Raw genomic sequence first — 72,089 nt, forward strand, 5'->3', positions numbered from 1 at the left:
TCATCGCACTGATCATCCCAAACAAACCGTATGTCTTTTCTTGTCAACTGAGTTAACGGTCGCGCAATCTTGGAAAAGTCGCGTACAAACCTCCGATAATACCCCGCCAAACCTAAGAAACTTCGAACTTCAGATGCGTTCCTCGGTATGGCCCAAGTCGAAATCGCCTCCACCTTCGCCGGATCTACCGATATGCCTTCACAAGACACTATGTGCCCAAGAAAGGAAACCTTGCATAGCCAAAATTTGCACTTTGTGAATTTGGCGTACAACTTATGCTCTCTCAAAGTCTGTAATACGACTCTCAAATGTTCGGCATGTTGATCCTCATCTTTGGAATAAACTAAGATGTCGTCGATAAAAACTACAACGAACTGGTCAAGATATGGGGTAAAGATGTTATTCATGAGAGCCATGAACACCACTGGTGCATTGGTTAAACCAAAGGGCATGACCGTAATGCCCATATCGTGTCCTGAAAGCTGTCTTAGGAATGTCCTTTTGGTAAGATGTTCAACTGATGATAGCTAGACCTCAAATCGATCTTAGAGAACACCAATGCGCCTCTAAGCTGATCGAACAAGTCATCGATTCTAGGAAGTGGATATTTGTTCTTCACTATTGCACGATTAAGCTCTCAATAATCTACACATAGTCTAAAGGTCCCATCTTTCTTCTTGACGAAGAGAATGGGTGCGCCCCAAGGAGACACGCTTGGGCGTATATAACCCTTATCTAACAACTCTTGCAACTGCACCTTTAACTCTGCTGTCTCTCTGGGTTCCATGCGATAGGGAGCCTTCGATATAGAACTCGTACCCGGTACAAGATCAATCGTCAGATCGACTACTCTCGAAGGTGGTAATCTTGGTATCTCAGAAGAAAAAACATCCTCGAATTCACATACTACACGTATTTCTCCTATTTCGGGTGTTCTCATCGTCGTGTCTACCACGTGACATAGAATCATACGGTAATACCTTCTCAAATATGTTTTCAGCTTGATAACAGATATGATCTTAGTGTGATTCTTTGGCACAAAACCCTTAAAGGTCACTCTCTGCCCTTTAGACCCCCGTACAGACACTTTCTTCATCCAACAATCAATGCATGCCTTGTACTTCCTCAGCCAATCCATTTCCAAGATAACATCAAAATTATCTAGAGGAAACTCTATCAAATCTACGCATAAATCTATTTCATAAAGTCTAAGGGTATATCCCTATACACTCGCTGACATAAGATTCTCTCGCCCGATGGTTGGGCAAAACTCACTACTTATCTCAAGCGAACTAGTCAGAAACAACTTTGATATACATGAAGATGCAAGGAATGAATGAGATGCTCTAGAATCAAATAAAACATATGCCGGTTTGTTGTTGACCAAGAACGTACCCGTCATAACTCGTGGTGTAACCTCGGCTTCATCTCTCTTGAGAGCCATAAGCTTCCCTGTAACCTTGGTGCCACTGACTGGTGCATCAATAGATGATCTGGAAGAGCCTCCCATAGCGGACCCCTGACTCTGCGAACCGTGCCAAGAGATGTTTGTGGTCGACCTTGCCGTCTATCCCGAGCCACACTAGCATGACTACCGGTCGGTGCGTTGAACCCTAAGAAGTCCTCATCAATCCTTGCTCTCGTAAAAATTTAAAGCGGTCAGCCCTCTTGTGCCCTTTCTTCCCACAATGGTAACATTCTATGACTCTGCTACCCTGGGGTGTACTCGATGTCGATTTACCAAAACTAGATCGGTGCTCCCGGTGTGACTGAGTAGGTGCTGAATATCTTCGACCCCCAACACTCTGTGATATCTCGTGGGTGTCCTCCCTACGTCGCTTCAGCCCTTGAGTGGCCTTCCGCTCATCCCATAGGCGTTCAACTTCACATGCATCATGGTACACATCTCTAACATGTTCGTGCCCCAAGTTCCTCATACGTTCCCGGATATCCAGACTCAATCCTTATAAGAACCTCTGAGCCCTAAATCTCTCCCCAATCTTCATGTCGTCCACATACTTAGCTAATTCCATAAATCGAACGTAGTACTGGTGAACGGTCTGGGTTCCCTGCGTAAGCCGAGAATACTCATCGAACATCTTCCGTTGAAGATGTAGAGGGAAAAACTCTTCACGGAGTGCTGACACAAACAAGCTCCAAGGAAGAGGAGGTATGGTAGAAGGATGCTCCGATGTAATGACGGAAGAAATTGGTAAAAGAGCATCTCTATGGGTGACCCACCAAGTATCGGCGTCACTGGTCAGGTAATGTACCGCTAGATCTACCCTCATATCCTCGGGAGTCTTCAGTATCGCAAATATCTTCTCCATCTCTCGAATCCAATCGTCTAGCCTAGTAGGAGGACCCTTACCGTCATACTTCCTAGGGGCCAACCTGTGAATACCCTCTGAAGAGTCGTTAAGAGTCTGAAGCACTTGCTGTTGCAGAAGCAGGTTTTGTTGCTGCTGCGTGTAGAACATCTTTAGCATAGTCTCAAACTGTTCGACTATGATAGCAGCCGGAACGACAGGTGTAGAGATCTCGGTAGGTTCAGATCGCACATGAGATGCCTAACGTGACGTGACCGTACGCTCAGAGTCATGGGAGTTCTCAGATTCTACTCTATCCCCATGACTCTCGGGTCGTGGCATAGGATACTCATCCATTTCTGCATGTGCACAAACAAATAATGATCTTATGTTTTAACAGCAATACATAACTTATGAAGATACATACAAACATGAGCGTATGAAACACCATAAAACGATACTTGAATAAAACGTCCGCTTCGCGTTTCCCCATCAACTAACTTCTACCCAAATCTCTGATCTCACACCTAATGTCTTTTCTCCTCCTCACATTGATCCTACTTTATTACCCATCCAAAGGTCCTCAATTCACGTTCCAACTCTGATACCAACTATAACAACCCTATTTACTGTTGACTGAGTAAACAGGGTCATCACGGGGTTCATTTTCCAAGAAACTGAAATCACACTTCCAAACTTGAGTAATGGAATCACCCCAGCTCTTTAACGTAACTAACACAGCTAAAGCCCAAAACAATCATCTAACTAAAGCAAAAGGTTAATCATACAATTCTCTACAAGTCCAATATAACCAACACAGCCAAATCAAATTTACATTTATCCAAAATCCTATTACAAAACTATAAATTCCTAAGTGCTCAGCTCAATATACATCCTTGGAATCTCTATTCACCTCTGCTAATCCATTATTCCCGACTGGTCTCGATCTGTAGACAAGCTAAAAGTTGGAAACAACAGAAGGTCAGATTAAACTGAATGAGAAGCAACAATCCAAAACAACAAAACACAGTAATTCAAATCATAGGTTTAAAAGCAACATCAGTTTCCTAGATCTATGTGCGCACAAGGAGTCTAGTTGAGAGGAACATCCATAGCTCTAAGGCTATGTCACTCTCGAGTGAAGCTAGTCAATATCTGAATGACAATTCGCTTCAAAAACAAGGAGTAGGGAACAATGTTCCTCAACTCCGTCAATGACCAGCTCGCAAGCCCGATCCATTGACATATCACAATATCAGCATAAGCATTCACAACAACATTTGTCTCAACAATTTCCAATTCAAAAGAGCTTTAGTAAAAAGTTTATTTTCAAGAATGTAGTCTGGCCAGACCCTTTAAGGGATTGCTACTACTCACCAAAAAGAATGCTTCAAGAAGCTAAGTCTGGTACTCCGCGATTACTAGAAGGGCTCCTCGATAATGTTGCCTCTTGAAGCATAACAAATATAGCATCACAACAAGTTATATTTCTAGTTTCAAAGATTGCGCAAGTTATAACTCTAACCCCCAAAATCATAAGAAAATATATAACCTTATTTAAAACTAGCTTATATTCTTGTAAAGATCGTACGTCTCCACAATCCCCTTTGCATTTCCAATTCAAATACTTCTATGTTCATCTAGACTCAAAACCAAGAAACTAAACGAGATTAACAAACTATCCAAAAGAAAGATTCAGCTAGTTTATCCATTCAACTAATAATTTCCACACGAACCCTAGATACTCTCAAGAACAACCAATCATATATAATCAAGGGTTATGTCCAACACTTACGTTTACCCAACTATTCGATTAATAACAACAACAAGATTTATCCACCATTAGTAATTTCACAAGAATCTCCTAATCTTTCTACATCTAACATTCTATCGATATTCTAGTCTTTGTAAATTACGTACTAATTAATAATTCCAACAAATTGTTTCAATATTCCACAATCTACCATCTATACATCACAAAACCCAAATTACATTTGATTTTTGAATTCTTCCCCAAAATTCCTCAATCACAATCTCTTATAATCACATATTAATCATCACATAACTCACTAATAACACATTTTCCATGAGTTTCCAATTCAATGACTCATCTACTAACTCATACACATTCCAAGATTCAACAACATTTAGGATTTAATACATAAATGAAAGATTATACAAGGGAAAGTATATGAATAAGAGCATGATTATTAAGGAAAAACAAGGAAAGAAATCAAGAAGGACTACCTTCTGTTTGCAGCAGCAAGAAACGGAAAAATTCAGGTTCAAAGCTTTATTTTTGGCTTGGATTTGATTTTTAATCAACAGGACCAAAACTCACTGATTCCTTCCCCAAATCGGCAGAATTCAAGGTCAAGGAGGGGAAAATTTTCAGATGATTCTACACTCATTGTGGTTCGAATACAGAGGAAAATGGGGAAGAAAGATCAATTAGCCATAATTTACACAAAACAATCAAGAATGTTGAAGTATAGATAATCTACCGTGAAAATCACGAAGGGAAGAAGAAGGACTGACTGATTTCGCACGCAGGTCCTTCGAAGATCAGAGGGAAGAAGAACGGGTCATGCCTTCGCAGCCATTGACGTTTTCTTCAAAGAAATTTAGAGAAATATGGGTTTGAAGGTTCAAAGAGGAATGTCATGAAGGGAAGGTGCTCTTGCTGTTTTTGTCTAGGTTGTCGACGTGAGAGAAGGAGAAAGGGGTTTGGGTATTTATATATATATATATATATATATATATATATATATATATATATATATATATATATATATATATATATATATATATATATATATATATATATGTATATATTATTTTATTATTTATTTATTTTTTTAAAAGAAAAGGAAAAGAAGAGAAATTAAATTGAAAATATTTTATGTCATGTGTATTTAAGATCATTCTCGCACTGATAATTCTCTTAAACTTACTCGTCTTAAAATATTAATTTCCCAAATGTTACATAGGTGCATGGTCTTGGTTCATGGTTTGTATTCGTAAGCATGTCATATAGAGGATGGGTTTATGTGTTATTTCTAATAGACACGCGGGTATTTTATCAACCATGGAAAAGCTGGAGTGGCAACCACCTAATGCCTATCATAGGTTTTGCTTACGTCATTTGTTTAGCAACTTTAATCGTGCTATGGGTAATGTTCAGCTGAAGAAGTTGTTTGGTAGAACTGCTAAGCAAAGACAACAAGTTAAGGTAATGAATGGCTTAAAGGCAATTGCGACTGCAAAACGAGAGGCAATTTTCTGGATTGATGACGTGGGTGATATGTCTAAGTGGTCGTTGTGTCATGATGGAGGTCATAGGTATGGTTACTAACACGAACTTAGCTGAAGTTTTCAACTATGTGATGAAGGGTGTACGTTTCTTACCTTTGACAACACTTGTTCAATTGCATTTAAATGATTAAGTATACATAATATAATATTACATTAACTAAATATTAATTGCAGGCACAAGGTGCGACAGCAGTGATTCGGTATAGCCACGAGGAGCCGGTAAGGGAGATTGCGCAAGACATTCTCGTCGGCACGCAGTTGCAGCACTTCATACCGAAAGTCGCTACAGAGTCCTCACCGGCTACCACCCATACGCACGTCTCATCTCCTGATTATGACTATCATTTGGAGGAGATGGACCTTTTATACCCCGTTGATGTTGCGGGGACCTCGCAGGCTGGGCCATCGCAGCCATCAAAGTACCAATCCCCTCCACTGCTAGAATGACACTCGAACGCCTCTTACTACCGTAGGAGGCGTAGGAGACCAACTCAGTTGGATAGGGTAGATGAGGGTCATGAGCATTAGCGTTTTGCTTTTGTGTATTTGGATCGACTATATATATTGTTTATTTAGTTATATATTTCAAATATTTGTATATATTTAGTTGTATATTACGAATGTTCGGAGTTTTGGCGATGAATCATCTCGCCTGAAACATACATTGACTTGTAATTACTTATTCTAATGTCTCTAATGCAAATACAACAAATAACAACTCAAATTAGGAAAAAAAAATTATGTAATATAGCTGTTTGCAGTTAGTAACTGCGAACAAGTCAAACAAAATCAAACAGCTGTTCGCAGTTAGTAACTGCGAACAACTATTGTGTTTTTTTTGACGTGTTCACAATTACTTTGGGATTTTCACGCTTACTTTTGGAATAAAGTTGAAAGTTGTACTAATTAGCTCATTTTTTTGATATTTTTTCTTATTATTTTCAAATTTTCAGTTTTTGCGCCTCGGTTCTTTAAAATTTTTAGGGTTTAGGGTTAGTAATTGCAAACAACTGTTTGACTTATTTTGACCTGTTCGCAGTTAGTAACTGCGAATAGACCCAAACCATAGATTTGAGATTTTCACGCTTAGTTTTGAAAATTAGATTAAAGTTATACTATTTTATTCCTTTTTTTTTAATTTTTTGTCTTATTATTTTTAAATTTTCCCAAAAATTAGAGGAAAACAAAATTAAAACAGATGAATAGTACCGATATGTAATACTCCCTCCTATTCAGCTGAACTGTCCCATTTGACTTTTCACACTTGCCGAGGCAACATTTTAACTCTTAATATCTCAAATTATGCTTAATTAAAAATTATAAAAAGTTGATATTAATAATCCTTGTATTGAGACGAATCAAACAAGATCCCATATGACTATGTTTTAACTTATAGATTAAGAGTAAAATACAAATTAAGAGTGATAAGTGAATAGTGTAAAAAAAAAGGGACAATTCAGCTGAATAGGAGGTAGTAACTAATAAGTAATAACTCCTCTACTCCTTTTTCCCCTTAATTCTCCTTTTCTTGGGAAATTAAGACATTAAGGCCTGCTCTTCTACCTTGAAGAATTCAATCCATGGACAACACGAATGAACTTTGAAGTGGAATATCAAGAGCTACAAGAATCAACCTTTCATCTTCTTCGATTGGCCTCATCAATGGCGGCATTGGTAACGGTAAGTATTTTTTTTCAGTTTAAATAGATACACTTTTATTTTTTTCTCTTCAATTCCTCACTCCTGAATTCCTAAATCAGTCACTTCAATCGTTGGTATTGATTTGTAATTTCGTATGTAATTTCATTGGCTATTGCCTTATTTTAGTTTGATAATTTATTTCTTTTTTTTTATTTCGTTTTAGTTTGATAATTTTTGTATGTAATTTCGTTGATTACTTTATTTGTATTCAGTGGTATTGATTGTTTGGTTTATTGATTATTTGATAAATAGACATGTGAGCAGTAAATTACAGCCAAACATCTAACAACTTCAGTGTTTTCTCTATATTACGTAAGAGGGGTAACCTCATTACGAACATATGTTTTATATATCTAGTTTAGTGATAGATTTTTATTCGCAAATTGATCACACACAAGAATGAAATTGCTAAAGCTGTTAGAGATTTTATATTTAGATGTCTGGTTATCAAATTGCATACCCATTTCTGTTAACACCAAATTTTCAACTAACATATAAGATAATTGACCGCATTTATGTGGAACCAGTTTGAAGGATAAAATGCAAGTGCGCAAAATATAGTTGGAATTCATTATGAGAACAATTTTGAAAAAATTTTGTGATGAAAATATTCTGAGTTGTTAGGTGCCCATGAGCAACAAATATAAGGGGAATTGAGTAACAAAATTTATGGAATTAATTTGAATCTACCTGTCAATTTGGGTAGTGCTGTATATGTTTTTTGGAAACATAAACTCCCTATAAAGATAACATCACTTTATATGAAGTAGAGAGTTTTGGTGTTTGTATTGGATGCCGTGTCTTAAGTTTGAAGTTATGTTTTTCAGGAGGCAAGCTTGGTGCGGATGGTGATGAATGCATTGCAAGGTGTGCAATCAACAGTCATTAGTATTGAGGAGCTCTCAGCATTACTATGTGCAGATCCAGCTGATAGGTCTGGGCATCGAATTCCCACTCTTTGGAATAGATCTTTAAGCACTAGTGCCTTGGGAAAGATGTTAAAATCTATTGGATTTTGTGGTTCTCTTGTCATTCTTTTGCAAACATTTGTGGACTATTATACCAATTCGAGTTTTGCTTTGATGGAGGACGGGCAAGTAAAAGTTGGATTATCTGGGGAAAATATGCGTGAAAGTAATTTTTCGGGGTGTCCTTCACATAGCCTCATTAATCAAGCTTTTGCAGTTGCAGTTCGAACAGTGCTGGAGGGATATATATGTGCATTGGATACTATAAATGCATCAGTCAATTTGAGGCGTTCATCAAAGGATATCACATTGGCATCCGAGGCTTTGCAACGAGGTAGCCTCACAAGCATCGCACATTCTGAAGTGACCCTATTGGAGACTTATCTGCACACGAAAGAATTGAGAACTCAAATTGAGGTGCTTGGGCATCTTTGCCATATAAATGATATAGCTCGTTTCTTCGCAGTAACTTCCTTTGAGGATGTGATTGCCCAAGCAACTGTAAAATTCCACGATTTTCCTAGGGGAGGGAATTTGCTCACATATCTGTACTCGCAATTGCAGGTAAGTCTTGAATTCCTATGCTTAATGGTTTATGATTTTCTGCATGTAATAGGACAACTTAGTGCTTACGTGGATCGAAAATGCAAGGTAGCATGGCATGCTGCAATATAAGAGAGGAAATTATGGTTTCTACTCCACTCCAAGAATTGAAATAGTTCTTCTTTCCATCTGTCATGTCAATTTTTACTTGTTTACACCCTTCAGCTCCAAACTCTCTAGCCATAAAATAATGAGATTTTCTATACTGTGATTTGTCAAGACCAAAACCTCTTTGAAGATTTGGGGCCATTAGCTGATTAACACTGTTTTGTAACATCTGGAAAGGAGTAGATGCATAAATTCACCGTTTATATTTCTTATATTTATAACTTTTGTATGTAACTTTTGGCAGAGCTCCACACCCTAGGTTGATACAGAGTCCTTAATGGGTTGGGCGTAGGAATAGCAGATATGCAACAACATAGCCAAAAACATCTTTTGGTCTATATTCATATGTCTAACTCGAGTGTTTGTTGGAGTGTTGGCCACACGACACGTAGAGTAAGTGAAGAGTCGGAGTAACAATGCAACCACAACAGTAAGCCAATGAGCCCTTATCCATATAAAATGATTTTATATTATTTGTGAGTCTGAATTACACTTCCTTCAGTTTCCTGGTAATCTTTTCCACAAATACTAGAATTGAAAAGCTGTTTTAATCACTTAAGTTTTGTTTGGCACTTTCTCGTTATACTACATTCTGATGGTTGCTCCTGGATTAAGGCTTTGGTATTGCATTCTGATGGTTTTGTGGTAAATGAAGCTTCTTTTAAACAATATTAACTGAATGTTTTCCCTTTGAGGTTTTGATTTTGATGTTTGAACTTCTATATAATGACAAATTGCTCCTTTTCTTTTGCCCTTTACTGAACATGAATGCTGCCCACAAATGAATCATCATTGAGCTTAACTTGAGTTCTTCAGCTCTTGTCGAAGTTTGGCTTCTTGTTACTTGTGATTTGATCGTTCATATTAGGTTGAATTGCTTGTGTGTAACAAGCGTTCCAAATTTTATCAGCGAATTGTGGATCAAGCTAATGGCAGCTTGGTTTAAAGCTTTAGTGCTTTATAGGTTTTAATAATTTGGGGATCTTTTAAGTTTTGGTTCATTTATAATTATATTTTGCTACTTCATCTCAAAAGTAAAGCCTAACTTTTTAAAATTTTTAAAAAACAAACTTGCTAATAATTTTGAACAACTCATGGGTAATGCTACATACAAGTGGACCTTCCAGACCCCATCTTTTTGAGTTAGCTGGATTGTCGCCATTAATGATATTCTACTTCCTCATGTTAGTATTGTTGGGGATTTTAACCCACGCGGCTAGCACAACCCTATTAGTTAAAGAGTTGGGCAATGCTCGATCCGTATTGAGCTAGAGTTTATCTAGATTGCACTTGAGAAAGGTATGGAGGGGAAAGAAGAGGAGAGATGAGGGAAGAAAGGGAGGGGAAAGAAGACGATCAAAGGCAAGGGGAGGAAAGAAATTATTCCCATATCCGGAAAATTGGGAATATGAGCGTAGAGAAAGGGAGTGAGAGGGAGAGGAGAAAGAAAACGAGGAAAGTGAGAAATAAGCAACAATGGTTAGAAGTTTCAAAATTAATGAATAAACCATATTTCTCTTATCAAGAAATTACTTTTAGAAACTTCATTTATAGAGGGTGAGATCAGAGTGACAAGAAGGAAAACCAATTAGTATAAAGAGAGGAGAGAGTGAGTGAGAAGAAAGGAAATAGAGAACATAGCATATGATGCAAGTTAGCAAGGGGGAGGATGTTCTCACTTTCCTTTCTAATTTATTAAACAATGGAAGATATAATATCCCTCCATTTTTCTTCCCTCCATTTCCTTCTCTGTCATTTGCTATCTATTTGAGGGAAATTACACCCTTCCTTTCCCTTGATCTCTTCTCTTGTTTTCCCCTATTCCGCTCCACCTATCCAAACAACTTGTTAATAAAGTTTAGTTTTTGACCGAGTTGATCAGGAAGACCTTTCAAATTGCCTTGTTTCTTTATTATGTCATCACTTATATTTTTTAGCAGTTTCCTGTCACTTATAATCTCCATGGGTACTTTTATAATCCTTTTTAAAAGTCAGTAATGCTATAATATTCTGATGTATTCTATGCTTACGCTGGCCTCCATTCTGCCATTTCTGTCTTGGAATTTACCTTTTAATCTTGTCCTATAATTGCAATAATTTATTTCTACTGCACAATTCTAGCAGCTTCCAATTGCTGTTAGTCTTTTGTTGAATAATGTTTATTAATGATTCAATAGAAATAGTTGTGCTGTATCCTGTTAGTATGTATAGCATCAACAAATTCTCAACTATTGATATTTTTATGCGGTTATGTTGTCTGGTCTTGCTTCATAGACTTGTTTAATCTGGTTTGTTTTTAAAGTTTATTTAGCCTTACAATTATTTTCTAAGTTGAAGATGTGGCATTGACACTCTCATGATTAGGATGTAGCTCATGTTTTCCCTTTTAAAGGGTCAAAATAGACTGAATTATGGGGGAGTTACAACCTTAATCTTTCTTTTGTCTTTTACATGTTTACCTTGCGCTGAACTCCGGGTAAGTGACATATTTTGTTTCTAGTAATATTATGTTGAGTGTTAAACATTTTTGGGAAAAATTAATCTACAATGAATGAGATTTCACATTTCTTCGCACTAACATCATTAAAAAACTAAAACAAAACTTCCACATCCTAGCTTTGCTTCTCATGCTTGTTCTTTCCTCTTGGATTTCTTTTTTACTACATCTATGATCCTGGTAATCATTGAATAAAATCCACAGGTAGTTGATCCGGCTCACTGCAATCTGCTCAAGTTCCTTTTTCTGCGGTCACTTGAGCCATACTGTAGCTTTGTTAGATCATGGATATATGAAGCCAAGATTAGCGACCCATATGGGGAATTTGTAGTAGAATGTTCAGTAGATCCTCCTCCATACTCACTGGGTAAAGCTGGCATCCCCATTGACTTCCCACTGGCATCTGTGAGGGTAATGATCTCTGAAATCATGTTATATAGTTATATCTATACTTGGAACTCTGGTTTGGCCTATGCAATTGATGCACTTTTAATGTTACTTCCAGGAACAAGACGGAGTTGCTATCCCTTGTTTTCTAAGAAATGTCTTAGTTCCCCTGCTAAGAGCTGGCCAGCAACTGCAAATGGTTATGAAATTGCTTCGCCTGTGCAATTACGTTCATGCTGGAGATGACACTTTCGACGATATCCTTCCATGCTCTAGTGACTTCCGCATTAATGCACTGTCTGGTTCTTCATTAAGTTTTGATAAAGGAGAGATAGAAGCTATAGTACTCTCAAGGCAGAAATTTTACTGCAAGATGCATGAGAAACTTGATAAATTCATGGACACTTTGGACATCAAGTTTCGTCAGGTAATCCATTTTTATATCTATATGCTGATCATCCTGGTTGAATTAGTCATATCGTACCAATTAGACATTATTGGAGCATTCTTTATCAAGCATCTTTATGTTAATGAGTTCCTAGTTCCTACATGAGAATTCTCAATGGTTTTTGAATCTAATTGGTGCAAGTGTGCAACTCTGCTTTTATTTCTTTACCTACTTATAGTATATATCTCTTCCAACATTGTGGTTGCCTCATTAGCTATGTTATGGGATTATGGTTTTGGCATTGTTGTTGTTGCTATTGTTGTTGTTGGTTGGTATGGGTGTGAGGAGAGTTTGGTGTACAGTTGGATTTTGGTTTTTAAATTTGGAACTTGGAGTTGATGCTGCTATAGGAGTCCACTATTAATGTCGTGTGAAGCTACTGGATGGGAAGTGAGAAGCTTAGCGAAGCTGGTTTCTTTCAGTTTCATTTTTCTCTTTTGGCGATTGCCTACTTTTTTGAGGAGTGCAAAGTGCTTAGTTGACTTAAAGGAAGTTGTCTTGCTACTGTGATGTTCAATTTGTAGATTTTATGGGCTAAAGCAAAATAGTGAAAGTGTGGTGGTCCAGGAGGGTGATAAAAATGCCATAACAGTGTAAGTTGGCTTTGAGAAATGATGCAATATCTGAAATGATTCTGCAATTGATTAAGCTGTTTTTATCTTAGGGAAGCTACAATTGAATATTTGGGGGAACTCATAAGTTATAACACCTTATATAATGTAATATTTGCCTTGATAGTTTGCACCATTTAACTGCCCTTTTACCTATTTGATCTCATATTTGATTAAATTGTTTTCACCTAGAGAAGTTAAAAGTGATAAATTTAGCAAAACTCTCAAGTCACAGCACCTTATGTTCTGTGACATTTGCTTGAATGCCATAAAAATGTGATATTAATGCCATAAAAGTGTAAGTTGGCTTTGAGAAATGTTGATGCAATATCAGTAATGATTCTGCAATTGATTAAGCTGTTTTTATCTTAGGGAAGTAAAAAATGATTTATTTGGGGGAACTCATAATTTACAGCACCTTATATAATGTGATATTTTCCTGAATAGTTTGCACCACTTAACTTCCATTTTACCTATTTGATCACATATTTGACTGAGTTTTCACCTAGGGAAGTTAAAAGTGATATAATTAGTGGAATTCTCAAGTCACAACACCTTATGTGCTGTGACATTTGCTTGAATACTTTGCACCACTTAGTTGCCATTATACTTGTTGGTTCACATATTTCATGGTAGTGTTTTCCATAAGACCTTTTTTTTGTTGCATAGGAGTTTATCACTTTATCTCAAAGTGTATTCATTCTTATTTCTTGCTAAGCTTCTATTAATTTTTTTAGCAGGTAGTTTTGTATGATGCTGCTGCACTTTCTACCAGTTATTCAGGAGTAAACATGGACACTCAGAATTTTTCAACAATTGATGAGACACAGGATTTAATTTCAGATGCAGATAAAAGAGAGTTGAACCAGTATTCTCCTGCTCTTAGCTCTTACCACTTATCCTTTACATTTCTCTTCCAAAGACAGACAAGTTTGCATGTGTGCATTTTGTTGTTCTGGCATCTGTGCAGAGCTCTTGTGTTTCATATTATCATGGAATTTCACTGAAAAATTTTTCTCTATCCCCCTTTCAAGCTATAATTCTAATTCCTGTAAAGTAGACAGCCCTCAGTTTGCTCTATAGTTGAGCCGGAAATCCTTATGTTGGCATGCTCAATCTTTTTTGAAGGACAAAGTATAGTTAGTTAAATCAATCACAGTTTTTTTTTTAATAAATTATGTTTTCGTATCATTTTCATTTGGGTGATGTTAATTTTGTCGATTCTTTCCCCAAATAGCCACTCTGGATCACCCCAAATATTATAACTTTTTCAATGCAGGGATTCAGAGGTCTCTAGCATGGAGGAGGATTTTGCTTATGCACTGGATCCCCTGGAGTCTTCTGAATGTTCTTCAAGAGATGGTTCAGATGAGCAAGATGATGCTGCGGAATCACTCGACCTTCATGATTGTTCGGCAAGGTCCAAACCTAATTGTTTATCTTCTTTGTGCTTCTCTAGCCTCTCATCTGGAGAAGCTTCGCCGGAAGTTCCTCAAGCTAAGCTACAATCCGCTGTGCAAAATGATGTCATGGATCCTTGCTGTGGGGACATTATCATTGGGAAACACGATGCTTCATGCACAGAGCTAGTGGAGCTCTTGAGATCTCAGGTATCTGATACTCAGTATTCTAGTGAAACGACCTCTCTGGGATGGTCTGTAGGAGCTCTTTATGAGAATCCTATAAGCATTGACACAGGGTACGGAGAGCACATTAATTTTGGAAATAGTGGCAGTGATGAGAATGTGGGAATGCCAAGTATTACTGAGAAATCTACACCTAAGACTGTATTGAAGCATGATGTTTTCCAGAGGCATGAATATCCTGCATCAAGCTCATATCTTATCCAATCGTGGAATGCCAAATACTCGACCAATATTCTCAGTGTGAATCCCATGTTGACAAAAAATGGTTTCCTTCATGATGTACACAAACCTAGAGTGCACTCTTTCAAAATTAGCAAAGATTTCCCTAGCTTTGACTTTTTGTCAACTGCCGACCCTTTTAAGATTTATGAAAGGTTATCTGTTAACCAAAGGCTTGCAGATGCACATGAAGATGTTCTCACTAATAATTTTGAAACTTCAGCTGCTAGCTATATGGATGGCTATGGAAGGAAACAGAAATTAGAGGATGTTCAATCAGATAAGAATCAGTTGGACCATTGTGGTGCTTCTTTGAACTTACAGAACCACAAAGATGTTTGTTCGGATCATGTGTATGGAGGGAGCAGTTGGCAAGTCTTGCTCCGTGGCTCTCTCAAAGGTGACAATGGTATTAATAGGGAACATGAGCATGTCAAGGAGGCTATGTTTGAGATGCCGCTTGATTTTATCATTGACAAATGTTTGATTCAGGAGATTATGTTCCAGTATCCCTATAATTTAGTTTCGGAAAGATTCTTATTGTCTCATTCTCATTTATTTTTCTTAAATCAAATTAAATATTTGAATTTCTTTTTCTGTACGCACTGTTCACAAGGACAAAATAAGAATAAAATATTTCAATTTTAGTGTAACATAGAAATCTTCGTACAAGATGGGTTTTTCCTTGACAATGCCAGATATATCTATGTTAGCAGATTGAGTATCAAGTTGCTGCAAGAAGGTTTTGATCTGCATGAGCATTTTCATGCTCTGCGACGATACCATTTTATGGAAATAGCAGACTGGGCAGATTTGTTTGTTACATCTCTTTGGCATCATGTATGTCTTGCGTTCTTATTTCCTTTTAAAGTCAAAAAATCTCTCCAAGCTTTGCTTATTTTGTGCCAGCATCTTATATATTAATAAATTATGTATTCCATGTAAAGCAGAGATTGTATTTTACGGAGGTTGATCAAAAGATTCCTGAAATTCAAGGGCTACTTGAATCATCTATTCAAAGGTCCTCATGTGAGAGAGACCGCAATAAGGATCGGTTATATGTTTATGTGAAAAACCCAAATAAAACTCCTTTTTCAGCTACTGCACTGGGTAATTCTTTCATTTGTCAATTCTTTGGCCTTGTGCCTTTTCCTCAGTGTTTTATTGAATCTGCATTTCTCATCGGTGGCTGATATTTGCAGGACTGCATTCATTTGATTTTATTGGGCTAGGCTACAGAGTGGATTGGCCGGTTACGATTGTGTTGAACCCTAGTGCGTTGAAAATATATGCTGATATTTTCACATATCTCATACAGCTAAAGCTTGCAGTTTTGTCTTTGGCTGATGTGTGGTGTTCCCTGAAGGTATAAATTTATTGACCTTCTGATATAAGGTGATTTAAAGGTGGACGAGGCTACGTGTTTTTGTAAAAGAATTTCTTTTTTGTTTACGGATTCCATGATGTCATGAAGTCAAAAATCCAATCATCATGCTGTTGGCTACTTCCCCCTTCCAAACTAATTATCACTAAAATTTAAAAATGTTTCCCTCTGAAGCATCAGATCATGACATTTGACCTAATGTTTCCATTTCTTGTTGGCTCTTACTTTTGAGCTTTTAGGGTATTTATCTGGTTTTCTTGTTTATGACTACAGGATGCTTATTATTTATGGACATATAGTTGTTGACATTATTTTTAATGTTTAGGTCTTAGGATATGATAATTGGCATAAAAATGACGTTTCATATTTGGTGGTTTATCAGATTTCTTGTTTGTTTTATGTGATGATCTAATTACTTGAAAAATGCACTCTAATTTGATAGCTTTATATTTATTGATTCATTTTGCAGGATTTTAAGCTTCTAATCAGCGAGACTAGTGAACAACATCAGTTGGCAAGGACCAATTTTAATTGCATTATAAAATTGAGGTATCTTTATTAGTTAAATGTTGTGTAGAACTTCTTATGTTAGCCTTTTTTTGTGTTGGCCTTCCTGACTATTAATTAGTGGTTTTATAGTCCTAAAAATGGGTCTGAAGGCGTTTCCTCAGAAAAATGTTATCTGATTCAGTAGACTTAGTATCCTTATGTAGGTTCTTTCTGTTGGTGTGATATGGTTGTGAGTACGTAGTCTTGATACATCAGCATAATTAGTGCCCACTGCCAATTATCACTGAGTTTGATTTTATGTGGGGTGTGTCAAATCAATCACTTTGTCCGCTTCCCTCTTTTTCAAATTTTTTATACGTTTGTACAAGGGGTTATCTCTGTTGGGCCAATATGTTAAATCTAGGGTGTCTCATGTTTGGGAAGTGACTGAAATGCTTGTTGCAGCAGTACTAAGATGTTTTTCATGTAATCTGCTTCCTTAGAAAACTTGGTAGATCTTACTTATTTTGTAAGAAATAGACACTATTGCTTGTTGATTCTGTGATCTGTATATTTCTTATGCGAGTTACTTACGATGAGTTGTGATTAGGGGTGTTCAATTATGGATTTATGGTATTTAAGTATATCCCTGGATTATTGTTTTTTTTGAAAATTCACTAATTATCTGTCCAAGTGACCATGATGTACATATGCTGAGTTTAGCTTTACCTTAAGGTTCTTTTTTGCATGTCTTATAAAAGGAGAGATGGGCGGACATTTCTTTTACTTATACTCTCCAGTCCCTCTGGAATAGCACCATTTGACTCAAAGCTCACATATTTGAGTCAAATGGTGCTATTCCATATGGACAAAGAGAGTTACTTTATTGAACCATGTTATGTAACTTATCCTAATTCCTGAGTATAATTCTCCATCTTTTGGCATGCTGATGACCAATATTCATTGTTTGTTCAGCTTGCAATAAATATAACTTATCCTAATTCTCGAGTATAATTCTTCACAGTATAGTCAAAAGTAACATCTGGTGATGAATGCAGTGTATCTTCAGAACTGACTTCACATAATCATGACCTTCTGTTTGCTCTTGTGTTTCAGGCACCGGGTTAATCATTTTGTATCCACGTTGCAGCAATATGTGTTATCACAGTTATCGGATGTATCCTGGTGCAGATATTGCTTCTCCCTTAAGCATAAGGTTCAAGTCAATGCTACACGTCTACCTTGTTTTTGTCTGTCTGTGACTTTTATTATCCATACCTCTTTGTTTCACTTTGCCTTTGTTTTCTTTGCCTATTCCACGTCCCCATCGGATTTTCCTTTTGAGTGCGCCGGGGGTGGATAAAAAAGGGTATAGGAAAGCTTCTTTTCTTTGTTTTGTGCGCAGTGAAAGTATTATTTAAGAACACCAACCAGAGTTACTGAACTAGTATGCATTTTTTCTCCATTTCAATGAAGCAAACGGAAGCAGAATATCTAAAAAGCAATAGGTTATATGAATAATGTCTGCCAGTCATCTGTGCTCAACGGCCTGCTTTGATGAGCAATTTTAAAATACTATGTACTTTGTTATAATCGATTTTACTTGTTCGGACAAAAGATAACAATTTTTTTAAAAAAATTGATGATTGATGATTTAGACACTGGTTTTCTTGGTTGTACATTCAATTTTCATCTCCTTAATGTTGCTTCCTTTGTATGCTTTCTCCGTTCACTTCATAAAATTCTGTTATTCTGATTGTCTGTGATCTGTCTCATGTCTGGATTATGTATTGCAGGTCAAAGATATGATGGATTTAGAATCAGTTCATATGGCTTACCTGGAAGATTCATTGCACAGGTAAGCAAATATTCTGTACTTGTAGTTTAGACATAGTACTTTATTTATTAAAGTGCCAAACTGGATATCCATTTTGAAGGTGATCCAGTTCTTTATTCATACCTGTACTGACTCACATCTTCATCGTAAATCTCCTAATAACGTCACCTAAAGTTATATTCCTTCAATTCTTTTGAGGATTTTCATTATTCCATTTTGCTGTAGGATGCTTTCTAGAGTACACCATCTTATTGTCTTGTATAAGCCTCTTGTTGAAATCAATTGATGTTGTAGAAAGCAAGTGGAAAATGAGGACCGATAGTTCTGGAAGTCAAATAAACGTTTTTGATGTCACCGAATGTCAAGTTAGACAATTTCTGGTTTGGATGAAGTAATGTTTAGCAGAACAAGATGTAAGCAATGATACAATAATGGATGAATTGAGCTCTTAGATTTGGACCTTTATTAGTGTTTCCTAAAATCTACCCTTTGTCCTGTTTTGCTGCCGAAATTGATTAGAAAAAGTAGTATGTATAAAATATTTTTAGAAAAGTAATCTTTGACAGGTGCTTGAAGCTACTATTAGTTTCCCTCTACTTTAAGTCATTGACTTCCAAATGTCAATCTCCATAGAATTTTATTTCTTTTTTGCTCCGCTGTCTCATGACAGAAAACATGCTCCTTCCATTCAGAAATAATGTTCACATATACTTTCTTAGGATGCCGAACAAAACTTATTCTCTAGGTGTGGTGTCACACGATTCGTTAATCTCCTTACGAATTGCAAATCGAATAAAGCAAATTATGGTTGATTATGGGCTATTTTTTGGCCATTTTGAGCGAATTGCAAATTCGAAATACAAATAATCTGGCGAATCATGTTACACTTCCTAGGTGGCTTGGATTTTCCAAAATACCTTCACTGTTGAGTTTCTGTCCTTAGTTGTTGCTTGTTGGTTTATCATGACAAATTGACATTGTTCCTTTCACTGTTTTATTTTTGAAGAGGCAAAATTCCAACTAGCTAGAACTTAAAGAGCCAAGCTCAGCTTGGGACTTGGTGCCTAGGTGGTCCTAGGTTTGAATCTTTCTGACTGCGGGTGTTTGGGAGTGAGGTTTCCCTTTCCCCCATTTTAAAGTACTGCATCCGCTAAAAGTAGAAAAGGAAATCTTGAGGGTTGAGCTCTAGACGTCTAGCTTGGGTCCACTTATCTTACCTATAAAAAAAAATTAACAATTGTTGGAACAGGCCTAAACTTCATGATTAGAAGCCCATCCTTTTTCCTTTTGAGGAATAGAAGTTTCCGCTGCTATTTACATGGGGGGTATTTGGTTTTTGGGGAAAAACGTTTTTCCAGAATATCGTTCTCTCGATTTTCCGTTTGGTTTGGTAAGAGTATTAAAAATTGAAAGGTAGGGTGGAAAAGTGTTTTCCTTTGCACAAATTTTCCTCCAAAATCGGAAGGAAACCAAATTTCTTCCATTTTTCAATCACCAAACATGTCAATTTTCTCCAAAAGTTCTCCATCAAACCAAACCAAAAATAATAATTATTTGCATTTTCCATGGGCAAATAGTTTTCAAGGTTCTTGATGTTCTGCTGCAATCTAGGCTGTACGACAGCTTATTGCCACTGTTTTGCAATTCTTTTGACTTTTTAGTACATTTTTCTTCTTATTTTCAGATGCTTCCTTTCTGATGAAACTCGGTCTATAGCAAACAATATCGAGGCAATTTTGCAATGTGCTCTGGATTTTCGATCCTGCTTTGTCAAAGGATTGGGAGACGTTGGATCTGACAACCAGTGTACGATTGACCGTATGTTACAAATCAATATGTCTCAGGTAATACTTACAGAGCTGGCCTGCATGTGTAATTAGCTGACTAGTTTTCTTGTTTCTTCTAGTCCTTTCTTTTCGGAAAATAGAAAATGAAGGAAAAAGGAACTATCGTGCACTTGTCTTCCTTTAAATGTTTTTTCAATTGAAACTCTTAGATTTTGCAAAGTGACAGAAAAATGATAATTGATTGTTGTCCGTGTTCTCTGGAATATCTTAGGATTTTTATTTGAAAAAGTAACACAACTGATCAGTTCTGTATTTAATTTGTAGGTTCTTTCGATAAAGAAAAAATTGGACAAAAATTTGAAAGAACTGCATTTTTCTTATGTCAAGTCTCCCAAGCACGGAGAGTTTGGTCTTCCTCGGTTTTGGACCTGCTTGAATTACAACGAGTACTATGCATGATTTTGGTAATCTTAAAGCTCTTCGTAGACGAATGATTAGAAAGTCCCGAGATACTAAACAGATCACAACCATTCTGGGAATTTATAACCGTGGCTCAATGTCATTCTTGCTCGTTCCCTGTCTGGTTGCATGTGAAGTTGAGTTACCGTTGGATGCAACATGCTTGACATTTCAAGTATGCAACCATTGAAGATGGTAGGAATTTGTTTCTCTATATTTATAATCTTTAAATTTGAGGCTAAAGTGAAATTTAGTAACTGTTATCTTGCATAAGTTGTAAAGTCCGGTTTCACGATTGATTTTGTTGTGTTGGATGCAAGTTTTTAAATGTAAATAGCCAATTTTGTGATTCTCAAAATGCATTCAAAAACCTCCATGATTTCGCATCACAAACAGATTGCAAAGTGCTGAATAAAAGGATGCGACATCATATTCTGATCTTTATACATTTGAGTCGGACTTCATAGTTGGGTTCGAATGACTAGCAAGTTTTTTAAAAGCAAACGATATTTAATTCTTTCAACCGTAGTTGAAGCATACTGCAACTGAATGTATAGATTTCAGAAACAACAAAAATTCGTAACTACGAAGATTCACAACCTCAGCTGCAAGATCATCTTCTGCCAAACTAAAAATTAAATAAATATTCAACTACTAATGCATGTCATATTCTTGTACTGAACACACTTCACAACACAAAACTTTCAAATTCAATAAGCATTTGACCAGAACAAATTAATGACGTTGGAACTACAATTACCTACAAATCATATTCATTTTCCCATTTACAAGTCAAAAATTTTATTAATTTAGACTAAACATTAATTTAATATTATCTATTCTTTTTCTTTTGATATTTATGTATTAATTTAATTTAATATCTTTGAAGGGTTTAATCGTAGCATCAGGCAAACTAAAAAATATAATGTGTGGTTCCTTATGTGAATGTGACTAAATAATAACATATTCTAGAGACGTCAGAAGATATGAACTTTTTTGTTCATGAAAGCATTGGAATAATCCATTCTGAAAGCAAAAAAGGATTTCTGTATTTACTGTTATCAAAACACCAACAGTAAATGTAATCTCAAGTAATTTGACTCCAAGGATAGTAAACTTTGCAAGATGCTCATCTCATCTTCCTGAAAACACAATCTATGATCAGAAGCCTTCATTGGCATCATCTTTCTTTTACCATAACAATCTCTGGTGCATCATCTCATTAGACTCCTTCAGCACCTTCCCATTGCCCACTGAATTTGCCCGCAAAACGTAGCAATCTCGGTGGAAGTAAGGATCATGGTGGGCATATGATTTAATTACTCGTACATCAGTCTATCATCATCATCATACTCAGTATTTCTCGCTCAAAAGAACTATGATATGCTTCGATCTATCAATCTATAAACAATTTGTTGCGCCCAGTTATGAAGCTAAACTATTTGTTTTGGACAGGAATAAAGGTAAGGGTTAAGTTGGTAGTAACCGTTATTTTAGTTAGATCAATAAACAAGAAATAAGAACAAGAAGCAACAGAATTTGATACAACTAGAATACTTGAATATTAATTCATTCATTCCTGTAAATGTGAAGGGCTCTACAGGTGCCCTTGTCTGAAAATTATGCAAGGAAAACTTTGACACATCAAGAAAAAGTCAAATAGGATTAATTGACAGAAAACTTGCTTTTCTTCAGCTCACTTTATTTTTCTCGATCAGTTTTTGGGACGACATTGACTCACTTGGAGCTGGCTAGTTGGGCACGAACAGCCTTGGCAGCAGCAACCATGTTGCTAAGGGCTGGCTTGACTTCAGCATACTTTCGTGTCTTCAGACCGCAGTCAGGATTAACCCAAAGGATATGAGATTCAAGGACAGCAAGCATTTTGATGACACGGTCCACAATTTCTTCTGTAGATGGGATTCTTGGAGAGTGAATGTCATAAACACCTGGGCCGATGCCAGCACCATATTTAACACCCTCACGAAACACCGAAAGGAGTTTTTCATCTGACCTCGAGTTCTCAATGGTGATCACGTCAGCATCCATGTTAATGATTGAGTGGATGATATCGTTGAAGTTGGAGTAGCACATGTGAGTGTGAATCTGCAAAAAAATACAAAGAGAATTTCAGATAAGTTGTCGAATGAAAAAAAAAAAAGAGTCGTTGATTTACTCGGAGTAAAGAATGAGAACCTGAGTTGTGTCTTGAACCCCAACGTTCGTTATCCTGAACGAGTGGACAGCCCAATCCAAGTAGAACGGCTGCTCAGACTTTCTCAAAGGCAAACCCTCTCTCAATGCAGCTTCATCAATCTGAATGACAGTGATTCCGGCCTTCTCAAGATCCTCGACCTCATCCTTAATGGCCAAAGCAATCTGGTAGCAAGTCTCAAATCTGGAAAACCGGAAAGGAGAGATGTCAAATAAAAAAGAGAAAAAATGATATGAGCACTCAGCCCAAAGACAGGTCTATGAGTAAAGCAGCTTGATCATAGCATCTAAAAGGCGTTGTTACCTAGGTTGATCGTTTCGGACGAAAGACCAGTTCAAAATTGTAACTGGGCCAGTAAGCATTCCCTTCATGGGCCGTTTCGTCATGCTCTGAGCCATTGTTGACCAGAAGACAGTCATTGGCTTTGGGCGACTCACATCCCCGTAGATGATGGGAGGCTTGACACAACGAGACCCATAAGATTGGACCCACCCATTAACAGTGAAGGCAAAACCAGATAGTTGTTCCCCAAAATACTCAACCATATCATTCCTCTATATCGCAGCAAACAAATTATCAGAAAATAGAATCAAGTGTTTACAGAAGAAAACAGCATGGGATATAAAGTTTGAGATGAGCTCACTTCTGGCTCTCCGTGGACCAATACATCTATGTCAAGCTCCTCTTGAAGATCGACTACATTCTTAATCTCTTGCTTAATAGCCTTGACATAATCTTCCTCGGAGATCCTAACACATTATGGGAAGAACAGTCAGAAATACGAACCCAGTTAAGTTGACTTCATTTCTTGCTTTTTAAAAAATAGCGACTCACTTGTTAGCCTTGAATTCACGGCGAACTCTTCTGAGATCCATGGTTTGAGGGAAAGAACCAATTGTGGTGGTAGGTAGGAGTGGAAGTTTTAACTTGTTCTGTTGAGCCTCCAATCTTGCACTAACATCTGTGGCACGGCGATGATCTGATCCCCTCAAGGCAGCAGCCTATGCAGCAAAGCAAGAGATCAACATGACAGCCATAAGACCTAAAACAGAAATGGAAGATAAATAGAGGATAACTTACCGCCTTCTGAACGGCCTCATTTGTCACTCTAGGAGAAGACTTTCTAGAAGCTTGTGCACTAGCATTTACTGAGAAAAAGGCCTACAATGGGGGTAATAAAGAATCAGGCTTCAAACAATACACTTAACAGAGAACAGTACGAACAAAAACAATCCCGATGATCAGCCACATGAGATCAATATGCTATACTATTGCCTTTGAATAGATTGTTCCCGAAAAAGAAGCCACCGCAGAGAACGACAAAGTGAAATTTGCTGCCACTTTTTGGTTGATCATAGTAAAACAACAAGAAACAAAGAAATATGCTATACTATTGCCTTTAAATAGATTGTTCCCGAAAAAGAAGCCACCGCAGAGAACGACAAAGTAAAATTTGCTGCCACTTTTTGGTTGATCATAGTTAAACAACGAGAAGCGAAGAATAGAACCCGTTAAAAGCTCATTATGATGTATACCTCATCTTTCTCACCAGACAATGCCTTAGCCAAGGCATTCACTTCAACAATCTTCTGAGCGGCAAAGGCAAGCCATGACTTGAGCTCTGAGTCCAACTTGGTCTCATTCACCAAATCAACAGCAGTGTGAAGAAGAGAACAGGAAGTAGACACAACAAGCTTGTCTGTGGCACAAAACAAATAAGCATTAATAGGCTTTAAGCACACAAATGAACAGAACCCAGTAAAAGTTCATTATGATGTATACCTTTTCCTACAATGCTCTCAAGAGCCTGTAAGCGACTAAGAGAAGCTGCAAGGTCATTAGCCCAAATGTTTCTCCCATCCACTACCCCAGCGAATAGATACTTGCCAGAAGGAAATTCAGCCTTCACCAAATCAAGTGTCTTTGTGCCACGAACAAGATCAAACCCAAAAGCAGTTACACCCTTCAATGCAGTGAGGGTTTTATATGCCTCTGCTGGAATATCAGCAAAGTAGGTTTCGATAAGAACATTCACACCAGAAAAAGAAGACTCTAGCTCTGAATAGGCTTGCGTGAAGGCTTGCAATTGATGAGCATCAAGGTCCAGAACGAGTTTCGGTTCGTCAAACTGAATCCAGGATGCACCGGCAGCCTTAAGTTCAGATATCACTTCCCTATATCAATGCGGTAACTAGCATTAGCTTATGGACGACAAACACGGTAAAATAGAACAAAGGGTGGATTTTTTTACAAATCCTTACTTGTAGACAGGAAGAATTTTATCAAGCAGGGAAAGCATAGGATAGGACTTCTCAATTCCCTTGGCTGGCTTTGATGACAACAGGTAAGACACTGGACCGACAAGCACTGGTACAGTTTCAACTCCAAGCTACAAAAAGATAGCGAACAAAACCCTATGAATTTACATTAACCTTGGACAATGCCGCATGATTCTATACAACAATTAATGACTATATGCCTAATTCCGTCAGTGTTCCATAACTCTGAAATTATGATCCCTAAATCCCCAAACGGAACTTAATTTTTTTATGATTTTGTAGTTCTAACCTACATTACACAAAACTTCTCATCCCACCTGGTTGCCTCAAACACATATGTTGGATACTCAAATATTCAACACTCTAACTGTTGGGATGTTTATTCTACTTTGATGAATTAAATAAGGCGTGCATACTTTATAAGTCATTGGAGCCCTTCCTCCCATTGCCATATGGTTTTGGGATGGTATCTCCTTGGCTTATGAAGGGTATGCACCTCATGTTTCTCTGATTATTTTCTGACATTGACAATAAGTCTAGCCAGCTAAACTAACACTAAAAAGGTTCCCTCAAACACCATGTTGGATACTCAAATATTCAACACCCCGTTGCCTTAAACACCTATTAGAGAGAAACAAACATGAAACCTTTGTATAGATTTAAAGGTTTTAGACTTTCTACCATTATGAGTTTGCAAGTCTGTTCAAATAGCTAGTGATGACAACAAGTCCAAACTAACACAATTATCTTACAAAACCTTGTCACTAAACAAGTAAGAAGTAACAAAATAAGTTAACACAACCATCTAAGAGACTAAGGAACTTACAGCCTTCGCCTCCTTATATTCATCCACGGCCTTGTGTGAGGCGTATGAAAACTTCATGTCAGGACCCAACTCTGGGACAATGTAGTGACTGCAGGAACAAACCAATCAATATAAACATGAAGTATTAAGCACCAGGACAAACATTGTTTAAAAAACAAGCAGCTATCGAGATCACTTACTAATTGGTGTCAAACCATTTGGTCATCTCCATTGCAGGGACAGTGGCATTACCCCTAGCCATCGAGAAATAAACATTGAATCCAATCTCTCCACCATTCCATCCATATCTTGGAGGAACAGCACCAAGCATTGCAGTGGTGTCCAACACTTGATCATAGTATGAAAAGGTGTTGCTAGGAATATACTTAATCCCAGCATCAGCCATTTGTTTCCAAATAGATGTCCTTAAACTATGGGCAACATTTTGCAATTCCACTTCATTGATTTTCCCATCCCAAAAGGATTCCAAGGCAAACTTCAACTCTCTCTTAGGTCCCATACGCGGGTACCCAACAATGTGTGAGGCCATTGTTCTTGTACTATATAGAGAAATAAAAAGTCAAATTCAATCCAAATTGAATCAAATTTTCACTTTCTAGAAAGCTTATCAAACCAAACAAAACCAACATAGTGCCTGGGTTAATCTTAGAACTATAAAATCTAGTATCTTATTCTACTTTTGATTTCAAAAGCTTGAGACTTGAATATAATCATGTAGTAGTATATATCAAACATTCAAATTCACACTACATAGGTAACGTTTCTACAAAGGCTATAAGAAATAGAGATTCAAGCATATGATGTAAGTTTCAACTTTAACCAAAACCACCTGATCAACTACTAATTCCAACAGGTTGGAACTTGTCGAAATCAATCCAATTTAATTCGTAAAAAAACCCACAACTCATTTAACTATTAAAGAGAGTTTATAAAAAAAACTAAATGTTTGACACAAACCCATTAAATTTTAACGTAAACCCATCAAATTTACTAAATCAAAATCTCAAATTAACCAACTTTTAAGATAAAAACGTAACCAGGAGCAGCTATGAAATCCACCAAACACAACTATTCGATCAAAATTTATAGTGTTTAACAAATCAGATCATAAAAGGCATATATACTAATTTGTCATCAACCCATTAAATTATAGCATAAACCCATCAAAGTTAATTAGTGAAGGTCTGAAATTACACAACTTTTAAACAAAAATGTATGTATGTTCATTCATTTTCAATTTCAATTTCTTTGAAAAAAGCACCCAATTTATGAATAGTATGAGAGGCAGTGAACAAAAGGGTACCTAGCACAAACTGTATAACGAAGGAGTGAGAAAGAGTAGTGAGAAAAAGAGGCAGTAGAAATAAATGAAAGAGAAGGAGAGATGAGGGCGAAGGAAGACAGAGAGATTTGGCTCATTTATATTATTATTGGTCTTCACCTACTACTCCTACAATTCTCACTTAGCAATCCTTTTTGAGTGTAAATTTGGCTTTCAACATATTGTCTAAATACTACTCCGCAATAAACAATTATTTTTGTACCGATTAACTTCAGTTGGTTTACATTATCCAAATATGTTAATTTAATCCTAAATTTCTAATTGTGTATAATTTAAAATTTTAAAAGTTTGATATTGATAAAATTTATATCGTGACAAATCAAATAAGATTTTTTTTTACTATATTTTGATGTTTAGATTAAGAATAAAAAACAAATTAAGAGTGATCAATGAATAGTGTCAAAAAACTAAATGGGACAATTAATGTGAATTAGAGAAGTATTATTAATTAGATTTAGTGCACATTAAAATATTGTGTACTAATTTTACATTTAGTGAGTATGAGATAGTAGAGTGAAGAGCGAAAAGTGTAACTTATTGAAGAGACAATTGAAAACTGTTGCACGATTGTTATTATACACTAAATCTATATTTACTGGTGCTATGCACGTGATTATAGAATTATTTTATAAAAAATATATAATATTAATTTAGACATTATTGTTAAATTAATACGAATATTATTTTGAACAGTTATATCTATAAAGTTTTAACATAATCAAAAAAAATATCAACTAATTATAATATAAAATATCTTCAATTATGTTAAGTTTATCAAACACCCTAATATTAATATTTTTAATCAAAAATATTTACTAACCCTTGAGTGATACTTAAAACAAACCTTACTCATCTATAATCTATAACTATTACTTAAACAAAACACGAATGACATCATCAGTTTTTTAAATTGCTTATGTGTCACAACCTCAACAAAATTTTTGCCTCCAAAACTCAATAATGATGTCATTGTTACTATGACTAATATTTATTTATTTGACTTCACTACTTTGTAATTATGACTATAATATTATCCATATTGATTGATTTTTTTATTTTTTAGGTTATATACTTATATTATTTAATGTATTAGAAAACCGTATATTTTATTTCTTTTTTTTTCAATTATTTATAAAATCTTTTCAATTTTATTTATTAAATGACTATAAAATCTTAGTTTATACAAATATGTAAAAAATTTGAATAAAACTGTGCATCGCCCGGGCACTATCTAGTATGCTTACTAAACTTGATCATCATCATAACAACATATAATTGATTATTATGACATTCATAACTACACAACATGTCAACATGAAAACAAATTAAACATCATCTTCATCAATATCTTCTCTCTCTTAACTTCCATTTCATCTCCACTCAACTCTTCAAATTTTGATCTCAATTTATAAATTTTATTTTATCCTACATCTATACCTCTAAAATTTCTAAGCTAAAATTGCATATTCACATAGTAACGAAACAAAAACTCATATGTATCTCTTGTTTTATCTCAATTTTCATGTTAATTGAAATAATTAATAAAATCAACTCTTAAAACTCATATGTATCTCTTGTTTATCTTAATGGGTTTGTCTTTTCATCTTCAATATAATTAAATTAAGAAGACCAAGAGTTTTACCTTCTAGCATATGTATGTTTATACAGAGAAAGATGAATTAAATTAATGAAGACTAAGTGTTTCAATATAATTAAATTTAATTGATATTTAAGAGCTTCAATACAAAAAAGAGAAAATAAAAATGGTATTAATTTGAGCCACAAATTGTGATGTATGTGAATGCCACGTGCCACAAAATTTCCTAGATTATAATATATATATGATATGATGATTACACATTATGGCACATTGATGCCGGCTGTTGACTTTTTCCATTGATTTTTTTGACCAGCTCAATTTGTAGGTTTATTAAGCTAATTAGATAAATCAATTATTTAGGGAGATTTTTTTTTTGGTAAAATTAGGTTTGATTGTTAAATATTTATTAGAGAAAAATGGACAAATTGGAATTTTCAACTGGTTAAACAACCATTTGTTTAACACTTTTTTGACTTTTTGATCGGCTAGAAAACCAAAAGTTAAAAGTAAAAAGCCAAAATGACAATAAAAAACCAGCTAAAAAATCATTTACCAAACAACTAATTGCGTTCAGCAAACTTGTTATATTAATGTTTTCTTACACTCTATATTAATGTTGTTTATATACTAGATATATTGACGATTTCATGTACTTCATAAAAGACATTATTAATTTTATAATACAGAAATTCTCAAATAAGACAGTATCACACTGAGATCCATTTCCATTAAACGGATTCAATGTACACTTATCATTTTAAAGTGATCGATTACAATCTTAAAGTGATCAAGTAGAAAAATAGGCTAATAATATGTACTTGTACAAGAGTTGTTGTTTGCCTGTTTTTTATAATAATAATAATAATAATAATAATAATAATAATAATAATAATAATAATACTAATAATAATAATAATAATAATAATAATAATAATAATAATATGTAGGCTTTTTGGTGTCTTCCGTGTTCGTGGTGACAGCAACACTTCTTCTCTCAATGATGAATCCACAGCCCCTCATATGATGACAAAGTTGGTAAGGGCCTATTTTAATGTTGTTGAGAACAACATTGTGTCTAGCTACATGCTCACCCCAAGAAAAATTTCTATCCTTAGTTCTACCCAGGAACCACATGCACAAGATTTTTTGCTAACAATTCCCATCGATGGCTTGGGACAAAAAATGAATCCCTAACAGTATCTCTCTGTTTTATGATATCGGCTCACCATTTCCTTATTCGCCAAAAGTAGTCTTTGCCCGAGCTATAACTCTTTTAGAATGGATATATGGGGGGATCACGCAGTGTCACAGTCCATTCCTCAAGTGATGTCGGTGTAAAGTTTCGACATTATTTGGTTCGGGACATGCTTGTAGATATCTGTTGCGAAGCTGGGATCTCAATCCGTAAGGAGGCGCCAATGGGGTTCTCTTCGATGCGAAGAACGATCTTAGGCCAACAGATCTCCTACGTTTTTATTGGCTTCGGATTAAAGATGCTTGTGTAGATGTAACTAGAGGTTCACCCTTTGCTGGCTCAGGAGTCTCCTCGATCATGGGCTCCTAGTGTCTCTTTAGCCAATGTTGTAGAAAAAAAAGGAAGAAATACACTGCTAAGTGCGAGGAGAACGGTTGCAAATTCATCTCTTTTGCTTTCTCCACCTTTAGAAAGCTAGGTGAAGACGCCCTTGACCTGCTATTAAGGATTACATCGGTTGCTATGAGCAACTCAGGTATCACCAAATCTAGGGCATACATTTTCCACAGACTAGAGATTTTTGTATTAAAAAAGGTGTGGGTGCTCAACTTGTTGCTCGACTCCCACTAATTTCTTGTAAAGTCTTTTTCTATGAGATGGAATGCAATTTATAATAATAATAATAATAATAATAATAATAATAATAATAATAATACACCCTCCGTCACTTTTTGTCTGTCCATTTTATTTTTTAAACGTATTTTAAAGTAAATTTGAGTCTCGATATCTCTTATTTCGCATAATAATAAATTGTAAAAAGTATATATTAAAATTCATTGCATTAAGATGAATCTAGCAAGATCTCACATGAATATAATATATATTTCAAAAATCGAAATTAAATTTTTAAAAATTGGATAAACAAAAAGGTATTGAAGGAGAGTAAGTAGTTTCTGTTGATTAGATAACTAATTGACAAATATATCGATGTAAAGATAAATAATTGAAATCATACTCAAGCACGCACCACTTAAATCTACAACGTTGATCTTGATCACATAAGAACACTTATGTAATGATGTCGCACCTAAAGGGAACCCTTTGTTTAACCTGATGTAATGTTTTGATTATATTTGTGAAAAAAGGATGCCATTGGACGATTAAAATAAGATCACATTTTGCTATTTATATTCATATATTAAATGCAATATTTAAAATAAGTTTGAATAATAAATCGTAATAAATAAATATCTGATGCAATAAGTATTTCAAAACGGAAATAGGTATGATTATTGCCCCAATCAACATTCCTACCAGCAAAAGCAAAGAGAATCAAATAACTCTCCACAAAGAAATTTGTTGAATCTAGTAAAAAATTTTAAATCTTATTATCGATAAAAATACAGATCGTGTGAAACTTTTAGAAAAATAATCTCTATTATTTAATATGAAATATATTCTAAAATTTATCAAGTTGCAATGTTTTCTTTATTTTATGCACTCTAGTTTGGAGCACTTCAAAATATAATTTTCGTTAGAGGATATAATTAGTCTATTTTCTTCCCATTTTATATATTTTATTGATTTTTAACATGTGATGGTCATTACAAAATTTTATTTTTGCATGATTATTTCTAATATTTAATGATGTCCTACAGACCGATGTTGCTTTCCACTTGTTCATAAGAGTTGGTGAGTATAAATGGATGCTAATATAAAATATTGTATGGTATTCTTACTAATATCTATCTTTTATTTCAATTTGTATGGTATTCTTAATTTATAATATAAAATATACTTAAATAAGATTTTATTTTATTCATTTAAATGTAAATTATTTTAATATTATTTTTTTATAACTTTTAATTATATATTATTAAAAATATTAAGGATTAATTAAGTGAATTAATAGAAAAAATACATAAATAAATAACACTGTTGTGGACAGAGCGAGATCATTAATAACAAAATATATGGTGATAGAGTCAACCTAAAGAACTAAATTTGAAAAATAGTTATTATCAATTTTAACCCAAAGTATATATTTTTACCCAGATATATATATTTAATAAAATATTAAATGATTTGCGAAATATTAATATTAACACCCACTTAAATCTGTCTCTGTTAATAGTGGAGAAGTAGTAGTTGTAAAATAGAAGTATATGAAATAGTTGGTGGGTGGATCAAATTGAGCTGTTTTTGGTCATGTGGATTATGTGGGTAGGTTGAGGGCACCAACAACTTGAAAAGTGATGGCAAAACCTCTCCTACCTAAGCAAATCAGAAAATATACCACTTTGTAAATATGTTATTATTTATATACATAAAAAAATTAGACATTGATTATTTTTAATAATCGTTCATATAAATTTTTCTTCTCTATTTATTTTAATTTTTCACCATCTGAACTTATAAATATAAATTCGTCATATCCTTTTTACTTTTGTTCTTTAAGTGGGTCTTTCTCATCTCTTTTTAATTCCGTCAAATTTTAACTTTATGTATTTTTATCAATTCACTAATATCTTGTAGTTGCAAATTAGACCTGGGAAAATTTGACCCGACCCGACAAAACCCGAACCCGACCGACCCGAAAGCGACTTAATCCGAAACATGACCGACCCGATAATTACCCGACCGAAAATGACCCGACCGGAAACCGACCCGTTTTGACAGATTTAATATCAATTTTTAGAGTAATTTCAATGTTAGAATTCATTTCAAATAAAATTTTAGTTTTCAAAGTATTTCAACATATTGAGTATATCACTTGAACCCTAAAACTCATCAATAGATCTCAAAAAACACGTATTTAACGTCTTTTTAGCCATCGTAATTATTTTTCTTTTAAAAAAGGACGTTATAATCATCTTAATTGAATACATGTATCTTGTTAAATCAGTCAAATGAGTTTTTAATTCTTCTACATTTCAGTAAGCAAATCAATATAATTTATACGAACGTTTCGCACGTTTGAATGACCTTTTCAAAAAACGAATGTCGCTACCCTAAATTATAAAACGCGTATCTTATAAGACGAAATAAGTACTTAGTTAGTTGTATATCTTTCCAACATGAAAATTGTGAAGATAATTTTAACGTCATTTTTATCTAACGTTACAATTATAATAAACAAAATAACTTTTATAAAGCGCGTATCTTACAAGTCTTTCAAAATAAGTATTAATTCCCCTATTTTTCTTGCACTTAAATGAACCTGACATACCAACTATTTTTTGAAAATCGTACATGTAATTTCTCTAATGATTTTTTTAGACATTTTAATGATTTTTTTTATGTTGAATTAGTCGATTGAATATTCTAATGTTTTATGGTAACCCGTTGGGTCAATCCGAACCTACCCGAAACCCAGAGTGATCCGACCTGAAACTGACCTGATCCGAAACTGACCCGACCCGAAAATGACCCGATCGAAATTGATCCGACCCAAAACCCGACCGACCGACCGTTTTCCCAGGTCTATTGCAAATGTATATATCATCTTAACAAATTTTTTTTTTATCTTTTACTTAGTAATCAATTTCTAACCATCCAAGTAGATTAAATACAATGGTAATGTTATTTTTTGTCTCCTTACTATACTAGATTATTGTAATATTATACAATATTATAGATACATTAAGAGGAATTTCAAGAAACTATTTCTTAACATTTAAACAGGATCGTATGTATATCCTAATACTAATTATCAAATATAGTAGAATATCATACATTTATATTCTTGATGCGTGAATTTCAAAAAACATAATCAAATATGAAATATACCAAAATAGACATAAGAACGTCAAATATCGTTCCTCTAAAAGTCTTGTAAAATACTAACGACAGTGCTTTGTTTGGCTTGGGAGGTTTTGGTTTTCTTAAACCTTATCTTGGTTTCCTGATAGGATTTCTTAGGTCTTCTGAGATGTTCTTCACATTAAGATCATTAGAAAAATTTGCATATGATTAAAAAAATTCTTATACTAAGATAGATCATATATAGTTTAGAGCAATAGAGCATATGAAATAGTTTACTAATACTCTTTAAAGGTGATGACTACTGACCGGTGGCTGGTGAGTCATTCTCAAAGGAATAAGACAGAAAACAAGTTATTTGGGAAAATTTAAAATGAATAAGATAAATTATCAATAAAATGAACGAAATAAGATAAGTTTCAACTTATTTCCAAAAGTAAGCGTGCAATTCTCAAATCTGTCATTTGGGGCTGTTCGCATTTAATAACTGCGAACAGGTCAAAAAAAAAACAAACTAGCAGTTCCCAGTTACTAACCTACTTCACCTTTTTTTTTGACCTGTACGTATTTGTGGAGCATGCTGTTCGTCAAAAAAAAGTCAAAGCTATTCCCAGTTACTAACTGGGAACAACTAGTTTGTTTTTTTGACCTGTTCGCGGTTAATAACTGCGAACAGCCCCGAACCACAGGTTTGGGAATTGCACACTTACTTTTGGAAATAAGTTGAAACTTATCTTATTTCGTTCATTTTGTTGTTAATTTGTCTTAAACATTTCAAATTTTCGTTATTTGGCTTTTTATTTTTTTATCGGGTGTATGCAATAGAATCTCTATAGACAATGGAGAGAGGAAATAAATCATTATTGTGGGTGAAGAAAATTAAATCCATATCACAAGGGTGAAAGGAAAAGCCTTCAAGCAGCCTTTTGTTTTAGTGTAAAAAAGAGAGTAATAATGTAGCTCATAAAGTGCTAAACCATCGTCATGTAATTTAGTGATTTGAACGCATATATTGAAAAAGCATTGTTTGATATTCAATCTTCAATTAGCTCTAATTTTGTCTCAAAATTTTTAAGGAAGCTTATTTAGTACTCTCTCTATTTTCAAATGTTCTTCGCATTAACTTTTTTTGCAGATTTCAATGGCAACTTTAGAATAAAATAATTTAATTGTGGGTTTTTAAAAATTCTAAAAAATTGATATTTAGAAAGTATGGATGAGAGGAATCTAACAAGATCCCATATAAATATGTTTTTTTCTTATAGATCGATGAAAAAATCCTAGTCAAAGTTCAACACTATAATTTATAAATTCTATTTGAAAAGAACATATGAAAACAGTGGGAGTATTATATTTTGTATATTAGTTCCAATCTTATTTTATATATTACGAGGTCGTTTGGTATAGGCTATGGAAATGTTACATAATGAAAATAGTTAGAAATGTAAATGGTAATCGAAAATTGATAGGAGATCGAATACTCTCTAGAGGGGGAGTGAATAAAGAGTATGGCCTTTTAAGAATTTTTCTCTGGAAGGTAAGCTTAAGAGCTTGGGAGACCTTTCAAAAAAATTTTCTGGAACTGTTTTAAGTCGTATGATAAATCTATGAACTATGTATGCAAATAAACTAAAACAAGAACAAGGGATTTTTTACGAGGTTCAACTATTAATAGCCTACTCCACGCCTATGGGTTCTCTTCCAACTCGTAAGATTCGACGCCTTTTATTAATGAACTTTAAGACAACTTAGAAGATCTCTCTATCTTGAATGAAGCCTCAACATAATCTTGCAAACCAAGAAAACTTCATCCTACAATTTCGCTAATCTGATTAATTTGGGCCAGTCTTCAAAACCTTGAGCCTTAAGTAAAAGTGACGCTCCACATGAGACTTATTCAAATACGTTTTTGATTGCTATTTTTAGCTATTTTAACTATTTGATGTACTGCCACGTTAATACTCATACAAGGTATTTAAAATTCAATAATTCAAATAATAAAATCGCGTAAGTGTAATTCAAATTACATTCCTATATTTTAGCTTAATTTGAATTTTTTTTCCTATTTTTAGTTAAGGTTAAAAATATCTCCATACTTATAGGAAAACCTATAATTAGTATAGTTTGATTACCAAGCAAAATATTTATTTAAACATTTAAACAACAAAACGTGTACAACATCTTAAACACACGTTTATATTCAAATTCAAATTCAAATACAATCTTAATTAACTGAAGTCATTTTAACTCAAACTTAATTCAACATATTTTGGACTTAAATTATTTAGCAATTAATCACTTTAAATCTAATATGATTTTAAACCTACTTAAACAACTAAATATAATTACTCAATTTATTTGTTTAAAAAAATATGTGTTTTGAATTATCATCACTTAAAGGAGTTGAGTCTTCAATCTCCCCCTTGATGAAAGTCAAAACCATATTTTCCTAAATCATATTACTAGGTGAACATGAATTAAAAAACATAATATAACAAACACTTAGATATTTTATAAAACATATTAAGTTATCATTAAACAAAAATTTTTCAAAACTTTCAAAACTGTTTCTAATCAGAATAGTGAACAAGATACAACATAAGTATAAGCCAGTAAAGATACATGCATGGATAATAAATCATTAATATAATAAAATATTATCCAAAATCATAAGTAAACAAATATCCAACCACAATACATGCAAACATCACATATTATAATTATAATATCATATCAACATCTTAAGATCACATGATCATATCATCAATAATAAATCATCATGATTATCAACAAGCAAACGAATCAATAATCAAGAATGAACATAAGTATGAACATGAAGAATATAAAATGATATGAATATGAACATGAAATGATATGAATATGAACAATCAAGCAACCAGCAATCAACCAAACCAAGCAAAAATTAAACTAAGCTAAGTTACGACATGCATGCAAACATAAACATCTAAACTATTAAAAGTCAAAACAATTCCCCCTCTTTTTGACTTTTATCAAAAAGAAACAGGGAGTCACAATGTTTGGGATTTTGTTCCAAAAACTAACTGTTTGCTGAAAGTAAAAAACTAATTATTCATCATCCAACATAATAAAAAAATACTTCCTAGACCGAGTCTTCCTCTTCTTTGAAGCCTTAGGTTTTCCAGGAGAAGTGGTCACTGGGATAGCTTTAACGGTTGGTGGTGGTGATGCTTGTTTGATAGGGGTGACACCAGTCTCTTCTTGGTTCTCCTCCTCCTCCTCCTCAGCCTCTTTGCCCTCTTGAGCAACCTTTCCTTCTTTGGACACCTTCTTCTCTTTTTCAACAAGCTCCTCTTCAACATCCTCTTTAAAAACCACTTCCTCAACTACCATTCCTTTCATATATTTCATAAAAGTGTCTAGCATAAATGCAAGTGTGGACACTTTATCATGTAATACGAGTAGGGACAGCTTAATGTTACTAACCTCAGAGTCAAGTGACTCAAGGCGAGAATGGGTAGTGTGACTGTCTTTAGAATGAGGCTCCAACCAACCAACCAATCTTTTTCCTATGCAATTTCTGTAACTCATCTTTCTCTATCACTGATAAATTTGAGTATAACTCATATTTACCACTGACTTTAAAGATCCCTAAAGGCGTCAGAACATTGTTTGAGAAAGATTGAGAATAGTCAACCTCTTCCAAATCAGTAATGAAGTTAAAGTGATCAAAGATGAGGGAAAGAAGATTTGCATATGGGAGGGCCAAATTTCAAAAACTTGAACTACAAAACCTCATAGTAGAAATGATTAAAGAGGCATAATCAATAGGTTTTCGGGCAGCAATTTTCCACATTAAAATCAAATGAGAATCAGAGACCAACTCACAAGAGGTTCCTTTATTTAGAAAACACAATTTTCGCTATCAAATTGTGAAGAAGTTTTCCAGACAAAGTTAAGCCATTGTGGGTTAACTGTCTAATAGGAGAAAAATCAAGATGAAAGGATAAAAAAAATATATCCTTAGCGTTTTCGAAGCAATTGAATTAGGGGTAGAATCATAAACAACATTAGAAAATTTAAACAACTCGTTGATTTGGGTTTTTGTAATCACAAGTTCTTGACCTTTGACATAGCTTCTTAAAGCGGGAAAACCATCAAGAGTTATAAAAGAAAGATTGCAATAGAAAATTTTGACCAAAGTAGGATAAGACACAGATCCTGAGTCTAAGAGTTTACTTAGAGTAGACTCAATAAAAGCAGAGATGATTCCAAAATCTTCAAAAAGAAAGAAATTGTAGTCCAAAAAATCAACAAAAGAAATAGAACGATGTTTAAAGACATCGATCCATTTTCCAAATGCCATATGATTTTCAAACTATGATTTTGGTACCTCTACAGCAGTTAGAGGGGAAGGAATGGATAGAGTTGGAGTTTCTTGCCTTTGAGTCTTTGAAGATTCTCCTTTTTCGAATTTAGTAAAGGAGCGGGTTAACTTTCTTTTGGGAGCCATTGAAGAACTTTTTGAAAGCTTGAAAGGGAAAGGGTGAAAGGGATGGTTCACAAACAAAAAAAATATTTGGAGGAAAATAAGGAAAGGGACGGTTTATAAGCCATTAAAAAGGGAAATAAAGTACAATGCATTTGTACATCATTAAAGTGTGATGTGACAACTTAGGAAAAGGCAAAAATGATGGTGAGTGAAACTTGACCGGTTTTAAGATGTGTTGAGTGATGTGAGGGGATTAATAAGGAGGGTAATGATGAGTCCAATTAATAAAAACTAGTTTTATTAGGACCAAATTCATGAACAAGTAATTAATATGTGGTTGACATCCAAAACAAAAATTGCAAGCACACAATTTAGTTTTAAAAATTAAATATCCTTTATTAATCAAAGGTATTTAATTATAAATTCTATTTTTTTTATATATGTAACAAATACTTTTAAGAAACTGAAATTTAATTTTCAACCCTCAAATACATGTACAGAAATACGTACATGCAACCACAATTAAATCATGTAAATATAATAAAATACTCCCCCTAAATACATACTTAGTATTTAGTAATAATTGTACCCTTACTCCCCCTTAGTTCATGCAACATCGTTTAGCTTGCCAAGTTCCATACGAATATATGCAAAACGATCAGGACTTAAAGGTTTTGTAAATATATCAGCTAATTGATTTTCTGTAGGAATAAAAGATTGAGTAATATAACATTTTTCAACATGATCACGTATGAAATGGTGACGCACCTCAATGTGTTTTGTACTTGAATGTTTTACTAGATTTTTAGTAATACAAATTGCACTTGTATTATCACACTTAATTGGAATACCTTTGAGTTCAACTCTAAGATCTCAAAGCTGTTGTGCAATCCACAAGATTTGAGAACAACATGCACCAGCTACTATATACTCAGCTTCCGCCGTAGATAAAGCAACTGAATTTTGCTTTTTAGAATACCATGAAATCAATGATGATCCCAAGAATTGACATGATCCTGAAGTACTCTTCCTATCCACCTTATAACTAGCATAATCGGCATTTATAAAACCAATCAATGCAAAATTTCCACAAATAGGGTACTATAGACCGAAGTCTTTAGTTCCATGCAAATATCTAAGAATTCTCTTAACTGCTGTTAAGTGAGATTCTTTTGGGTTAACTTGAAAACGAGCACATAAGCAAACACTAAACATTATATCAAGATGACTAGCTGTTAAATACAATAAAGAACCAATCATACCTCTATAAGTCTTTTGATCAACACTCTTACCATTTATGTTTTGATCTAGACTTAGTGTTGCACTTATAGGCGTATTAGCAGTTTTGCATTGATCCATATTGTACTTCTTTAATAAATATCTAACATATTTACTTTGACAAATAAATATGCCATATTTCTTTTGCTATATTTGTAGTCCACGAAAAAATGTTAAGTCTCCCATCATGCTCATTTCAAATTCCTTGCACATGATCTCAGAAAATTCCTTGCACAAAGAATCATTAGTAGCTCCAAACAATATATCATCAACATATACTTGAACAACAAGAATATCTTTTCCTTTAGTCTTAATGAAAAGATTTTTATTAATTTTACCTCCTTGAAAGTTATTCTCAAGAAAATATGAGCTAAATTTGTCATACCAAGCCCTTAGAGCTTGTTTCAAGCCATATAATGCTTTGTTTAGTTTAAACACATGATTAGGCAAGTCCAGATTCTCAAAACAAGGTGTTTGTTTAAAATATACTTCCTCTTGTAAGTAGCCATTTAAGAAAGCACATTTAACATCCATTTGATATAGTTTTATATTCTTATATGAAGCAAAAGCAAGCATAATTCGAATAGATTCTAACCTTGCTACAGGAGCAAAAGTTTCGTCATAATCTGTACCTTCTTCTTGATTATAGCCTTGAGCTAATAGTCTTGCTTTGTTCCTTATGATTTCTCCATCCTCATTGAGTTTGTTATGAAACCATCTCGTTCCAATTATAGTACGATCTAGTGATCTTTCAAGTAGATCCCAAACTTTGTTTCTTTCGAATTCATTTAATTCACTTTGCATAGCAATGATCCACTTCGGTTCTTGTATTGCTTCTTTTAAATCCTTTGGTTCTACAAGAGAAACAAAAGGAGAAATTGCACATAAATTTTTCAGAGAGGATCGAGTTTGAGTACCTTTGTTTGAATCACTTATGATGTTTTCCGGAGGATGTTGAAATGACAATCTAAGCCTTCTTCTTAGCATGGATGGTGTGTAATCATTTAGAGAACTCGTTCCTACCTCCTTCGAGGAATCTCTAATTGGAGTACTTAAATCAATACGTTAAGGAGATGTTTCCAAGTCTTGAGGTTGGGTCTAAGATCAGGCTGTGAGTCTTCAATGAGCTCAACCTATTTTTCTTCAACCTCATTAAGACTTTGTATAGGATCTTGCATGTTCTTTTTACCTTCATTAAGATCATTGGCGTCTAAATCATCATCACTTAGATCATCAAAATGTTTGTTAAGTTTTAACTCTTTAAATCCTTCACTTAATATTCCATTATCAGATTCATAAAATACCACATGTATGCTTTCCACAACCATACTTGTTCGCTTATTTAGAACTCTATGAGCCTTACTATTTAATGAGTATCCAAGAAATATATACCTTCATCACTTCTAGCATCAAACTTACCTAGATTATCCTTACCATTATTATGGATAAAACAGTTACAACCAAATGGTCTAAGGTAGGCTATGTTTGGTTTTCTTCCTTTAAATAACTCATAAGGGGTTTTCTTAAGTATAGGTCTAATGAGACACCTATTTAAGACATACTTTGCTGTGTTAACTGCCTCGGCCCAATAATGTTTGGCGAATCCATTTTCTATAAGCATAGTCCTAGCTATTAATTCTAAAGTGCGATTTTTCCTTTCAACCACACCATTTTGTTAGGGTGTCCTAGGAGCTGAAAGTTTATAGGTTATACCGTATTTTTTACAAAAGGAATCAAAGCCTAGTTGATCAAACTCTCTTCTATGATCACTTCTAATCGAAACTATTGGAAGATTCAATTGAGTTTGTATTTCTTTAAAACGTCTTGAGAATGATTTCAAGGCTTCACCTTTATCCTTCAAAAAATCAACCCACGTAAATCTAGAATAATCATCAACTGTTACTAGAATATAAGATTTACCTCGTATGCTCCATAAAAGCATTGGAACACATAGATCAATATGTAGAATTTCACATGATCTTGAAGTACTTACCATTTTCTTCGGTTTAAATGAACTTTTTACTTGTTTACTTCTAATGCATGCATCACATGAAGGACTGTGCTTGTAGTCAAGAGCTGGAAGTCCCTTAACTAGATCTTTACTTACCAATTCATGCATGGTGTGCGTATTGATGTGACCAAGCCTTCTATGCTATAGCTCTGGATCATCCATTATAGCCTTCAAACACTTGAAATTTTATGCTGCAATTTGTTTAGTATTCAAAGCATAAACATTATCATGTCTAAGGGCGGTAATAAATGTATCTCCGGTGTTAGGGTTTTTGACAACACATTTTTCTTTATCAAAAATTACTTGATTACCTTTATCACATAATTAAGACACACTTAGCAAGTTAAATTTTAGACCTTCAACCAAATAGACATTATCAATAACTTTAGAAGGATCCTTACCAACTTTGCCAACACCTAATATTTTGCATTTACCTTTGTCACCTAGGGTGATCGAGCCATTGCTTCTTTCTTTAATTTCAGAAAATAAAGAAACTTTACCGCTCATATGTCTCGAGTATCCACTATCTAATATAAGATCCACTTTTGCTTTTCCTATAAAACAAAAAAATAACCTTTCTCAACTTCACTTAGCCAACCAAGTGACAAATTTGGGACCATATTCGAGGTAGACCATGTTAGGTGGTCTTATCCCTTTAGGAACCTATATTTGCTTTATCTACTCACGTAATTCAAAGGGAAAGGAATTCGTGATAATATAATTGTCCTTACGTCTGTATGGACATGCAAACTTAAGATGTCCTTCTTTGCAACAAAAGGAGCAAGTAAGTAAGCATTTATGCTTGTGTGCACTTTTAACAAATGTGGTTTTACTCTTATAGTTATGTGTAGCATTATTATAACCGATACCACATTTATCATTAGATCCTTTTTGTCGTGAAATCATTTTTATGAATTTTAATTCAAAATCATTTAACCCTGTTTAGGATTGTAAACTTTTCTCAAACTCATATCTCAAAGTCTTGAGCTCGGATTCAAGATCATCATTTTTATTCTGAAAAAATGAGCTTTTTCATTTGACTGATATTCTGTTCTTTCAAGACTTTGACAGTCTCTTCAAATTTTAATCTTTCAGCCTTAAGCGATTTATTTTTCTTTATAATGTCTTCACAAACTTTTGCATAGTGAAGAATTCTATCTTCTAAAATGTTTTTCTCATCTTTTAAGATTTATTCAATTTGAAGCATATCAAAGAGAGCTTTAACTAATTCGTCTTTAGAACAAGAGTTAAGATAGTCAAGTACCTCCTTATAATTTTGTTCTAGATCATCATCTTTGTCATCATTAGCTATAGACGCAAGTGAGCTTGACCATCTTCACTTTCCGATTCGGTTGATTCTTCGGAATCACTCCACTTAGCAACCATTGCTTGTTTCTTTTTGTTTTTCTTGTAATATTCCTTTTTCTTTTTGGGACATTCCTTTACGAGATGTTCTATAGATCCACACTCAAAACAAGTAAGTTTGTTAGTTTTGGAATTAGAACTCAAAGTTTTACCTTTGTTTCTATATTAAAATTTTTTAAATCTTTTGCGCATCTTCATGAATCCTTCTAGATTTCTTGTAATTAAGGCAAATGGATCTTCCTCATCTTCACTTTCCTCATCTTTGCTTAAGGATTCATGATGTTTCTTTGCCTTTAGAGCAAGATTCTTCATGGATGGTGTTTCATCACTTTCTCCATCATTATGTAGGATAAGTTCATGAGTTGTGAGCTTTCTATGAAGATCGTCAAGTGATAGTACTCTCAAGTCTTGAACTTCTTCGATGGCAGTGAATTTTGGACCCCATTTAGATCTTGGAAGACACCTCAAGAACTTTTAGACTTTTTCTGCATTAGTAAAAGTTTTACAAGGAGAATTCCAACTGTTAGTAATCAACGTAAAACGAGAAAAATATTTCATTACTATTCTCATCCTTTTTCATCTTGAATATTTCATATTTATGCATGAAAATGTTGATCTTTGTCTCCTTGACTTGACTTGTTCCTTCATAAGTCACAACAAACTTATCCCATGTTTCCTTAGAACTTGTGCATGATGAAACTCTATTGAACTCGGTATCATTTAAAGCACAACACAATTGATTCATTGCTTTATAGTTTTTGGACACGGATTCCAAATCACTTTGTGAGTATTCGGACTCAGATTTAACCACATCATTTCCTTGAGTGTCCTTCTTCATTGGCAACTTAGATTATTTAGTTATGATGTCCCAAAGCTCTACATCTTGATCAATCACAAACATCTTCATCAAAGTTTTCCAATGAGAGAAATTTGTTCCACAAAATAAAGGAGGCCTAGAGCACAAACGACCTTGAGCAAACAACCCTTCTCCTATCGGATCCATCACAAGATATTAATCTTTATATGTGAAACTCAGCTCTGATACCAATTGAAGATTGATAGGAGAACGAATACTCTCTAGAGGGGGAGGGAATAGAGAGTATGGCCTTTTTTTAAATTTTTCTCTAGAAGGTAAGCTTAAGAGCTTAGGAGACCTTTCAAAATAGTTTTCTGGAACTGTTTTAAGTCATATGATAAATCTATGAACTATACATGCAAATAAACTAAAACAAGAATAAGGGATTTGTTTACGAGGTTTAGCTATTAATAGCCTACTCCACGCCTATGGGTTCTCTTCCAACATGTAGGATTCAACGCCTTTTATTAATGAACTTTAAGACAACTTAGAAGATCTCTCTATCTTCTCTCACCACGTTCTTCTCCTTGAAGAGCATCTTACAAGTTCCCTTAATAAAATTACAAATCCCAATCTCACAATAGAGAAAACAAATTGAATACTTTAAAAAGTATTCCAAGCTTAGGCGTAGTTAATAACAAAAGATCTAACTCTTTTTAAATCTAAAACCTATTACAAATGAAAGAGTTAGATGAACTAAGTTTTTACAACACTTTATGAATACTAGATCTTTAAGTAAGAAGAGAGAAAATTATGAAAAGTGTTGCAATTTTAATCCTTGAATGAAGCGTCATATATATATGCCACGCCTCAACATAATCTTGAAAACAAAGGAAGCTTCATCCTACAATCTCGCTAATCTGATTAATCTGGGGCAGTTTTCAAAACCTTGAGACTTAAGTTAAAGTGACGCTCCACATGAGACTTATTCAAACACGTTTTTGATTGTTATTTTTAGCTATTTCAACTCGTTGATGTGCTGCCATGTAAATACTCATACAAAGTATTTGAAATTCAATAATTCAAATAATAAAACCACGTAAGTGTAATTCAAATTAAATTTCTATAGTTTAGCTTAATTTGAATTCTTTTTCCTATTTTTAGTTAGGGTTAAAATATCTCCATACTTATAGGAAAACCTATAATTAGTATAGCTTGCTTACCAAGAAAAATATTTATTTAAACATTTAAACAACAAAACGTGTACAACATCTTAAACACACGTTTATATTCAAACTCAAATCCAAATGCAATCTCAATTAACTTAAGTCATTTTAACTCAAACTTAATTCAACATATTTTAGACTTAAATTTTTATTAATTAATCACTTTATATCGAATATCATTTTGGACCTATTTAAACAACTAAATATAATTACTTAATTTATTTGTTTAATTGAATATGTGTTTTGAATTATCATTACTTAAAGGAGTTGAGTCTTCAATAATGATATAAATTATTGTTATATTTATTTGGTATATACAATAAAGGAAATGGTAGTAGAAGAAGAGATACTATATCATTAAAGGAGGTAGACAACAACAATTGTGAAGGAAGGAGGAGGAAAGATAAAAATTCTTGAAATCGATTGTATATGTTATTGAAGGAGGATGTTCTAACAACGTAAGAAACTAAAAAACAGAGAATAACATGATGGGTCCAAGAGGAGAAAAATTATTTCCGCCATATGAGGCACAGTAACAAATTAGCGGTGTCAATTAAACCAAGATATATATTCAATTTATTTTTTCAAAACAAACAAGCACAAAGGCTAGAATATATATAGGTTATTTTAGGTTTAGATACGAAAATAATAATAATAATAATAATAATAATAATAATAATAATAATAATAATAATAATAATTATCAATGGTACCCCTGTACTATAGCAAAATATCAATGGTACCCCAGTTAATTTCAATGGTACCCCCCAAGTATATGCTAATTACAACCGTGACACTATTAATGATTTTTCTGTTAAATGTCCGTTAAATTTTGATTTTAACCTAACCATGGTTAGTTTCTTCTTCTTCTTCCCTTTTCCCTTTCCTCTTCCTGCTCTCCTTCCATGGCTGCTTCATCTCAAGCCTGACAATGATCAACCCGAATATGCAGAAAAGAGGAATTAGGAGGCTCCACCTTATCAAAAGGACCAGAAGTTCCAGAGTTTGAGAATTGATAGGCACCAAACCTTGACGATAGAACAAACCCTTGAGATGTCGAAACAGTTGAACTCATTGACTTAGCAGATACAATTATCAGCCAATAGAAGCAACAAAATCAAATCTTAAGAGCTGAGCTAAAAATCTATAAGCTAAAGCTTAACAATGTCTGAATCAACTTTATGAAATCAAAGCCAATCCTAAATTCAATTTCAACTCTATGTTCCCTGGCCTACTGAATCAAGAACATTAAATTTTCTTATTTCTTCCTTATTTTATAAGATGCTCTTTAAAAACCAATCACAAATTGATAGTCATCACTCATAATTCTATACCAAACCAAAATTAACAAATTTTAAGATGTCAACTGATTACCATCAATCCCAAAGTAAAATAATTATTAAAAAGGTAAAGATTAGACAGGTTTGATTGCAGATAAAAGTAATTCCGCTGAATCAATGTTTAATCCCCAGAAGTAATCAAACCATAAGAATGAATTGACGATAAAAATTGTTGATTTCGAATTGATTTTCAAAAAGGGTTTATTCTTTTTCAACAATGAACAATATGATGTGATGTGATAATGAAAACTCAAACGAACCCTAAAATGAAGAAGAGAAAATTTGAAAAGATCAACCCAAATTAGAAAAAATCAAAAATTCTTGAAGGATTTGACGAATATCTATTTATTAAGATCAAGATTTGGTTCCTGTCTCCTTAGTTGTTGTGATTGAGAGATTCAGAAGCGAAGGAAAAGAAAACTCACGCAAGAGAAGGAGGCTCTTCTCTTGATTGAAGAAGAAGGATCACAGAGAAAGAATGAAGCAACCATGGAAGGAGAGTCGGAAGAGGAAGAAGAAGAAACTAACCATGGTTAGGTTAAAATCAAAATTTAACGGACATTTAACGGAAAAATCATTAATAGTGTCACGGTTGTAATTAGCATATACTTGGGGGATACCATTGAAATTAACCGGGGTACCATTGATATTTTGCTATAGTACAGGGGTACCATTGATAATATCCCTAATAATAATAATAATAATAATAATAATAATAATAATAATAATAATAACGAATTTGTTCTTGCTTCTCAGTTACGTTTCTTACAAGCTGATCTTGAATCCTCTTTGCGGCAAAAGGCTTAACTTCAATGGATTAAGCTGGGGGATGATAATACTGCTTTTTTCCGTAGAAGTATTAATCACCATATTAGATGCAATAGAGTTAATTTCATACATATGAATAGTGAAGATATTTTTGATCCTGATCGAATACATGCTGCTTTTGTTGATTACTTCTCCAGTATCTTCATTACAGTTCCAACTTGTTCCTCATTAAACGTCCACATTGCCCAAAATGGCCCAATTTTATCTTCCGAGCAAGGTAAACTTCCGAATCTTACCTTTTCTAATGAGGAGATTAAGAATGCTTTGTGGAGCATTCCAGATGAGAAGACGCCGAGTCTAGATGGTTTCAATTGTAAGTTTTATAAGGCTTCTTGGAATGTTTTTGGGAATGATGTTATTAAGGTAATCAATCAGTTTTTTCGGAATCGTAAGATGCTTAAAAGCTAGAACATAACCACTATTACCTTGATTCTTAAGATTCAATGCCCTTCGCATCCTAGGGATTATCGTTCTATTTCTTGCTGCCGTGTTTTGTATAAGTGCATATCAAAACTTATTTATTCTAGGCTTAAGTTTGGTTCTTGGTGATCTTATTGATCAAGCCCAAGGTGTGTTTTTGGCTGGTCGGAACATTATGCATAATATTCTATTGTGCCAGGATCTTGTTAAGCATTATTCTAGGAATAATTGTGCTCCAAGTTGCCTCTTGAAGATTGATCTATGCAAAGCGTATAATACTATGAGCTGGCAATTCATTAAGGAGATGCTTCTTATGCTAAATTTCCCTCCTACTTTTATCAAGATCATTATGACCTGTATTACCTCTACAAGTTATGTGATCATGCTCAATGGTATCCCTACTCCTATTTTCCATGCTAAGAGAGGTCTTTGTCAAGGAGACCCGCTTTCCCCTCTGCTTTTTGTTATTGGCATGGAATACTTGTCTCGCATCCTGAGAAGTGCAGAAGGTACCTTTCATTTTTACCCTAGATGCAAGATTATTAGACTTTCTCATCTTTTTTTTGCAGACGATTTAATGTTATTTTGTAAAGGAGATTTGTCCTCTGTAAGATCTTATGTAATTGCTTGCATTTGTTTTCCCAAACTTCTGGATTGTAAACTAACTCAGCAAAGTTAGATATATTTATACAGCAGGAGTTCCTAATGATATTAAAGAAGAGCTCAGGGATTTGTTTGAGTTTACTTATGGTTCCCTTCCTTTCAAGTATCTCGGGGCTCCTTTGTCTTCCAAACGCCTTAGCATGGTTGACTGTGGCAAATTGCGGATAAAATGGCATAGAGGATTAGAGCTTGGACTGCTAAGCATCCGTCTTACACTGCTCGACTTCAGCTTAAAATGGATCTCAAATATGTGTTTGGCTGGTAATTGCATTGCTTCCAGAAGCAATATTGAAAGTCTACAAATGGAATTTTATTTTAGGTGATATGTGGCATTATTGCTCAACTTATCCCTAGAAAAAGTGAACAAAGTCAAGCTGTAGAGTGGGATTCGTTCTCCTCTAATTGATTTTTTGCGAGGAAGATCCCATGAATGGAAGGCACATGCTTGTGGTGCACTCTTCGACTTAGCTCTTGATCATGGGAATAAAACAACAATAGTGATTTTAATGGAGGGTGGCAGTGGTGCAGGATATGGATGTTAATTTTGTTTTTTCTTTTTTCTATTTTCATTTTTCTGATTTGTTTTCTAATATTATTTTTCATATTGGAGTGGAGTCAGAATGATTTTTAATGTAGAAGAAGAAGATGAATGAGAGAAAGAATGGAAGAGTTTACTGACTTTTACAGAGGAAATGTTATGTTAAGTAGAAGATATAAACAGGAAGAAGAATGCAAAGTAACGATTAACAAATTACAGGAAGAAGAATGCTACAACTGGTTCTTTAACCTACATGGATGCCACTGAAAACAAGTATTAATAGATGAGATTATTCATGGTTAATCAATACTTGGGATTATTGTAGAGAATTTAGAGAAAGGTTGGATTATTCTGGACAATTTTTCCTAATAATAATAATAATAATAATAATAATAATAATAATAATAATAATAACATAGTCTTGGAACATTTTCTCTCTCTTCTTCCTCTCACATCTGGTTTCTCTCTCAATGCTACAAGCATAGCCATGGCGTGAGGAAGAGGTCGTCCCCGAGGAAGACCAGTATAAAAACGTTTTTCTTCTTATTCCCCTTTTAAAGATTCTTGTAGTTCATCTTAAAACCGTCCTACTACTTCTCAACTCTCAAGTAACGCCTCCTCAACGAACACATGTGTTGTCCATTCCTGAATGAACCCTTAAACCCTAATCCTTCCTTGGCGATTGATCAAGGCTCTTCCCTCTATGCTAGTTATGTATCAGTGCTACATGGTTCGTCTTCTCAATCGAGGGCCCAATCTGCTACCCCTAGGGTTATTGTTCTATTGGTTTCACAATGTAAAACCCCTACTTATGAGCAACGTTCTGATTCCCCTACTATGGAACAATGTTCAGGCATGCTTGGTCATGTTAAGATTAATTTTGATGATATTGCTATTGAAGTTATGTTTTGGAAGTCCTCTGTGGTCTGTTTTGTGTTGGGGGCAAACCCTCCCCTTCATGTTATAGAGGGATTTGCTCGTGGGATGTGGAAAGATCTTGGGATTGATAAGATTAATATAGTTGCTAAAGGTGTATTAATTGTGAGATTTAAAGTAATGGAGGATATGCAGTAGGCGTGCACTATGTGTGGTATCATGTTTGATAAGAAAACCTTTCATTGTGAAGCCTTGGTCTCAGAATATGTATTATGATAGATAGGATCTATCCTCTATACTTGTTTGGATTCATTTTCCTAAGTTAGATGTTGTTTATTGGGGTGAGTCTAGCTTGAGGAAGTTGGGTGGGATGATTGGTACCGTGATACGTATTGATAATGCCACTCTAAACTTTGATAAACTTATGTATGCGAGGGTTTTGATGGATATGAAGATCAATAGGTCTTATCTAGAGGAAATAACATTTACTGATGTGAATGATGATCGTATTTATATGCCAGTGGAGTATGATTGGAAGCCAATAACATGTCAAAATTGTAATTAGTTGGGGCACGCTAAGGAACTGTGCCGTCATGGTATCCCATAATCTGTTCTAGAGCAACAGGACCTTAAACAACCTGTGCCACAACCTGAGGTTCCTCTTACTGAACGAGTTTTTGCTCAAGTGCCAAAGACTAATTCTAAGGGATTTCAAGCTCTTGATCTTATGAAGCAGGTTACTGATGCTACTATTGTCATGACATCCAATAGGTTTAAAGTCCTTAGGTTGTTTGAAGATGAGGTAGAATATAATAATAATCTCGTGTTAGGGGCGTTACCCCATCAAACCAATGATTAATATTATTGCTTGGAATGTTAGGGGTCTGAATAGCTCTAATAAGCAGTTTGAGGTTGCCAAAACTCTTACTGCCCACAATATTGGACTATTTGGTCTCTTAGAGACAAAGATAAAGGGAAGTGGCTTGGGCCCTCTTTATCAAAGACTTTGTAATAATTGGTGTGTTACGACTAACCTCCATTGACATAAAGGAGGGCGTACTATTGTGGGTTGGAAGCCGAAATACCTTAAAGTTGATATCAAATTCTATAGCAGACAGATGACACATTTTTATGTCACTCCACTCTTGGGGGTGGCTTTCTTTTGCACCTTCATTTATGGAAAAAATGATAGAAATTATAGAATGCAGTTGTTATCTCAGTTGAATATTACCTCTAAGAATACTAATGAGCCTTGCATAGCCTTGGGGGACTTCCAATGTATTACAAATTTCAATGAGAGATTGGGTTAAGCTGTTCAGTTGCAGGAGATCTTGCCATTAAGAACTTGTATGTCTTCTTGTGGGTTAGGGGATATAAAGTTTTCTGGGCGTTTTTTCACTTGGAATAACAAGAAAGGTGGAGAAATGCGAGGCTTTAGTAAGATAGATAGGGTCTTATGTAATGGAAGTTGGGAGGATAAATTCTAAGGAGTGGAAACCATTTTTCTGCCCGAAGGCTCTTTTAATCATTTTCCTATAATCTTTCATTTTGTTCCTCCTAGCTTGAAGCCTACTTTATTTAGATTCGGCAATTTCTAAGTCCATAAGGATAAGTTCTTGGATATAGTTAGTCAAGTTTGGACTCAAAAGCTGAAGGGGTCTGTTAGCTCCAAATTAAGACCAAGATGCATAATCTAAGAAAGGAGCTGAAGGTTGCTTTCCATAAAGGTCATGTTAAAGCCATTCTTAATGCTGCTGAAATCAGATTGAAACAAGCTTAGAAGGCTTTTCATGTTAACCATACTAACCATTGTTGCGCTGCTCTTGAAATTGAATATGCTGCAGATTTTAAGCAAGGTAAAGAGGATTATATGTCCTACATCCAATAGATCTCAAAAATGCAATGGAAGAAGCATGGGGATGAGAATACTATTGTTTTCCATCAGAGTATAAGGCAAAGATGAATTTTCATATACCATTAATGTTTTACAATTGGATGGACAAATGGTCTATGATACTGGTAAAACTAATTAAGCTTTCCTTTCTTTTTATTTTAATCTTTTATGTTGTAGTATGAATAGGAAGAGGAGGATTAATATGCATATTGTTAATGTTCTTCCTGTTTTGATAGATTGACTTAAGGGCAAAACTCAACTTGTCTTTTAGCCACGATGAGATTAAGAATGCTCTATGGAATATTCCTAATGGAAAGGCTCCAAGTTTAGATGCATATAATATTGTTATATAAAGCAGTTTGACATATTGTGGGAAAAGATGTTATTAATGTTATTCAGCTCTTTTTTGTTAATGGCAAGCTTTTGAAGGCTTGGAACAACACTGTTGTTATTAATGTCCTATGGATCCAAAGGACTTTAGACCCATTACCTGTTGTCATACACTCTATAAGTGCATCTCGAAGCTAATTTTGTTCCAGGTTGAGTTTTGTGCTCAATCACCTAATCATTCAAAATCAAGGGGCTTTTGTTGCGGGTAGGAGTATCATCCACAACATCTTGTTATGTTAGGATTTGATTCGCCACTATTTCAGGAAGAATTTCTCTCCTAGCTGCTTGGTGAAAATTGATTTGAAAAAGGCATATGATACTATAAATTAGTGCTTCATAAAAGAGATGATGTTCGCTTTTGGGTTTCCTCCTCGTTTTGTGAAGATTGTTTTCATATATGCATATCTTCCACTTCGTTTTCTTTGATGTTAATGGCAAGCCTCTTCAGCGGCTTAAAGCTAAAAGGGGGTTGAGACAGGGTGATCATATGTCTTCATTGCTCTTTGTTCTTAGAATGAAATATCTATCTTGGATGATGAAGTGTGCTAGCTGTGATCTTAATTTCATATACCATTCTCATTGTAAGTCTATAAAACACACTCACTTGAGTTTCGCTAATGATCTTATGTTATTCAACGATCTTTATTCAATTTAAGTCATTTATAATGGTTTGAAAATTTTACTGAGTCATCTGGTCTTTGTGCTAATGAATCAAAATCTGCTATCTATCTTGTTGGAGTGAGTAAGGATCAACAAGAGAACATTCTCAACAACATCCATCTGCCCATTGGTAAGCTCCCATTCAAATACTTAGGGGTTCCTTTGAACTCTAAGAATCTTTTTGTTGCGCAACATTCTTAACAACATCCATCTGCCCATTGGTAAGCTCTCATTCAAATACTTGAGGGTCCCTTTGAACTCTAAGTGTCTTTCTGTTGCTGAATGTGAGAAATTGTTGATAGAATGACTAGCGTAATCGAGGGTTGGCAGGGTAAGAAGTTGCCATATACTGCAAGACTCCAATTAGTTAACTCAGTCTTGATGCGTATAACTACCTATAGGTGTCAAACTTTTCTCTTACCCAAGAAAGTTATTCAGGTTGTCAATTCTGTTTGTAGATCATTTTTGTGGCACTATGAAGAACATAACAATAAATCTTGTAATGTGAATTGGGCTACTTTGTGTAATTGGCAAAACTACTTGGCATGTTAGTTGTTTGCAGGAGTTCCTCTGGATCCTTTGGATACATGGTGCGTATATGAAGGGTGGCAATTAGCTGATCTTTAACCTTCCCCCCACTGCTAGTTAGACCCTTAGAATTTATAAGGTGATGGAAAAGCTCAGCTTCTGGATGAATGTCGAGAATTACAAGATCAATGTTGTGTATAAGGAACTGATGAGTAATCATCCCATTGTCAGTTATTATTAAATCGTGTGGCACAAATCCTCCCTACCTAAGGCTAGGTTTATCTTTTGGTTAGAATGCTCAACATGCTTAAGACGAGGGATCATTTGAAATGTATTGGTGTGCTTGATGATGATTCTTGTTCCTTCTATTATGATGCTATCGAAACTACTGCTCATATATGTTTTGAATGCATATACAATCAACTTTGCATCACTTACCTTAACTTATGGCTTGGTGTGAAGATCAAATTCTTACATGCTAACCTAAGAAATTGAAAGGTTCCTAAATTCATGCGTAAGATTGCCATCTCTGCTATGTGTAGTCTTATGTATCATATTCCAAATTCTAAGGATGACTGTATTTGGCTCTCAAAAGTAGCTGTCCCCTCTAAAGTTGTAAAGAATGTAAAGCTTGAAATTAAGCTTAGAGTCTTGAATTTGTTCCCCACTTCCTCTAGTCTTGGCACACCTTGTTGTAAGTGTCTTTTGGAGAATGTTTAGTCTCCTTGAGGCCTTATTCTTAGGCTTTTGTCTTTGTGATGTGTTGCTTGGTTTGGATTAATGAAAAATCTTTGCTTTGTCCAAAAAAATAATAAACTTGGATGTTGGCCCTTTCCAGGAAGCTCAAGACTAGAGAGGGACTTCTGCAAATGGAGTCCTATCTACAAATATATAATGCCCCCTTTATGATCAACACCCCCAATCCTTTGATCATTTGTTCTTTGACTGTCATTTTAATATGCAATATCTTCACAAACTGTAGTCTTGGCTTGGAATCCACTTCCACACCTACTCCTTGCAAAAACTAGCTGTTAAAAGATGGAAGTTGGATTTTACTCGAAGAAAGGTGTTATTCACAAGTATTTGCAGCCTCTCATATCACGTTTTGAAAGCTCGGAATAAAGCAGTGTGGCAAATGAGTGTGAGTTTTGTTGATACTGTTATGAAGCATATTAGGATGGAGGTTAAGTGGAGGATTCTCTCGCTTAAACCACATTTGTTAGATAATCGTAGTTGGGCTCAGGATCTATTTGATCATGTATAGCTATTGGTTGTTTTATTTAGAGGGTTCGTTCCTAACATCTTGCACATGCAGAGTGAATTGGCTCAACCCTTCCTAAAAGGTGGGGACCTTCTTCATACTGATGCAGTTAAGTTTTTAGGTATCGCTCCCATCATTAGTGTTTGTATTGTTTTGGTTAGATTAATGGAAATTTCGTTCTCTAAAACAAATATAATAATAACAACGACAATAATAATAATATAATAATAATTTACCAAAGATTAGCTTTTATATCCAAAAAAGTATAGGTGCTCAGCTTGTTGCTCGGCTCCCCACCATTTTCTTGTAAACTCTCTTTCTATGAAATGAAATGCCTTATAATAATAATAATAATAATAATAGTAATAGTAATAGTAATAGTAATAGTAATAGTAATAGTAATAATAATAATAATAATAATAATAATAATAATAATAATAATAATAATAATAATAATAATAATAATAATAAAAATAATAATAATAATAATAATAATAATAATGAGCAAAGGTTTGAATACTGCATGTATGAAGGATACTCCTCAAACATTGAGCTACTTATGTTGTTATTGATGTCCAATTGGAACTGATATATTACAGGTTGTCCTTGATTTGGGTATGGATTGGTTGAATCTGTCCTAAAAGGTTTAAGCTAGCCTCATCTATTGCGATGCAGCGCCTGAAATATTAATATTTCTTGAACCCCATATTTATAGGTTTCTCAGTCTTAAAGTAAATGTCCTTGCTCGTGTCTGAGTACCACAAACTCAAACCATCAAGGTAAGGGGATAACTACTACTTTGATTTCTCCTGAGTTTCTGTTGGATATAACGGCTAAAATGTACTAGTGTTGGGTGTGAATGAATTTGCTACTAGTCTTACTATCATTGTTATTCCCACATTAGGGATTCAGGATGCATAGGGGACCATTTTTAATTATTGGAGGTTGTATTGCTTGTTGTCGTGATGGCTGCAAGGTCGTGGGTCTATAGTACCTGTTGGTTCCCTCCTCCCTTTCGCTGCTGGGTAATCTGTAAAGCTAATCCCCAGCTTTGGGATGATTTCAATAATAATCTAACCTTAATGTGTTGTTAGAAGTTATCATTAAAACCCTCATTCCACTATTGTTCTGCCTATCGGTTATTACTCAGTATTGCTAGTTGTTTAGGTTGTGTTGGAAGCATATTGTTGCAAGCTATTGTGCTATGTTTCAAATACTGAAGAATTTTGGGTATTCAGTGATACCGCATGTTCGATAAGTCAAGTGGGCTGATGGAGGTTAAGGATTGATGCTCTTTCTATACCTGCTGTCTAGCCAGAGCCGGCCATAAGCTGGAGCAACCGGAGCTCCTGCTCAGGGCCTCTTCATTATTGGGGCCTCCTAATGTCTATAATTATTGTGATAATGCAACTATATGACAAACAATTACCAGTGTCCCAATGGCAAAGCTATTGTCTTGCTATTTCCTAGTCTTTGGTAAAAAATCTTGTAGTCTCCGGTTTTTCTTTCCTTTTTTGATTTTTTACATATACATTGAAATTCCTCTTGTTTACATTTCTTTTCCTTTTTTTTTTTAAGTCTTTTACATTCTACATATTGATGTTTTTGGTCAACTCCTATTTATAGATTTAGCCATTTGTTTATTTTTTTTCATTTGTTTCAATTCAAGCCCAATTATTAACATTATTTTTTTAGCTATTGTTTAGGACTCGGTTTTGGAGAGCTCTTAAATTTTTTTTATGTATACAAAATACTGATTTTTTTTATATTCTTGTAAGTGTAAGCGATATAAAATAATTTAATTTCTTCACTTGATTATTTGTTATTGCTCGATATCTTATATTTTTTTTGTGCAATTGTAGGATTTAATTACAAACTTGCGTAGTCTATCGCTTTTTGCTAATGTTTTCGATTGTTGGTGGGCTGGTGGCTACTTTTTTTAATCTTTTTTAAAGCTATGGTTGGTAGTATACTAATGAATATTGTATAAAATGTTTATACTTTCAAGTGAAAAACATTTAATATAAGCATTGGACAATTAGCGTTGTTCTTTTGTTTTTTTTTTTTTTTTTTTGTATTTTTCTCTATTAACTAGTTTACTTGTACAAATTAAAACTGTCCTTTGAAAAATTTAATATTTTATCAACCACCACTAAGAAAAATAATCGGACATGTGTTCATTTTTTAAGGGCCCACAAATTAATTTCGCTCAGGGCCACTAAAATGTCCAAGATGGCCCTGTGCCTAGTCATTTATAATTAGACCTGGGAAAATTTGATCCGACCCGAAAATGAACCCGGGACCCGACCCGACAAAACCCGAACCCGACCGACCCGAAAGCGACTTAACCCGAAACATGACCGACCCGATAATTACCCGACTGAAAATGACCCGACCGGAAACCGACCCGTTTCGACAGATTTAATATCAATTTTTAGAGTAATTTCAATGTTAGAATTCATTTCAAATAAAATTTTAGTTTTCAAAGTATCTCAACATATTGAGTATATCACTTGAACCCTAAAACTCATCAATAGATCTCAAAAAACACGTATTTAACGTCTTTTTAGCCATCGTAATTATTTTTCTTTAAAAACAGGACGTTATAATCATCTTAATTGAATACATGTATCTTGTTAAATCAGTCAAATGAGTTTTTAATTCTTCTACATTTCAGTAAGTAAATCAATATAATTTATACGAACGTTTCGCACGTTTGAATGAGCTTTTCAAAAAACGAATGTCGCTACCCTAAATTATAAAACGCGTATATTATAAAACGAAATAAGTACTTAGTTAGTTGTATATCTTTCCAACATGAAAATTGTGAAGATAATTTCAACGTCATTTTTATCTAACGTTACAATTATAATAAACAAAATAACTTTTATAAAGCGCGTATCTTACAAGTCTTTCAAAATAAGTATTGATTCCCTTATTTTTCTTGCACTTAAATGAACCTGACATACCAACTATTTTTTGAAAATCGTACATGTAATTTCTCTAATGATTTTTTTTAGACATTTTAATGATTTTTTTTTATGTTGAATTAGTCGATTGGATATTCTAATATTTTATGGTAACCCGTTGGATCAATCCGAACCTAACCGAAACCCAGAGTGATCCGACCTGAAACTGACCTGATTAGAAACTGACCCGACCCGAAAATGACCCGACCGAAATTGATCCGACCCAAAACCCGACCGACCGATCGTTTTCCCAGGTCTATTTATAATCGTTATAGAGCACCTGCAATGTAGATCACCTGCTGTCCCGATCCGTAATTTTCTAAGGAGCTCTTGCTGCCTTTGGATGTAAGCTACTATGTTTTTGGTCGTATATATGACTACCTGCTGCTGGTCATAGTTTTATGCTATGTATTGGTTGATTTTTTGTCCATTTTGTAATAGAATTTTGCATAGAAGTGTCAACAACTTGTATAAGCTAGATGATAGGTGTGGCTTTTGAGGTGTCGCTTCCCTCATAGCAAGAAGGGGCCTGCTAGCCCTTAAGAGTTTCGGCTGGGTGGTAGTGCCTAAGTAGGTTGAACCCAGGACTTAAAGCTTTAGCTTTTTAATTATACATTATAAAATTTACTTTCCCAAATAATAATAATATAATAATAATAGTAATAATAATTAAAATAATAAAAAATTAATAATAATAAGGGAAATTCCACATGGTGACCCTGAGGTTTTGACTTTTCCACATAATAACTAAAACTTTTAAAAAATCCACGCGGTAACCTTGAGGTTTACCAAAGTGTTTCACCGTGAGCTTTTCGCACATAAAAATGTTAGAAAACGTTAATTTTAAAGCTTTTAGGCTGCTTTACGCTATTTATGCGACTGACTTTTTCAAGTTCTATCAGCTTCAACTTTTTCCCCCTAAATATAAACCTAAACTTTATCATCTTTCATCCAAATCACATTTTTTTCCTCAAAATTCAAATATAGTGCTTGAAATGGTGAGTTAGGGTTTATATTTTGGGGAAAAAGGTTAAAACTGATGGAATTTGAAATGGTTAGTCGTATCAATAGACGTACAACAGCATTAAAGTTTCGAAATTAACGTTTGCTAACGTTTTATGTATAAACAAGGTCACGGTGGAACAGTTTGGTAAACCTCAGGATTACCGCGTGGATTTTTTAAAAGTTTTGGTTAACACTAGGGATGGGCATGGGTCGGATCCAACAAGACCCAGATCCATACCCTAATTTTTTTAATGGACCCAGACCTAGACCCGGATCCGTAGGGTTTAAAAATTTTGGACCCAGACCCAAACTCTTAGGGTCTGGTGGGTCTAGGGTCTAGATCTGGATCTAGAACAATTTTATATTTTTTTTCCTAAAATTTTTTTAGAAGTATATTTTGAATACAATTTTCGACTATTCACATAAAATTATTTAAACATTTTCTACTAACGAGGATCTTCTAATATTTTATACGAATTGAGCGAAATATATATGTGAAGTTTTTCAACATTCAAGTTCTTATAACGAAATATTTATAAAGTCTTTAATTTTTAAAGTATAGATATAACGACCACATTTTAAATTATATGAACCGGCAAAGTTCAAAATCACGTAATGTTCAAAAATATAACAAAATTTCAAATCAAACAATTAAGACACATGATAGCTAATATATAATTTATAAAAAAAGATGTAAATGGGTCCGTGGGTCGAATCTGGGTCTCAAATGTGTAGACCTAGAACCGGACCCGGACCCTAAGGTCATGGACCCAAATCCGACCCGGATCCATAGGGTCCAAAAAAAGGTGGACCCAGACCCTTAAAATTATGGTCGGGTCGAGTCTAGATCCTTAGGGTCCAAAACTCGTGCCTATCCCTAGTTTCCACGTGAAAAACCCAAAACCTCAAAGTTACCACGTGAAATTTTCCCAATAATTATAGGGTATTATTATTTATTGCCACCCTTTTCATTTTATCACCACCTCTATCTTAATGAAATAACAAAAATGCCCCTGGACTTTAAATTTGTTTAACACACTTAAATCTCACTTAATAACCCTATTATCACTTTAAAAACATTAAATCGAAAGTTTGAACGTAATCCCGAACATTTTTATCGCGACCCTATATATATTGAATTTCTAGTACCGCCCCTACATAATATACGAACTCAAACACGGTAATATCTCTCTCTCTAAAATCTCTCTAAAAACGCTCTCTGAGTGTAAACAAGATAAAAGTTGGAATCAATTTACAATGGCTAACGAAAGCGACTATGAATCCGATTGGGTACGTACTATAATCGATTCGAATAGGTGTTTTTTTTTTCAAAAAAAAAAAAATTGAAGAACGTGCAACTGGACCGCGGTTCAGTCGCACGTTTTGTGTGACTCATCCACGGTGCAGTCGCACGTTTTGTGCGACTCATCAACGGTGCAGTCGCACGAGACTCAATTTATTATTATTTAAAATACGAAAATTTCATGATATACCACTGAGTTTCTCCAAAATTCACCATATACCACATAAAATTTTTTAATTCACCATATACCATTGAGTTTTCGTACGTTAGCACAGAATACCAACAACAACTGCCGTCAGTGTGCCGTTTGTGGTAAAGTATTAATTCACCATATACCATTACTTTTTTTGTGTCAAATACCATTTTTTTAAAAATATAGCTGTTGGAAGAGTGTAACCCAAAGAGTGGAGGGTGTCTAGAAGCACTGCTGTTAAGTTTTGCCTTGATGTTGGCAAAAAAACTGTAGCAGAGAGGCAAATCAACACTAGGAGCAAAAAAAAATTGGTGGTTGAAGAAATTGATGTTGAGTCTGATGGTTGGCCTTCTGATAATAGTGAAGATGGTGATTGTGAAGCTTCTGATGTTGAGGTTGTATTTGATATGGAGTTGGACGTTGAGGATGAGTACATTGCGAGAGAAGAAGATGTTCGTGATAATATACATGAGAAGACCTTTGAGGATTACTTAGATGGGTCACATGTGTTAGACAAAATGTACAAAAATGGTAAAATCTGGTCTCACTTACTATTTGGATCCATTGTTCTTGAGGAGTGGTTGATTTTTGAAACCAAAACACAGTCTCTAGATGTATTCAGAGATTACTGCATACAGTGGGCATGGAACCTAATAGGCTGACAAAACATGCAAAGGGGGTGCTAGAGACTAGGACTGATGAGTCTAGGTTCTGCCAAGTCACTGCAGCTGGTGGTGGAGAGTTTGAGGTGAGGGATGGCCATGTCAAGTTTCCTGTCACCCTTGGAAATATGACTTGTGAGTGTGGGAAATGGCAAGGATCAAGAATCCCTTGCAAGCATGGTATCAGGGTCATTTACAACCAAAGACTTGATCCTAAGGACCTTGTTTCACCTTTCTACAAGGGGGCTGCATACAAACTCACCTATGGAGACTACATCCACCCCATGACTGATCCAACTCATTGGCCTTCACTTGATGTGCCAGAAATTGCACCACCCCAAGGGAAAACAAATGCTGGCAGACCACCTAAGCAACGGAGAAAAGCTGCTCATGAAGCAAAAAAAGGAAAGAGGCACAAGAATAACAAATGCAGCCTATGCAAAGAACTAGGCGACAATGACATGCAAGGCAGAAAAGGCATCAGCAAAGAAGGCGGAACATTCAGCTTCCTCTTCACAGCAAGGCAACACAAGGGGGAAGAAGAGAAAGGTTGCTACTTAGCATTGTTTAGAGTCACTTTTTGGTGAACAGTGTTTAGTGTCAAGTTGCTTTTGAACAAAATATTAACTACTTGGTTTGTATGGCACTTCTTTTGTTTATCAGAATTCCAATGTATGCACAAACTAGCTGTTACACTCTTCCAACGGCTATATTTTTAAAAAATGGTATTTGACGCAAAAAAAGTAATGGTATATGGTAAATTAATAATTTACCACAAACGGCATACTGACGGCAGTTGTCATTAATGGTATTCTGTGCCAACGTACGAAAACTCAATGGTATATGGTGAATTAAAAAATTTTATGTGGTATATGGTGAGTTTTGGAGAAACTCAGTGGTATATCATGAAATATCAGTTTAAAATATATAAATAATTTTTTATTTACTTTGTAATTTATATTATTATTATGTAAATTATTTATAATTTATAATATTATTATTTAATATACATTGTAGTAACTTATTTTATTTTGTAATTTATATTATCATTATTTAAATTATTTAATTAATTTTTTATTTATTTTGTAATTTATATTATTCTTAATTAAATTAGTTTATAGTTTATATTATTATTAATTAAATTTATAAAATTATTTTATTTTTTAAGTTAAATAATTTATAATTTATATTATTATTATTATTATTATTATTATTATTATTATTATTATTATTATTATTATTATTATTATTATTATTATTATTTTCTATTTTGTATTTTATTATTATTACAATTATTTTATTTTATATATATTTTAATTTAGTTGAAATTTTAATTATTAAAGTAAATTATTTTTTATTTAATATTGAATATTTTTATTATTAATGTTTGTTTGTATAATGTTTTATTAACCTAATATATGGTTTATTTTATATTTTAAATTTGCAGGACTTTGAAAACTTAGGGGACAATATAGATTACTCTGTTAGATTTGTTACGGATAAGGAATTTGATTCCGTAGATGAATTACACAGTTGGGCCGATGACATAGCAATAGGAATTGGTTTTCAATTTACACGTGCTTCTTATAAACAAAATGAAGGACGTTCTAGAGTTAGTTTGTGTTTAAGATGTGACCGCTATGATAAAATTAGGGGTGATTTGCATAACCTAGATAATGCTGCCCGACCTGGTTCTAAAAGTAGAACATGTCTGTGCAAATTTATGATTGTAGGAAGTAGTCGTATACCTGGAGAAAGACCTTTGACGGTAAGGGTGTGTCTTGGGGAAAAAGAAAGACATAACCACCCGTTCTTACTGTACAGAGATGGTCATTTAAGGGCAAATAGGTTGAATGTAGATATTTGGTAGTACATACGAGAGCTTAGTGCAACCGGCCTTTATCATGACTTCAATTAGACAAAATTTTTCTGGCTTTTTTGCTAGTATAATCAGATATATAATGTTAGACAATCAATAAGGAGAGAAGAGATGGAGGGTAGGACTCCTCTTCAACACTGTCTTTATATGGCCTTAGAGCATAATTACGTGGTTTGGACAGACTTGGATAGTGAAGAGGAATTGAGCAGATTATTAGTTGCAAATCCTACATCCATCTAAATGATACGTACGTGGTCGTATGTTGTGTTGATAAATACAACGTACAAAACAAATAAGCAAAAGTGGTCGCTGTGTGAACTAATCGGAATGACAGCTAATCACAACTTCTTGGTTGCGTTTTGTTTGATGCGAGATGAGGCGGCTGTGTCATATTCGTGGGTGTTGGAGGGATTGAGTGATATTTTTGGCACAGCTCAAACTCCTAGCGTCATTGTAACTGATCGAGACAAAGGTTTATCTGTGGCTATTCGTGATGTCTTCCCAGGTAAAAAGGTTTTGTTGATTAATTATTATGGTTTTATTTATTGAATATGTCTTTATTACGTTCAATGTTGTGTTTAATGTAGATGTGCGACATTTGTTATGCGTATGGCATATTGCCAATGACGTAGAGAACATGGTGGACAAATTGTGTGGCGGGAAAAGAAATCAACAAGGGCAGATATTCAGAAAAAATAGATGGAACCCTTGGTTAACAGTTCTACACTCGCCGAATTTGAATACAGATGGGAATCGATTGTGACTACCTGGTCAGTTAGGAACAAAAAGGTCGTTCAATATTTGGCTGGAGCATGGATTCCACTTAAAGAGAAATTTGTGCGTGCATGGACGAATGACTGTTTACACATGGGTAACCAGACTACCAGTAGAGTTGAAAGCCAACACTCGTCTTTCAAGTATTATCTTGGTAGCGGTAATAGGTCATTTGATACCCTGTTTAAAAGGGCACACGCACAGATAAAAAATCAGCAAGCCAGGATCCGACAAGCGCTACAGGAATCCATGAATTCTATTTCAAAGTTGTTGCGACATCATTTCTTTAAACCTTTATATCGCCATGTATCTATTTTTGCCTTGGAACAGTTGCGGCTTGAGCATAACTGTATGTTAGATTTGGGTGATTATGTATTTGAGAAATGTGGTTGTGCACCTCAAACCACCCATGGATTGGCGTATGCTTGTTATTTCTATATGTCGCTCAGTTTACAAGGTTATTTCTATTTGGATGACATTTATCCATTCTGGAGAACTTTGACGTACACAGAGGTAGGAGCTGACACCAACGAAGGAGAATGGCATGCAAACGCCGACAACAAAGAGTTCTTTCAATCGTTGGTCGATGAAGTCTTAAAAGTTGATCCCGCAGTTTTACGACGCTTGTCTCAGGTACTTGAAGATGAATTACACCCTGATGGAGCCGATATACCTGAGCCTTATGCAAGTCAACTAAGAAAGGGAAGACCAACTACAAGAAAAACCCTTAAGAGAAATAAAAGCGCATTTGAATATAGCAGATCATCTTCTCAGGGTCGGGGGTCTAGATCTTCATCCCGTGGGAAATCTAGTGGTAGATCTAGTGGTCGAGAAACACAATCTTCAGTTGGAATTAAGTTTAGTTTCAACTTATCTGGTACATGTCTTTCCTTTTCGTTATTCAAATTAGTTTATTACAGCTTAATCTTACTAACCTTATTTTTAATAATTGCAGATGATCTAGCAGGTAGTGATTTTTCACTGTTTCCATCGCCCAATCACATCCCGTACATTCTCCCTCCTTACTTGTTTGATTGGATTGATGTTATAGGTGATGGTAACTGTGAGACCAATGATCCAGCATGGCCTCTTTTAAGACGTGCAATGTGTATACAAATGCAAATGAACAGAGACCAATGCTATATTCAGTAATGGTTCACACAGCAATGGATTTGCACCGTGTATTCACTAGTTGGAAGCACCGACGACATTGTACTCTGCAGCAACATTTCTTAACATTGGCATTGCTTTTTATGGTTTTGCTGACGGTAAACCAAATTACAACTGTTTGATTCTTCCGTTAAGGAAAGCAGCGAGTGTGTATAGTATAAATAAAGTTATACATATATGTTGGGTGAATAGGAATCATTATGTTGAACTATTAATGAACGATGATTCATCTCCATTGCCGCCAGTTCAACGATCATGGAGAGAAGGAGTTGACAATTCTTCTAGACATTTAGAAACACATTTTCGTAGCAGCATTTTGCTTTGGAATAGATTATATGGGCCACAACCACCACAAGGTAATAACACCACTGAAGATGCTGTCAATTTAGATAGTCCATAATGTAACTATTGTGTACATCAATATTTAGTTTAACTATATATGAAGATGGGATTCAATATGTAGACGGAATTCAACGTTACTATTGTGTACATCAATATTTAGTTTGACTATATATGTAGATAGGATTCAATATGTAGATGGAATTCAATATGAACAGAATTGAATATGTAAATAAAAATTATGTAAAACACATTGATGTAAATTAATAAAAGCAACAAGTATAGAAGTTTAGAAATAACACAGTAGTCCAACAATTAGTTTTAAATTAGAAAACAAAATAGTCTATGAAGGGTCTTGCCCCTTAAATGCTTGTCGTTCGGCAAGTAAATCTCTAATATCATCAATGTATAGATCAACCGCCTGTCTTTCCCGGGGGGCTCATATCTGAAGCAGAGGCAATCTCAGCAATGCAGCGACTCGACTTGACCATTCATTTACAAAATCTATTAAAAAAAAGGTGTCAACAAGATAATAAACAACCTTTGAATAATACAAACACATAAAAGAAAAGATATAAATTGAAAAAACTAACGTATTCAACTCTGCTATCAGTTGGACCAAAATCGGCACTCGGTCCTTCGCAGGGGAGGAGATATGGGTGGGACTTGGGAGGAAACTCTGAACCAGTCAACATAACTAGGATCAGCCTCTGATGGAACAGATGCCTGACGAAGTGCCTGATCACCAACGCGGGCACAATAGGGGAACCTACTCCATGCCTCCGTGTAAATAGGCGGAGAAGTAAAGGTCACGGAATAGGTACCCTGAGCCGTTCGTAGAGCGTTGGTGGGTCTCATAGGAGCAGGGGGAAATAGCCTGTAGAAAACCCAACAGTCGCACTGTCCTCTCAGGCAAATACACCTCGACGATATCAAAACAAGTGATACCCCCGATATAGGCGATGCGTGGGTGCTCATTTAACAATGCCCTTGGAGAAGTAATGTACGGAGTTCATTCCACCTACATACAAGCAAAATTAGCATAAATAAAATAATCTAAAATTAAAATAAAATGTATAACAAAGTGTGATGTGATGTACAATACCTGAGTTTTCGTCAAGAAGTCTAATATACTCCTACAGTTTCTCAGCCTGCTAAGCTCACGACCTGGCTTGGGCGTGGACCACGTCTCCTCCCTAGTCTGATTAGGCACATCTGCTTGATAAGAATGGGGGCGGAAGGCTGGAAAGTACTCGTAAATCCATGTCTGAAGCAATGTGAGACAACCAGCAATGGTCTTGCAGCCAGCCCTAGACGCCATTCCCAGTTGCCGATACAAGTACGCCAGCGTCATCGCACCCCAAGCGATCTCATCCTGATCGACATTGACGATTAGTATGGGGTAAGGTCGAATGCCAGTTCTGGTCTTATCCGCCAGCAGTGTAGAGCCGACAATAGCCATGTAATAGGCTATAGACTGCGTCTCCATCTAGGTTGCACTAAAACGGACACGGACACGGACACGGACACGGAAACGACACGGGTACGGGAAAACGCCAACTTAAAAATGGCGGACACGGGGACACGAAAATGGTAATATAATAAATATATCAAATTAAAGATAATTTTAAAATCTTTCATTTGATATTTGTAAATAAACACTTTAAAAACATAAAAATCACATAAAATGCAAATAACTACGAAATAAACAACATGAGTATTTAAAATAAGTCATAAAAACCAAATCAAAGAAAACCAAATAAATAGGTAAATTTAAGTAATCATCACACATCATCCATTTTCTACTCCAACGTATTCATTTTCTACTCCACTTACCCAAAACTCCATCAATTTTCTTGATTTTCGTGAAACCTGTGCTCAAAATCATACTTCCTTTGTTTTATTTTTCTTGAACTCAATGGCACAGGACCACCACTTACCCAAAACTCCTTTGTTTTCTTGATTTCAGAAATGAGTTTCAATCAAATCAAAAACCCAAAGTAAAACCTAGATCTTGATTTAAGAAGATGTGTTTATCAGAGATCAAAGCAAACAAATCAAAACCCAGATTTCGATTTTAAAAAATAGTTTTCAAAGCAAAGCAAACACCCAAAGTAAAACCCATATAGATTTCAACATATAATCAACAAAATACCAAACGATAGGAGCAGATTTCAACAAATTAATATTAGGATTTAGGATAAAAAGTGAAAATACGTTAAACAAAATCAAAAATTTCGATTTTAGGAGCAGCAGCAGCCAGCAGCAACGCAGCACCAAGTTCGAGTGTTCGTAATCGTCTGTGATGGAGGAGCAACCGGCGGTGGCGTGGTGTGGGAGTGCCGGAGCGACGGTGGAGGTGGAGGAAAAGTTGAGTAGAGTTTTTAGGGTTAGAGTGAGTGAAAGAGAAGGAATTGAAAACAGTGAGTGACTGAGTGAGGAAACAGAGAGGAAAACAGTGAGTGTCTTTTGTTTAAAATTTAATATTTTTTTTTTAAAAACGTGTCTTTCACCCTTGCCGTGTCCCTTGCGTGTCCTAGCCGTGTCCGCGTGTCTGGAAAAATATTAAAATATTGGACACTTCATTTGGCGTGTTGGACACGGATTATCGCGTGTCCGTGTCCGACACGTGACACGTCTGTCAAATGGCGTGTCCGTGTATCAGAGGTCTCCATAGCCTGGGACCGATGGCACAAGTGCATAACTTCACCAACGTTAATGTAACCGCTGATGAATATCCCTTTCCATCGTAGCTCCGATATGGGCTCCCCAAACAGACCAACAATAGCGAGCTTTCACTCACCATAAGTAGGTTCAGCCGGTAGTGAACCATCAATATCAATGCCTAATATGCTTTGCACGTCGTGCAACATAATCGTCATCTCCCCCCAGGGGTGTTCGTATCCGGCTGCCACCTCTCCACAAAGGCCGATATCAAAGCACTATCAATGTGCTGGTGCATAATGTATGGTAGCCGGCCGAGGGAGTGGCAGGTAAAACATCGTAAATTGCATCAGACATATCCCGCAGTCCAATGATGGCCTCCAACGGCTTATTTCTACTACGGTACTCTAAAATAGGAGGCTTACGCTCTGAGCCCTCAAAAATAACTTTAGTTATGTGCCCCCCATAGCTGGGTATCAAGCGTGTATCAGTGGGGCCCTCGGGCTGGGGCGATGTGATCAACCAGTCCGTTCCTCCATGGCGACGCATTATCAATGTGGCTATCTTCGGCAGGTTCAAATGTGCCAGCAGAACTAGGGCTTGCACGTGTAAATTTACCGCCATGCCCGCGGACAACAGGCCAATCCACTGGGCGACCAAAACAGCCTTGGTACTCATCATCATCATCACCACTGGAAACCCACCCAACTACTCTGGATGTTAGCTTGGTCATCAAACCGAGTGCGCACTTGGTGCAGCGTACTCGACCGTTCGACCTCACTGTGTCTGACAGCCTCTTCCTGCCTAGCCCTCCTAGCAGAACACGTAACCCCCCTCTCATGAGGGTCCCCTCTGAGTAAAGTACGCCTAAAACTATTCCCGCTCAACAAGTGTCTAAAAAAAACCTTTTCTTTTCCTTGATTACCAGCCATTTACAACAATTTTGATAATTTAATTAACTATTAAAAATAAATTAAAATAATCAAATGTTATGTTAAATTAACTACATGAACAAAAGACAATAATTAATTGATAAATTAATACCCAAATGACAATCGATTAATTTAATTAACATTTAACAATATAAACTAACACTAGTGGAAACAACCTCATTTGCAGCGGTTTTTTGGCCATTATTTGCTACGATTTTGGCCCCAAGCAATAGTGATAGCAGCAAATGGCCTATTTTAAATGCTGTGGTTAAAAACCGCAGCAAAAAAGGGCATTATTTACTGCGCTCAACCCATAACTGCAACAAATAAAGAGTAGTATTTGCTGCGGTCAGCCCCAAAACCGCAGCAAATAAGTGCCATTATTTTCTACGGTTTTGAGGCTGACCGCAGCAAATACTCCTCCTTATTTGCTGCGGTTATGGGTTGACCGCAGCAAGTACTTGGTAATTTTTTTTTCTTTATTCATTTTATACTAATAATAATCCAATAATAATGTACAATTTAATAACAATGATTAATCCAATAATAATCCAATGATAATCGCAAATAATCACCAATAATATCTTTGTAATAATAAACTCTTAATCGTATATATAATATAATATTATGTACGTACATATATATATATATATATATATATATATATATATATATATATATATATATATATATATATATATATATATATATACATATATATATATATATATATATATATATATATATATATATATATATATGTATATATATATATATATGTATATATATATATATATATATATATATATATATATATATATGTATATATATATATATATATATATATATATATATATATATATATATATATGTATATATATATATATATATGTATATATATATATATATATATATATATATATATATATATATATATATATATATATATATATATATATATATATATATACATATATATATATATATACATATATATATATATATATATATATATATATATATATATATATATATATATATACATATATATATATATATATATATATATATATATACATATATATATATATAACACACATTAAGTCCTAAAAAATCTATACTAATTACAATTTATCAAGGACAAAAATTAGTAAGATACGCGGCAATCTTGTCTTTTAATTCGCGCATCTGTTCACTTCTCAGAGGGCGTGTTTCCCTCGGAATGTCGTATAAAACCTATAATATAATATAAAATTAAAAGATTAATAAACATTAGATTTTACCAATAATAATAATTTAAGAATGTATGACAAATACTTACGACATCTATATTTTCGACTCCGAAACCCTTCACGAATTTTATAATATCGTCCATGTACTTCAGCGTGTAATTGCCGCAATCAACGGAAGTAGAAGGTTGTTGAAAGCACTAAGAGAAAATAGATGTTAGTGCCAAAAAAGCTTAAAAACGCATAAAATCGCAACTTAATACATAATTTCTAGCATATGACTATGATTCTCAATTCTAACCACTTCAACACAATAACATATACCAAATAGTGTTGTGTGCCAAGTTTCGTGCAAAAGAAACCAAGTTTGAGCTACTTTATGCGCAAAAGTTCCAAAAACGCTTAAAACACTTTAAATCGCAACTTAACACATAATTTCTACCATATGACAATGATTTTCAATTCTAACCACTTCAACACAATAATATATTCCAAATAGCATTGTGTGCCAAGTTTCATGCGAAACATTTTGAGCTACTTTATGCGCGAAAGTGTCAAAAAACTGTTAAAAACCCTTAAAATCGCAACTTAACACGTAATTTCTACCATATGCCAATGATTTTCAATTCTAACCACTTCAACACAATAATATACACCAAATAATGTTGTGTGCCAAGTTTCGTGCAAATCAAACAAAGTTTGAGCTACTTTATGTGCAAAAGTGGAAAAACGCTTAAAAACACATAAAATCGCTACTTAACACGTAATTTCTAGCATATGACAATGATTTTCAATTCTAACCACTTCAACACAATAATATATACCAAATAATGTTGTGTGCCAAGTTTCGTGCAAATCAAACCAAGTTTGAGCTACTTTATGCGCAAAAGTGGCAAAAAAGCTTAAAAACGCATAAAATCGCAACTTAATACGTAATTTCTAGCATATGACAATTATTTTCAATTCTAACCACTTCAACACAATAATATATACCAAATAATGTTGTGTGCCAAGTTTCGTGCAAATCAAACCAAGTTTGAGCTACTTTATGCGCAAAAGTGGCAAAAAAGCTTAAAAACGCATAAAATCGCAACTTAATACGTAATTTCTAGCATATGACAATTATTTTCAATTCTAACCACTTCAACACAATAAAATATATCAAATAATGTTGTGTGCCAAGTTTTGTGCAAATCAAACCAAGTTTAAGCTACTTTATGTGCAAAACTGGCTAAAACGCTTAAAAACGCATAAAATCGCAACTTAACACGTAATTTCTAGAATATGACTATGATTTTCAATTCTAACCACTTCAACACAATAATATATACCAAATAGTGTTGTGTGCCAAGTTTTGTGCAAAACAAACCAAGTTTGAGCCAATTAACAATACCAAACCAAGAAACAACAAAAGAGGGCAGTTAAGGACAACAACCTACCCTCTGACCAGCCTACCTTGCCACGTGGTTTAAGTCTTAACCAAGGATACCTGGAGCCAAACAACCATGGAAACGTGATCTCCATACATGGACCAAGCCATCAAAGACTAAGAACCATGAATGTGGTGCACACAGCTCACTAGGACACGAGTGCAAGGTGGGCTAGTCACTGATCAGTGCTGATCGGTGCCCAAGAAAAGTGTTTTGGTTTTTAATTTTTGTTTTAAGAGGCATATTATATAGCACGTGATGTTTATAGCCATTAGCTAGCTAGAAACCTATAAATAGAGGTTGTCTCTCATGTATATGGATTCATTTTTGTGATTAATAAGAATTCTCACTTTATACGCAAAAGTGCCAAAAACGCTTAAAAACCCTTAAAATCGCAACTTAACACATAATTTCTAGCATATGACAATGATTTTCAATTCTAACCACTTCAACACAATAATATATACCAAATAATGTTGTGTGCCAAGTTTCGTGTAAATCAAACCAAGTTTGAGCTACTTTACGCGCAAAAGTGGCAAAAACGCTTAAAAACGCATAAAATCGCAACTTAACACGTAATTTCTAGCATATGACAATGATTTTCAATTCTAACCACTTCAACACAATAATATATACCAAATAATGTTGTGTGCCAACTTTTGTACAAATCAAACCAAGTTTGAGCTACTTTATGCGCAAAAGTGGCAAAAACGCTTAAAAACGCATAAAATCGCAACTTAGCACGTAATTTCTAGCATATGAATATGATTTTCAATTCTAACCACTTCAACACAATAATATAAACCAAATAGTGTTGTGTGCCAAGTTTCGTGCAAAACAAACCAAGTTTGAGATACTTTATGCGCGAAAGTGCCAAAAAAGCTTAAAAACGCATAAAATCGCAACTTAACACGTAATTTCTAGCATATAACTATGATTTACAATTCTATCCACTTCAACACAATAATATATACCAAATAGTGTTGTGTGCCAAGTTTCGTGCAAAAC

At 34.6% G+C, this 72,089-nt stretch overlaps 2 protein-coding genes across 3 annotated transcripts; one reads left to right on the forward strand and one right to left on the reverse strand.

Annotated features, from left to right (window-relative positions):
• Positions 1-7,136: 7,136 nt before the first annotated feature.
• On the forward strand, positions 7,137-21,120 carry LOC130827727 (uncharacterized). 2 transcript variants are annotated; one of them, XM_057693565.1, is made up of 14 exons: positions 7,137-7,304; positions 8,153-8,857; positions 11,706-11,912; positions 12,007-12,315; positions 13,688-13,815; positions 14,227-15,318; positions 15,511-15,652; positions 15,763-15,922; positions 16,015-16,178; positions 16,666-16,745; positions 17,802-17,901; positions 18,482-18,543; positions 20,207-20,366; positions 20,634-21,120. In XM_057693565.1, the coding sequence occupies exons 1-14, from the start codon at positions 7,218-7,220 to the stop codon at positions 20,766-20,768; spliced, it is 3,531 nt and encodes a 1,176-aa protein (XP_057549548.1). In that variant the 5' UTR covers positions 7,137-7,217; the 3' UTR covers positions 20,769-21,120. The 2 variants fall into 2 exon arrangements, with proteins under 2 accessions (XP_057549548.1, XP_057549547.1); XM_057693564.1 differs by having other exon boundaries at positions 7,153-7,304; positions 13,685-13,815.
• Positions 21,121-22,161: 1,041 nt separating this feature from the next.
• Positions 22,162-27,561, reverse strand: LOC130827728 (5-methyltetrahydropteroyltriglutamate--homocysteine methyltransferase-like). Its single transcript, XM_057693566.1, has 12 exons — positions 27,392-27,561; positions 26,268-26,627; positions 26,089-26,176; positions 25,245-25,372; positions 24,766-25,157; positions 24,519-24,682; positions 24,064-24,144; positions 23,818-23,984; positions 23,627-23,732; positions 23,287-23,537; positions 22,965-23,166; positions 22,162-22,874 (listed from the first exon to the last, which is right to left on the reverse strand). The coding sequence occupies exons 1-12, from the start codon at positions 27,505-27,507 to the stop codon at positions 22,506-22,508; spliced, it is 2,424 nt and encodes an 807-aa protein (XP_057549549.1). The 5' UTR covers positions 27,508-27,561; the 3' UTR covers positions 22,162-22,505.
• Positions 27,562-72,089: the final 44,528 nt, after the last annotated feature.

This window comes from Amaranthus tricolor, chromosome 11 (assembly GCF_026212465.1).
Source record: "Amaranthus tricolor cultivar Red isolate AtriRed21 chromosome 11, ASM2621246v1, whole genome shotgun sequence".
NCBI lineage: Eukaryota > Viridiplantae > Streptophyta > Magnoliopsida > Caryophyllales > Amaranthaceae > Amaranthus > Amaranthus tricolor.

Excerpts from the sequence above, each read along its gene's own strand:
- LOC130827727 (XM_057693564.1), top strand. The coding sequence starts at position 7,218 with ATGAACTTTGAAGTGGAATATCAAGAGCTACAAGAATCAACCTTTCAT. Across the intron at positions 11,913-12,006 it reads TCCCACTGGCATCTGTGAGG|GAACAAGACGGAGTTGCTAT; the intron begins GTAATGATCTCT and ends TGTTACTTCCAG. Across the intron at positions 15,653-15,762 it reads TTACATCTCTTTGGCATCAT|AGATTGTATTTTACGGAGGT; the intron begins GTATGTCTTGCG and ends CATGTAAAGCAG.
- LOC130827728 (XM_057693566.1), bottom strand. The coding sequence starts at position 27,507 with ATGAGCCAAATCTCTCTGTCTTCCTTCGCCCTCATCTCTCCTTCTCTT. Across the intron at positions 24,683-24,765 it reads TGAGAGCATTGTAGGAAAAG|ACAAGCTTGTTGTGTCTACT; the intron begins GTATACATCATA and ends TTTGTGCCACAG. Across the intron at positions 24,145-24,518 it reads TGTCTGGTGAGAAAGATGAG|GCCTTTTTCTCAGTAAATGC; the intron begins GTATACATCATA and ends CCCCCATTGTAG.